Source organism: Macaca fascicularis, chromosome 13 (assembly GCF_037993035.2).
Source record: "Macaca fascicularis isolate 582-1 chromosome 13, T2T-MFA8v1.1".
NCBI lineage: Eukaryota > Metazoa > Chordata > Mammalia > Primates > Cercopithecidae > Macaca > Macaca fascicularis.
Window position 1 is genome coordinate 56,621,118 of NC_088387.1, and position 72,089 is coordinate 56,693,206.

At 40.0% G+C, this 72,089-nt stretch overlaps 1 protein-coding gene across 1 annotated transcript; it reads right to left on the reverse strand.

Annotated features, from left to right (window-relative positions):
* Positions 1–5,827: 5,827 nt before the first annotated feature.
* ACTR2 (actin related protein 2) lies at positions 5,828–44,031 on the reverse strand. Its single transcript, XM_005575730.4, has 9 exons — positions 43,885–44,031; positions 37,661–37,771; positions 30,599–30,814; positions 26,872–26,944; positions 23,606–23,742; positions 21,810–21,959; positions 15,866–16,011; positions 11,620–11,752; positions 5,828–8,507 (listed from the first exon to the last, which is right to left on the reverse strand). Exons 1-9 carry the CDS (start codon positions 43,930–43,932, stop codon positions 8,337–8,339), a joined length of 1,185 nt encoding a protein of 394 aa, XP_005575787.1. The 5' UTR covers positions 43,933–44,031; the 3' UTR covers positions 5,828–8,336.
* Between the last annotated feature and the right edge of the window lie 28,058 nt (positions 44,032–72,089).

Sequence of the window (72,089 nt, forward strand, 5' to 3'; positions counted from 1 at the left end):
TGGTCAGATTAACCAAAAGAAATAAACATAAAGTTGTCATACCATTTAAAAAATAGTAGCTTAAAGTCAGAAGATAGTTTTCCTCATACCACCTATACCTTGTGTTTCAAAAACACAAGTGGTGAACACTGGCACTCCCCAAATCTACATTATGAACTGCATTCTGTATTAGGGGACCATGTCAGTTTTGATATCATAAGAAACATAATTATAGCAGTCATTAATGTATGGACTCTTGGTCACCATGAACAATTCAATACTTCTACTTTTCAACAAGTTGCCTCCAAAAGTTCATTTGTCAGTTGCATGGAACTTGAAATACATACATGATCTCTAAAAGTAAAGCTACATCTGGTAGGTGGGTTTCTTGGCCTGACTATAAATCACTTTCATGTATCAAGCAGCTAAAACTTGTAGCATTAGCTGTACTAGCTTGAGTTCAGGAAGCTGGGAACACTGCAAGTTGGAAGTGAGGAGAAAGGAATGTTGAAATGAGCAGTTTGCTTTGGTTATTTTACCACTATCAGCACTCAACTCTCATCTACCAAGGTGAGCTTGCTCTAAAAACTGAATTTCCTCAGGAACCTATGCACTTTTCCAATACACTCCTTAGGCCAAAGTTACAGACCTTCCTTTCACTTAAATCACAAAGAGCCGCTAATCTACCCTAGGCGTCAGTGTGAGTCTCTGGACTTCCTTTTAATACAAATGGATGTGTAAATGACTGATGGTGCTTTAACCATCCCAGAATTTGCCTTTTTAATGAAAGGTGTTTATCATCCATTTGAACTGAAGATCCATTTGGGGGAGGTGGAACAGAGGTCAGCATACTGCCTAAACAGTTGGTCTCTAAGTGGTTCCGGCTTCCCAGGGCTGCTTCCTGTGTCACTTCTGAACCCATCTGCTAAAAGCTCTAGGAGTTTTCCCCAGGAAGAGGAGGAAAGAAGGGCACTGCAGGTGTGGGCCCAGGAGAGTGGTTCATACTTTGAAGCCTGATTGTCCTCTTAGCCCCTACAACAGGAGTGTGGGAGTTGTGGGGGAAGAGTCGGAAAACAAGCAAACCCTCAGGCTTGATTCGGTGGTCCAGAGTGGGGCTCAAGGAAGCCTGTTTTTTTTTTTTGTTTGGTTTTCTTTCTTTATTTGAGACAGAGTCTTGCTCTGTTGCCCAGGCTGGAGTGCAGTGGCTGATCTCAGTTCACTGCAACCTCCGCCTCCTGGGTTCAAGCCATTCTCCTGCCTCAGCCTCCTAAGTAGGAGTAGTTGGGATTACAGGCGCCTGCCACCACGCCCGGCTAATTTTTGTACTGTTAGTAGAGACGGGGTTTTGTCCTGTTGATCAGGCTGGTCTCGAACTCCTGACCTCAGGTGATTCCCGCCTCCCCTTGGCCTCCCAAAATGCTGGGATTACAGGAATGAGCCACCACGCCCCGCCTAAGAGCCTGCATTTTTAACAAAAGGAACACGTGATTCTGACCCCATACCGAAAAAGACATTTGAAAGACAAGTAATTTGTTTTAAAAATACGGATAATCATAATTTAGCTACATCACTTCCTGTGGGATGTTTTCATTTTAGAGACTCCTTTAGAATTTCAAGTTGTGTAAGCAGGGAACTTAAGAAGTTGAATATTATCTGCTTGAATTCCACTAAACTACTAAGTAAAAGCAAACCAAAGAGGACAGCCTCCTTAATTGATTCTTTGAATCAAGGTCCTTTAAATTCTCACCATAGTTTAGGTTTCACTCCTTTCTAATAGATCTTAAAAAAAAATGCCAGAAGTTTTCAAATGTAAATCTAAATTAGGGAAAAAAACTCCCACATTTGGAGGTAAATTGTGAGTTTCCAATAAAGAGGTCAACTGTGTATTACCAATTTAACAATTGAGTCTCAGTTAAGGCCCAAATTTCTTAGTCTTCAAACACTAAGTTGTCACAAAACATAAAAATATAAGAATATATACATATGTAAACATAAGAAAATATGAAAATATAAGAATTGACAACTCAGGAAACCCTTAGATTTTTATATTTTATTATTATTTTTGAGACAGAGTCTCGCTCTGTCACCTAGGCTGGAGTGCAGTGGCGTGATCTTGGCTCACTTCAGCCTTTGCCTCCTGGGTTCAAGCAATTCTCCTGCCTCAGCCTCTTGAGTAGCTGGGATTACAGGTATGCGCCACCAGGCCTAATTTTTTGTATTTTTAGTAGAGATGGGTTTTGCGATGTTGGCCAGGTTGGTCTCAAACTCCTGACCTCAAGTGATCCACCTGCCTCGGCCTCCCAAAGTGTTGGGATTACAGGCATGAGTCACCATGCCCAGCAAGATTTGGCTTCCTAAAGTAAAATAGATCTCTTAATTTTCTTGTGTATAGACACCTCGAAAAAAATCCCAACCCCTACAGAACATCAAGGCACTCACATAAACATATTAATTTAAAATGATCCAATTAATATTGTGGCAGACTTTAATTTTAGAATTTCTCTAATTTTTTTTTTTTTTTTTTTGAGATGGAGTCTTGCTCTGTCACCCAGGCTGGAGTGCAGTGTTGCGATTTCGGCTCACTGCAAGCTCCGCCTCTCAGGTTCACGCCATTCTCCTGCCTTGGCCTCCCAAGTAGCTGGGACTACAGGCACCCACCACCACAGCTGGCTAATTTGTTTAGTAGAGACGGGGTTTCACCGTGTTAGCCAGGATGGCCTCAATCTCCTGACCTCGTGATCCACCCACCTCGGCCTCCCAAAGTGCTGGGATTACAGATGTGAGCCACTGTGCTCAGCCTAATTATTATTTTTTTTTTTTTGAGACGGAGTCTTGCTCTATTGCCCAGGCTGGAGTGCAGTGGCGCGATCTTTGGTCACTGCAAACTCTGCTGCCTCCCGGGTTCACGCCATTCTCCTGCCTCAGCCTCCCGAGAAGCTGGGACTGCAGGCGCCCGCCACCACACTCGACTAATTTTTTTGTATTTTTAGTAGAGACGGGGTTTCACCGTGTTCGCCAGGATGGCCTCGATCCCCTGACCTCGTGATCCGCCCGCCTCGGCCTCCCAAAGTGCTGGGATTACAGGTGTGAGCCACCACACCCGGCAGAATTTCCCTAACTACTTAAAACCTTTGATATTAATGCATTTGCATTCACATTTTTATGATACTTTTTGTTTTTTGAGATGAGATTCGCTCTTGTTGCCCAGGCTGGAGTGCAATGGCGTGATTTCCGCTCACAACAACCTCTGCCTCCCGGGTTCAAGCGATTCTCCTGCCTCAGCCTCCCAAGGAGCTGGGAGTACAGGCATGCACCACCACACCCAGCTAATTTTGTATTTTTTAATAGAGGCAGGGTTTCTCCATGTTGGTCAGGCTGGTCTCGAACTCCGACCTCAGGTGAGCGGCCGGCCTCAGCCTCCCAAAGTGCTGGGATTACAGGCCTGAGCCACCGTGCCTGGCCATAATTACACTTTTATGCACAAAAAGTGTAATTTTAAGAATCCTTATCCTCAAGAGTTGAGGCCCTCTTTTTCAAACCCATGTTTAAGGAAGAGCAAATATGTTACTCACTGGAGTTTTCTTTTCACCGACTGTTTAAAGCGTTCATCAGGCAAAAGCTCCACTTGCTGTGAATGGCAAAGGGCACCGTTCTTAAAGGTCACCCTGGGCATAAGAATCACTCTGTAATACCTTTGTGATCGCTTTCTGCACTTGCCAAACCCAACCAAACCTTTCAACTGGTCCACGAAAATCTACTCAACATTCTCTAATTCTTCTATTCCTATGTCAAGTGTTTCATGGAAAATTATATGCAAAGTCTTTTCCAGTCTTTCCTTTTTCCTCTGGTGGGTGGGAGGAGTTGAGGGGGTAGATATGAAACCGACAGGAACTCCATTCTGCCAAAAGGAAGAGATAAATCATTTGAATTCCCCCTACTCAGGTATTTTACATCTGCAGATAACGCAAACTGAGATACTTATAATAGGCAACAAGACTGCCAGTCTAGACAATTTGAACAAAAGTAACTATGGTTCAATAGCTTATTTCTTCCTAATTTCAAACGTTAAACAATACAGAGAAAGATGCTTTAAAATGTTTTTAAAATGTTATGTGAACACCACTTGAAATTCATGTAACAGCTGCCTTATTTTCACCCCCCATAAATCAAGTTTATTTCTATTCTGTGACTACAAGTTACTTCCAATATAATGGTTAAAGTCACTAATTTTAGCCTTTTAGTTATATTCACACATGCAAACATGCTTTCCCAGGTACTACCCCTCACTTCCTCTACTCACCTCTGATGTGGCATTTTTCAACCTTCAAAGAGGTCAGGGATTTTTGAGCCAGAGGAAAAAAGTATCCCAGTATTGTGTGTAGTTGGCCAATTAGTCCAAGGTTAGACAGCATGTTAAATACTGAGCTTAGCCAGGTGCGGTGGCTCATGCCTGTAATCCCAGCACTTTGGGAGGCCGGGGCGGACAGATCATCTGAGGTTGGGAGTTCGAGACCAGCCTGACCAACATGGAGAAACCCTGTCTCTACTAAAAATACAAAATTAGCCAGGCTGGTGGCACATGCCTGTAATCTCAGTTACTTGGGAGGCTGAGGCAGGAGAATCACTTGAACCTGGGAGGTGGAGGCTGTGGTGAGCCGAGATTGTGCCATTGTGGTAAGCCGAGATCGCACCACTGTACTCTAGCCAGGCAACAAGAGTGAAACTCCGTCTCCAAAAAAAAAAAAAAAAAAAAATTAAGTTTAGATCAATCCTCGAGTTTCTGCTTCACTTTAGTTGGCTACCCTCTTTGATGGTTCTAAATACAGTTAATAAACTCACTCAATTGTATAATGGTCAAAGTTTGTGGGTGGAAGAAAAAAATGAAGGGCATTGAGAGACATTCATTCCATCAAGGGCACTATGCAGTGCCTGGTATTTTCTTCCTCCATTACATATAGAGATAGCTGTCATCACATTCTTCTTCTGCAACTCAGAAGAAACTTGATGAAACACCAGAGACAACCTTGCGATGTCTGGAAGGACTCTGGCCCTGAAGCGGGCAATGAGGTTTGCACATACAAGTCCGTGAAGAAGGAAAGGCAAAAATACTCTCTAATCTCCAGCCCTCATCCTCAAGGATAGTATAAAACAAGAAAAGGGCCGGGCGCGGTGGCTCATGCCTGTAATCCCAGCACTTTGGGAGGCCGAGGCGGGCGGATCACAAGGTCAGGAGATCGAGACCACGGTGAAACCCCGTCTCTACTAAAAATACAAAAAATTAGCCGGGCGCGGTTGTGGGCGTCTGTAGTCCCAGCTACTCGGGAGGCTGAGGCAGGAGAATGGCGTGAACCTGGGAGGCGGAGCTTGCAGTGAGCCGAGATCGCGCCACTGCACTCCAGCCTGGGCAACAGAGCCAGACTCCATCTCAAAAAAAAAAAAAAAAAAACAAGAAAAGGTCAGTTAAATGTATTTTCATCCTTCTTTTATTTTGTTAAATATGCCTAAAAGTCTGCAGGTGAGTTAATATGTCCTTGAAAGGGGGCATGTGACACCTCGGTCTTTTTAGCATTTCTAATTCTGTGAAAGCCACCTTAAATCTTTTGGGAGACAAAACGGTCTGTTGGAAGAAAACAGCCTCTGATGTAGCTATAAATCACTCTTCTATTTTCTTATTTATAAAATCATAACAGAAATAAGAAGTTGTTTTGTCAATAATAGAACACAGACATGAACTTGACCTAACAACGAGCATAAAGCTGTCAATTCATCTTGCATTAACAAAAATAAAAATACGAATAAAAGAAAATGAAACAAGAGAAAAATTAGAAAGAAATGACAAAATTCAAACTGACTTTGAAAAAATCTGATTTTATTTTCTGAATCAAAAAGAAGTATTTCATGTTAAATTTAGACTGTTTAGCTTTCCACTGATCTCTCAAGATACTTTCCAGATATTAACAGTACTCAGAACTGTGTAAAAGTTAACAACCAATACCATGTTTTAAAGAAAAAAGTTTAAATGTAAGATTGATGTCTTGGGAACATTACTAAATGTATTTCTAAGAAATCCTTCTCAAAGGTCAAAGTATTGACAATTCTGATTTAAAAATTTAAAATTTTTAATTATTGGAGATTTAAGTAACAATAGTTTCAAGAGCCAAGAATCAGATTGCTTTTTAAAACAGATTTTTTTTTTTCCTGAGGGATTCACACTTGCCAACAACTCCAGTTAAATATAATAGTCCACCCAAATCCCAAATGTAAATGTATTATGTCACCTTGGAATAGTAACATTATAAAATGGGATTTCTAAATTATAATACATACACATAATATACCATTTTAACTGACATGTTTACCAGCAGAATTCTGAAATCAAAAACAAATTCTACATTCAAGGGACAAATGATAAATGCTCTTTCATTATTTTAAGAGTCCATTCCATTTTTTGTTGTTTTCTACTCCCAGATTTTAAAATGGACCAAGGGACCCAAGGCCAAGTCAATCCTATTTTCCTGAACCCAACTGCCAGTAGGTACTGGCCCTACATACGCGTCCTTTAACAAGTCCCATTCTCAAAAGGCTGGGGGTATTTATATAAGAACTTATTCCAAAGTGGCTCTAAGATCCATGTTCCCAAGATCTGGTACGGGCTATTCATGTGTTCTGAGGCATGTCCAGCATGCAAGCAAACTTATCTGTTCAAATTGAGGTAAAACAGACAAAAAACACTTAATATTAACAGAAGCTACATAATTAAAACTAACCTTTTGCTGCTTATTTAAGCTAATTATGTATTCTTACAAAACAGAGACCCTCAAGTCAATAATTTCTTTTGATTTTAGTCACCTCCAAATTAAGCCTCTTCTTTCAAAGACATTATTAGTTAAAAAGTTTTTAAATGAAGAAAAATATTTTTTTCCAGAACTTGTATTTTGTCATTAGTGTGATGCAATTTCTTTTTATTTTTCAAACTTAGAAAGAACTCATGTATGGGTACTATTTGATTTTTTTTTCAGATACCAAGGAATACTGACAGGATTCATAAATAGGATTTTCTGACACTGGCAGGAAAGTCTGCTAACGTTTACAAAATACCAAAGACTCTTCTTTCAAGCTTCAAAGATGGCTGAGAATTAACAGTTATGATTAGTTTTTCAGTGCAAATAAAAAATTTAAATCTTGATTTTTTTTTGGCCAACATTTTAAACAGTCAAATTTTACTGTACTTCCAGGTTTCAAATCAAAACAAACAAACAAAACAACTAATGAAAATTACCCAATTGGCAACAAGTCCCGTATTTCAATGTTATTTTTAAACCACCAATTATAACCTACTGCCAGTAATTATTTGTAAGTACCTGCTTGTTTTATTAAGCACTGGTCAGTTACATAAAAGAATAATTTGCAAGAATGATACTTGGCAATGGGTTACTTTAATGCTTCTGGAATAAACAGAAGCATTAACAAAACACCAGATCTTAAGCACTTTTAAATCTGTAATTTGAATTACCAAAAGGATTTTTAAATGTTACTTTTCCATTGAAGGACTGTAGGGAGTCTAGTCCCAGCTAACATGGTTGATTTTTAAAAATAAATAAATCCCTAAGCCACATAGTAATGGAATACTACACTTGCTTTTTATATCATATGGAAACAGCTCCAGACAGAGCACAAGTAGAAGAAAACCTGCCAAATTAAAGTACTGTAAATAAAGTTCCTCTATGTACTCCAGTGAGAAAACCTCAAAAATAAAAATCAGAAGACCACCCACTGTTACCCCTCCCCCCAACAAAACCCACCCAAAACACTTTAGTTCTGAACCTAACATTTCCCTAAGATGTTCACAGGAGAAGCTTTAAGGTACTTAAAGCTGCAGCAGTACAGCTGAAAGCGCCACATTACAGAGGAAATGCCCTAAAGGGTTCAGCAGCTGCCCACCCATCCCCAACCACCCCCCATCCCAGTAATATGTAAAAGCTCCTGAAGTTTTTTTCTTATGCTAATAAAGGCATACCACCTAGTGTGCTAAAGACTACGACTAGCAGCATTAGAGCAGTAAAGTGAAAACAGGAAGCCTACAGGAATGATCTAAATGCCTACTTAGAAGAAACAAAGCAGCAGACAGGATCCTGAGCCCTCTAGTCTATGTAGGGAAGCAGCTGAATTAAACTCAGATTTACCCACATTAACAAAAATTTAACAAAGCTTCCCCAAGACACCAGAATAAAACTTGACCTTTCCAGTCAAAGGGCAGAGAGAGGCCTCTTCCACGTCCTGGAGTTGAATGAGTTCAAAGATTGGCAATAAAGGAAAAAAGAAAGCATTAGGGGTGTGATGGGAACAAGCTTTGGAGTTTATCGAACAGTCACACCAAGTTTCTCCAGCACACGGACACCCTTTTCTTGGTACTCTTGTCGGGTCATCCAAAAGTTGTCTTTGTCTTTCATGATATCCGCTAGAACTGCACCACCCAGGAATACCATGTGCTTTCTGCGGGGTGGGTCTTCAATGCGGATCTTAAATTTCTAAAGGAGAAAGAAAGGATAATAAAATGGTACATGTGCACAGTGCTTTCTGCTTTATGAAAATGACTTTTAAATATATGCTCTCGCTCAACCTTGCAACAGTCCTGTGATATAAGTAGAACGGTAGGATTTGGTACCTGAGGTACAGGAACACTTTTTAGTAGTAATTTGCCCAAAGCTCATGTTTAGGAGACCACACATCCATCCCAGCATGCCTGGAACAGTCCTGATTTACACGTGGTGTCCCATCATTATTAACACCATCGCTTTTCATTCTTGAGTGTCCTAATTTGATCAGTAAATTACATGACTTAACACCCTACTGAGGGACCAAACATGAGAGACATAATTAGCACAAATTTCCCATCCCCTGGCAGATGACCACTTGGGAAAGTCACTTTGCTATCAAACAAAGTCTGGATAAGAGGACTTGCATGACTTCTTAAAGGTCTAATACTGTTATGATTCTAGTCCAGTGCAACTGAGTAAAACTGAAGTTCTTTTCTTTTAAGCAAAGCTTACTTTCTATTGTCTCAAAATCAAATGAAATGTTCTTAAACAAGGCCAAATATGGTCAAAACAAATCATGGGGATGTTATGAGAAAATGAACACAGTAACCAAAATTAAAGACAACTGGGAAAAGTTTTATACTCTGTAGCTACTATTAAGTGTCTAGGAAGGACACACTCTCCTTATCTTTATGGTTGGTCAACACTGAAAGAGACCTTAAAATGACATAGCAAGTTTTTCATTTACAGTGTCACAATCCTGCAAAAAACACCCAATGTAACTATGTCATTCCAAATCATTTGTATATTTATGTCACATAAATGAACTGTAAGGGTTCTGAGAACTGTAAGGGTTTCCAAGATAAAGAAAAACATGAGTTTATTTACCAATTCTGAGACTATTTTAATTGTTCCTTTAGCTTTCTTGCTCTTAGGTAGGGGTCAGCAAATTTTTTTGGAAAGGGCCAGATACTTGAGGCTTTGCAGGTGTGACAAGTACCCAACCCCACATGTAGCTAGAAGGTGCCCACAGACAGTAAATGACAACAGGTAACATTATGTAAACAAATGGGCTTGGCTGTGTTCCAATAAAAGTTAAAACAAAACAAAACAAAACAAAACAGTTTTGGCATAAGGGCTATAAATGCCCACCTCTGCTCTAAGGGAAACTTAGCTAGCTCCTGAAGACGCTGCTTCTGTAAATATCTCAACTGCTTACTGTTTCTCTCTCACACACTACCTTAACCCTGGAGGTTTGGTAATATGAGTTCTTGCTCTTCATTGCTTCATCTTGCTCATCCCTAAAACTCCATAGCTCCAATGAAACTCATTCTATCAGATTACTCCATTTACCACTCCCTCCTTGCTGAACTCATGCACCTGCTCTCAAGCAGCTGAACAAGATAAGAAAGATACAAAACATCTTGCTTCAATGTATCACTAACCTCAACTGAGCTTGCTGCTGCATGGTAATCCTATTACATTTCTCTATTCTCTTCCATTCTCCAAAACAACCATTGCAACCTCCTCCTCTAGTCTAAAACTCTACCATCCCTTCCCTCCTCTCAGTGCCTCCTAACTGGTCTATGCCCACCTTTGTTCCCTCTTCCCCCAAGAGTCTATTCAACACACCAGACTTAATGAGCCCTTAAAAATATACATCAGATCCTATCATTTCTCTGCTTAAACCGCCCCGGCACCCAAGACTTTCCATTTCACCAGGAGTCAAGCCAAACCCTTTACCATGGCTGAACAAGACCTGCCCTCCTGCTACCCTTCTGACCTCATATCCCACGTGTCCTCCTCCCTTGCTCTCTCTGCTCCAGCCACACTGGCACATTCCCACCAACCTGGGGCTTTTGCATTGTTCCTGCCTATAAGATTCTTCCCCCAGATAGCTGCATGGCTCACTCCTCTCACGCTCAACTTAGGTCTCTGATCAAAAGTCACTTCACCCAGAAGGCCTTAGGCCTTTCCTGATCACAGTTTATGAAGGAGCACACAACCTCTCCAACCACTAACAGTTTCCAGCTCTTCACCTTACTTTTCTTCATATCACTTATTACCACTAATACATTATTTAGACTAAAAGTAGGGATTCTGTTTTCATTGTTTTGTTTGTCCCCAGCACCTAGACCTATGTCTGGCACCCAGGAGTTCAAGAAATGTTTGCTGAATAAATGATCACCTGAGATCAATTATAAATTATATGTAAAACTCAATAAAATCAGAAAAATGAGTGAAGTACCTAGACAGCACGGCTCCTTTCGAGTCTGTTAATCTGTTTAATGTATGTGAGCCCATACTCAATTTAATTTCAACAATTTGAGTCATATATGAAAGATGTAACATACAGTACTCTATAATACATAATCTCATTATCTAAAATAGTTGATCAAAGTCAGTGAGACAAAGCTCAGAGATTAACTCAAGATTAGATAACTCTTGGTTGAGTATACAGCACATACTGTATATTTCACATAGTCCAGAGTTTGGTGGAAAAAACACACAAACCCATGCCAAAGAAACATCAACTATTACTAGTTAAAAAATTTCTTTCTACTGTACATACCAACAACTACCAATTAAAGTCTGTTTCAAGAGCTATGACAGTTACCGGGATGCAAAAAAATATGAGACATGATGTTTTACAATCTGACGGAGGAGAGAAGACAACATATGTAACAAACAAAGTCAGAAATATGAGACAGCCCAAGAGAAGTGCTAAAGGCTGATTGCATATCCAAAATAAGTTTAAAAAAAAACAAAAAAAAACAAAAAAAACCTCAAGTGGGGCATTTATTCCCCCATAGTACAGCAGGTTCTTCTTTTGCACATAGAGGCGCCTCGGAGTCTGTGCTGGTTGTTACAGATGAACCAGAACTTTTGGCCCTGACCTCACTGCCTCCATCCATTGACTATAGAGGTGACCAGAGCTTATCTTGAACTATTTCCCTCTTCCTGTCATTTCCAGACTGCACTTGACTGCAGTAGGAATTTGTTTTGGAAGACATCTTGCCCCCTCTGGTGGTTGTCAAGATTCACAAACTACTGTACAGTCTTTTAAAAGAATGTTAATAATAGTTGATTTACTAATACTTACAGAAAGTTTTTCCACATCACCCTTCAAAACTCGTTCTAAGTAAAGCTGTTTAAGTTCTCGTTCCAACCGTGATGGCAGGCCAGGATACATAGTAGACCCTCCAGAAAGCACAATGTGTTTGTAGAATTCAGATCTAGAAAGACACAATGGTTATTCATTTGGAGTTTTAGGTTAGGAAAATGGTATCTCACGGTTACTGTTACTTATGTCAGCCTCATGGGGTTGCTGGGAGAATTAAATAAAATTCCACATGTAAATCACAGGGCTGAATATTTGCTGTTATTACTACTGTGAAGTAATGACCCCTCTTTACACATAAAACCTTTTTATAATTTTGATGAAAATACTTCTAAAAGTATATAATACATTTTTTTTGTGTGAATGTAACTGAGACTTCTAATAATGACCAAGATTTATATTACAAACTTCTAGTACTTGGACTATGTTGTCACATGCTTCCCTAAAGCCATTGAAATGTGGTGATTTACTATAATTAGCCCTATTCTACTTTAATCCAGAATTCCTGCTTTTTAATTTTTTATTTATCTTTTGTAGTTTTCTCTTTTTTGTTCCTTTGCTTAGAGGCTGTCTGCTGTTATTTTTGGCTAGACTGATGTGTATGCTTCTTATAGCAGCACCCTCTTTTTTCCTTAAATATGCTGTTGTCTATGATATCAGATAATCCAACCTAAAAAGACTGCATATGTAGTAAAAGTAACAGAATCTGAGTGAGGGTCTGAGGAATAATACAAAGTTTGGGAGCTGATTTGCACCCATTTTGGCCTTATTCAAACTGGCTTCCAGGTTGTCAATGGCTAAAGCTACTGCAACTCCAACAAAGCATTGTTTTTGTATTTAATTGCCAAAGCAAGCCTGGTGAATGTCGCATAAACTAAGCAGTTGAAATACAGATTCACGTGATAAGTACACATAAGCATTTACATGTACATTTTCAACATGCAGAACACACGAAACAAAATTTGAGTTATTCCACTTTGCAATGCCAACTCTGTGGAGAAGGTACTGAATCTGACTCCACGCTTTGGGAACGTCGAAGCCCTAATCAGCAACAACAGGCATGTACTTTTTTTTTTTTTTTTAAATATACAGAGTCTCACTTTGTCGCCTGGGTTGGAGAGCAGTGGCGTAATCTCGGCTCACTCCTCCGCCTCCTGGGTTCAAGCGATTCTCCTGCCTCAGCCTCCTGAGTAGCTGGGATTACAGATGCCTGCCACTACACCGAGCTAATTTCTTGTATTTTTAGTAGAGACGGGTTTCACCATGTTGGCCAGGATGGTCTCGAACTCCTGACCTCGTGATTCGCCCGCCTCAGCCTCCCAAAGTGCTAGGATTACAGGCGTGAGCCACCACGCCTGGCCAGCATATACTTTTAAATACAATTCTGCTGTGAATGAACATCAAATCAAAGGACAAAATAATCTAATCCCTATCATGAGAATTTACCACGATTATGAAGGCTAGATTCGATTTCTGATCATCTTGCACAAGGTTTATAGCTTGTTATAAGTCAACTGCTATTTTTATTAATTTCTATTACTATCCTGGCTCCAAAGCCATCCCATCAAAATTAATTAGGTGGCTTCAGGGTCACACAAACAAATAAATGCTTGCTGTACAAAATGCTTCTGGGTGAATTCCTCTATAACCTGAGTGTAGAGAAGGGATTTCTAACGATGACTCAAGCTCTAGCTGTAATAAAATATGACTATAAATCTTCTTATATGACTAAATAAAAACAAACTTTTGCATGGCTAAAACACTAAGAGCAACAGACAAACGGCAAACAGAGGAAATATCTGTAAAAGACATCAGAAAGCTAAAAGAAAACTTTTCAAAACTGGAAAAAAAAAAAACAAAAAACCCAAAACTCCAAAATCTACAGACAAAAAAGCCATGAACGATTTGCCAAAAAAAAAAAAAAAAAAATCAAAAATGTCCCTTAAGGCTGGGTGCAGTGGCTTACGCCTGTAATCCCAGCACTTTGGGAGGCCGAGGTGGACGGATCACGAGGTCAAGAGATCAGAGACCATCCTGGCCAACATGGTGAAACCCCATCTCTACTAAAAATACAAAAATTAGCTGGGCGTGGTGGCACGCACCTGTAGTCCCAGCTACTTGGGAGGTTGAGGCAGGAGAATCGCTTTAACCCAGGAGATGGAGGTTGCAGTGAGCTGAGATTGCACCACTGCACTCCAGCCTGGCGACAGAGCAAGACTCTATTAAAAAAAAAAAAGTCCCTTAAATATACCAAAATATGTTATATATATATATATAATTTTCATAGTAACTTTTTTTTTGTGGAGGTGGGGAGAGACAGGGTCTCACTCTGTCACCCAGGCTGCAGTGCAGTGGCACAATCGTGGCTCACTGCAGCATCTACCTCTCAGGCTCAAGCGATCCTCCCACTTCAGCCTTCTGAGTAGCTAGGACTACAGGAGTACACCACCACCACATCTGGCTAATCTTTTTGAAAAAAATTTATGTAAAGACAGGATGTCCATATGTTGCCCAGGCTGGTCTTAAACTCCTGGGCTTAAGCACACCTCCTGCTCAGCCTCCCAAAGTGCTGCAATTACAGCCAGAAGCCACCACACCTGGCTTGACTTCACTCTTTTTTTTTTTTTTTTTTTGAGACGGAGTCTCGCTCTGTCCCCCAGGCTGGAGTGCAGTGGCTGGATCTCAGCTCACTGCAAGCTCCACCTCCCGGGTTCACGCCATTCTCCTGCCTCAGCCTCCCGAGTAGCTGGGACTACAGGCGCCCGCCACCGCTCCCGGCTAATTTTTGTATTTTTTTAGTAGAGACGGGGTTTCACGTGTTAGCCAGGATGGTCTCGATCTCCTGACCTCGTGATCCACCCACCTCGGCCTCCCAAAGTGCTGGGATTACAGGCTTGAGCCACCGCGCCCGGCCGACTTCACTCTTAATGAGAGAAATAAAAAGTAAAATTACACTGAAATAATGTCTCACTCATCAGACTGGTGGAAAGGATAAATGATACAACTGCCAGAGAGGGAAATTTGGCAATATCTAACAAAAATACATGCATTTACATCAAACTAAGAAGTTTCTCTCAGCACTTTGGTAGGCTGAGGGGGGGTGGATCACTTGAGGCCAGGAGTTCGAGACCAGCCTGGTCAATATGGCAAAACCCCATCTCTACTAAAAAATCCAAAAACAAACAAACAAACAAACAAACAAACAAAAAACCTGGGCATGGTGGTGCATGCCTGTAATCCCAGCTACTTGGGAGGCTGAGGCACGAGAATCACTTGAAAACAGGAGGCAGAGGTTGCAGTGAGCCAAGATTGCACCACTACACTCCAGCCTGGGTGAGAGAGTAACATTCCATCTCAAAAAAACACAAAAAACAAACCAATAACAACAACAAAAGAAGTTTCTGCACAGCAAAGGAATTAATCAACAAAGTGAAGATACAACCTATAGAATGTGAGAATATACTTGCAAACCAGACATCTGATAAGGAGTTAATATCCCAAATATATAAGAAACTCAAATCTCAAATGACTCAATAGCAAAAAAACAAATAACCCAATTAATGGGCAAATGACCTAAATAAACATTTCTCAAAACACATACAAATGGAAAAAATGCTAAGCATCCCTAATCATCAGGGAAATAAATGCAAATTAAACCACAACGAGATATCACTTGACACCTGTTAGAATGGCTATTATCAAAAAAGAGAAAAGGTAACAAATACTGGCAAGGATGTGGAGGAAAGGAAACCCTTGTACACTGCTGGTGGGAGTGTGAATTAGTACAGCTATTACGGAAAACAGTATGGAGGTTCCTCAAAAAGTTAAAAATAGAACTACCATATGATACAGCAATTCCACTACTGGGTATATCTCCAAAGGATCTGAAATCAGTATGACTATGTAAGAGAGTATCTTTATCCTTAGGAAACACCAACTGGTAAAGAATTGATGCATTTTATCTACTCTCAAACGGTTCAGAAAAAAAAACTGAAAAAACAAACACGCAGAACATTATAATTAGTAAAATGGTAAATATAGATAAAGGATATAGATTAGGTTTTCTATATTTTTCTTGCAACTTTTCCATAAGTCTGAAATTATTTCAAGTAAGTTTATAAACAACTTAGTCATTCTATTTAATTCCACCTATTTCTGATAAATAACTTTAAAATTTTTTTTATTATTTTTCTGATAAATAACTTTGAAATCACCATTTCTAATATACCTGGTATCAATGTCAGCCGCCTGAATTGTGTTAAAAAGCAATTCAGCAACACCAACTCCTTCAACATTGATCAAGTGAGGCTGAAATAAAGCTTCTGGTGCTTCAAATCTCTCTCCCCCAACTTTGATGATACGTCCATCTGGGAGCTAGAAACCAAGAATAATCAGGTACTAATCAGAAAAGATTAAAATTTCCCAGTGTTCTCCAGAACACTAGTACTTACAAATACATCTGTTCTGTAACCAAAATCATTACCAACCATAACTTTTCCTAAAAAATATTTTGGGGAAAAAAAGGTAAATTAAATAGATTCAGGTAACTGTTCTTATCATCACATTCTGTTTTGCTTTTAAAAGTGGTATGCCATGCCCCCAAATATCAGGAATTTCTTGGAGAAATCACTGATGCATGAGTGCATGACATTTGCAGCAAAGCAGAAACAGCCATCACTAACCAACCACTGTATTTTGATTACTGCTGCTATGTGTTACTGCAGTTTTATAATTTTAACATATTTGTGATTTTATGGATATTTCTGCTATGTAGAATAGACATGTTAAACATTGATTGACTGACTGAGATGGAGTTTCGCTCTTGTCACCCAGGCTGGAGCGCAATGGCGCAATCTCGGCTCACTCCAACCTCTGTCTCCTAGGTTCAAGCAATTCTCCTGCCTCAGCCTCCTGAGTTGCTGGGATTACAGGCATGCGCCACCACGCCAGCATATTTTTATATTTTTAGTAAAGACGGGGTTTCATCATGTTGACCAGGTATTGAACTCCTGGCCTCAGGTGATCTGCCCGCCTTGGCCTCCCAAAGTGTTGGGATTACAGGCATGAACCACTGCACCCAGCTACATCAAACATTTTAAATAATTTTATGTCACCAAATAATTACTCTGTGAAACTATTATTTTGCCATCAAAATACTTTATAACATGTGTGCCACTTCTATCAAATCATTTAATCCAAAAAATGTTTTATGATCAAAGAAGTTTACAGAACACTGATCTAGACTATTTTTATTAGGCAATTCTGTTGTACCCTACTAGGTCCTAATAAATTTTAAATAACTGATAAATATAATTTCAATTTAAGCAAATAAGATTTAAACAAATCAGGTGTCATATTATTATTATTATTATTATTTTTTTTTTTTTTTGAGATGGAGTCTCGCTCTGTCGCCCAGGCTGGAGTGCAGTGGCGCGATCTCGGCTCACTGCAAGCTCCGCCTCCCGGGTTCATGCCATTCTCCTGCCTCAGCCTCCCGAGTAGCTGGGACTACAGGCGCCCACAACTGCGCCCGGCTAATTTTTTGTATTTTTAGTAGAGACGGGGTTTCACCGTGGTCTCGATCTCCTGACCTTGTGATCCGCCCGCCTCGGCCTCCCAAAGTGCTGGGATTACAGGCGTGAGCCACCGCGCCCGGCCACAGGTGTCATATTATGACTTTGTACAAAAAAACCTTGTCAGTCACACATCATGTTCATATTTAATTAAATGAGAAATGTTAAGTAGAAACTTCCTCTCATAACACCTCACAATTCACTGGATTGTCCTAAGTAATAAGCATGCCCATGTATGCTGGCATTTGACACATTTCTATACAAGATACCAGAATTAATTTTACATTAACAAGTCTAACAGTACATTTATAATATAATTACTTTTTTTTTTTTTTGAGACAGAGTCTCGCTCTGTCACCCAGACTGGAGTGCAGTGGCTTGATCTTGGCTCAGTGCAACCTCTGCCTACCGGGTTCAAATGATTCTTATACCTCAGCCACCCAAGTAGCTGAGATTACAGGCATGTGCCACCATGCCTGGCTAATTTTTGTATTTTTAGTAGAGACAGTTTCTGCATGTTGGCCAGGGTGATCTCGAGCTCCTGGCCTCAAGTGATCTGCCCAGTTTGGCCTTCCAAAAGTGCTAGGATTACAGGCATGAGCCACCATGCCTGGCCCTACTATATATATATATATATATTTTTTTTTTTTTTTGAGATAGGGTCTTGCTCTGTTGTCCAGGCTAGAGGGCAGTGGTGTGATCATGGCTCACTGCAGCCTCAATCTCCCAGATTCAAGTGATCTTCCCACCTCAGCCTCCCAAGTAGCTGGCACTACAGGTGCACACTACTATGTCTGGCTCATTTTGTTTATTTTTGTAGAGATGGGGTCTTGCTTTGTTACTTAGGCTGTTTTTGAACTCCTGGGCTCGAATGATCCTCCCATCTCGGCCTCCCAAAGTACTGGGATTACAAGGATGAGCCACCACGCCTGGCCAATTACAACGATTGTTTAGATCCAAAACTGACTGATTCTGGTCCCAGCTACCTAGGAGGCTAAGGTGGGAGGATCACCTAACTCTGGGAGATTGAGACTGAAGTGAGCCGAGATCATGCCACTGCACTGTAGCCTGGGCAACAGAGTGAGGAGACCCTGTCTCAAAAGAGAAAGAAAAAAAAGGTTACCAAAACTTACAACCTTAAAAAAGCCACCTCCGTCAGGTGGGTTCACATGAAATCATCCAAAATATTTGGAAAAACTTCGCACAGCAGATCTTACTAGCAAAACCTCCTTCCTTAAGCACTCGAAGCCTGATAGTGTGGCTTCTTTCCATGCTCTGGCTGCTGGCCAACATGGGGTCAAGTTTTCTAACCACCTTAATGAACTGTTAAACGTAGGCATCCCATTTCTTTGCACCAAATCTTACCCTGTTCTGTATTTGTCCACTCATGCCCCTCTTTACTTACTCACCAGCTTATTACTTTATACTTGTGTATATGTGTGTGTATATATCAAATATATATATATATGTAAATATATATATGGGTTTTTGCTTTGTTTTTTTGAGACAGGGTCTCGCTCCTTCACCCAGGCAGGAGTGCAGTGGTGCAATCCTAGCTCTGCCTCAAAACTTCAGCCTTGAACTCCTGAGCTCAAGCAATCTTCCCACCTCAGCCTCTCAACTAGCTAGGACTACATGCATGTGCCACTATGCCTGGCAAATTTTTGTATTTTTTGTAGAGACAGGGTCTTCTTGTTATATTGCCCAGGCTGGTCATGAACTCCTGGCCTCAAGTGATCCTCCTATCTCAGCCTTCCAAAATGCTGGGATTACAGGTGTGAGCCACTACACCCAGCCTATTTGTATATATCTTTGTAGTCTACCTCAAATGCTTTGAGAAAAGAGAGAAGAAATAAAACACGTTTTACATTTCTAGTTTGCTTATCTTTTGCCCTGTGCCAGCCACTTTCTTCCAAACTAATCAGGTAGATGGAAAATTAGACAACTAGAGAAACTATCAAGAAGACTTCAGGAAGGAATCTCCAGAGCAAATCTGGAGATGATTAAGTTACAAAATGGGTTTACTCCTAGAAGAAAACCTAGACAATACCATTCAGGACACAGGCATGGGTGAAGACTTCATGACTAAAACACCAAAAGCAATTGCAACAAAAGCCAAAATAGACAAATGGGATCTAATTAAACTAAAGAGCTTCTTGCACAGCAAAAGAAACTATCAACAGAGTGAACAGGCAACCTACAGAATGGGAAAATTTTTTGCAATCTATCCATCTGACAAAGGGTTAATATCCAGAATCTACAAGGAACTTAAACAAATTTACAAGAAAAAGACAAACAGCCCCATCAAAAAGTGGGCAAAGGATATGAACAGATACTTTTCAAAAGAAGACATTTATGTGGCCAATAAACATATGAAAAAAACCTAGTCATCACCGGTCATTAGAGAAATACAAATCAAAACCACAAAATCTCATGCCAGTTAGAATGGTGATCCTTAAAAAGTCAGGGAACAACAGATGCCAGAGAGGATGTAGAGAAATAGGAACGCTTTTACACTGTTGGTGGGAGTGTAAATTAGTTCAACCATTGTGGAAGACAGTGTGGTGATTCCTCAAGAATCTAGAACTAGAAATACCATTTGACCCAGTGATCCCATTACTGGTTATATACCCAAAGGATTATAAATCATGCTACTATAAAGACACATGCATACATATGTTTATTGCAGCACCATTCACAACAGTAAAGACTTGGTACCAACCCAAATGCCCATCAATGTTGCAGTGGATAAAGAAAACGTGGCACATATACACCATGGAATACCATGCAGCCATAAAAAAAGAATGAGTTCATGTCCTTTACAGGGACATGGGTGGAGCTGGAAACCATCATTCTCAGCAAATTAACACAGGAACAGAAAACCAAACACCAAATGTTCTCACTCATAAGTGGGAGTTGAACAATGAGACCATATGGGCACTGGAAGGGGAACATCACACATGGGGCCTGTCGTGGGTTGGGGGGCAAGGGGAGGGATAGCATTAGGAGAAATATCTAATGCAGATGACGGGTTGATGGGTGCAGCAAACCACCATAGCACATGTATACCTATGTAACAAACTTGCATTTTCTGCACATGTATCTCAGAACTTAAAGTGTAATAAAAAATAAATTTTAAAAAAATTTAAAATGGGTTTACTGAATATTTGGGTCACTATCTTAACAACTCATTTTTTTTTCCAACATGGAGTCTTGCTCTGTCACCCAGGTTGGAGTGCAGTGGCATGATCTCAGCTCACTGCAGCCTCCGCCTCCTGGGCTGAAGCAATTCTCCTGCCTCAGCCTGCTGAGTAGCTGAGATTACAGGTGCCCACTACCTTGCTCAGCTAATTTTTTGCATTTTTAGTAGATGGGGTTTACGCCATGTTGGCCAGGCTGGTCTCCAACTCCTGACCTCAGGTGATCCACCCTCCTCGGCCTCCCAAAGTGCTGGGATTTACAGGCATGAGCCACTGCACCCAGCCAACAACAAATTTTTTATAATTATTTTTAAAATGACTATTTTGCACATATTTGTGAATATGTAGAGCTAGTATGCATCATATGGTTTTAAAATACTTGCCTTTATTGCCTATTACTATTTCATTTTAGTAATAACTAGTCAACTCCTCTGGTATTATAAACTATAACTAGGTCCTAAATCTCATTAGTTACAATTTCAAGTTAACATTTAACACCTCATTAAAAAATATTAAGTCAGGAAAGGCTGCCACCTACTGAATTAGTAAAGCAATGCTCCAGAATGACCATTTCCAAAGTACGTTTCTTAGACCACTAATCCCATGAAATTCTGAAAAGTCCTAGAGTGTAAGTCTGAGAAACACGCATACTATATTAATTGTGTATATATTAGCATACCAAAGGCTCTTGAGTTCTACAGTGATTTCCCAAACTTTTTTGACAATGTAATTCTTTTTAATTTTTGTGAAATGCTTATTAACATCTCAGGGAAATAAAGTTCTGTGGAACATATGTTGAGAAATGCTATGCCAAATACTAGAATCTCAAAATAACATCTCGCATCTAATTATATCCTAGTGTAGAGAGTAATTTATGATTCTTGCTTAAATTTGCATTATATGGTGCCCTAAAATAATTTTTTTTTTTTTTTTTTAGACGGAGTCTTGCGCTGTCACCCAGGCTGGAGTGCAGTGGCCGGATCTCAGCTCACTGCAAGCTCCGCCTCCCGGGTTCACGCCATTCTCCTGCCTCCGCCTCCCGAGTAGCTGGGACTACAGGCGTCCGCCACCTCGGCCGGCTAGTTTTTTGTATTTTTTAGTAGAGACGGGGTTTCACTGTGTTAACCAGGATGGTCTCGATCTCCTGACCTCGTGATCCGCCCGTCTCGGCCTCCCAAAGTGCTGGGATTACAGGCTTGAGCCACCGCGCCCGGCCCGCCCTAAAATAATTAAATAGCATCTTAATGTAGAAAGAGACATTAAAAGTCACACATATACATATTGCAACAACCCAAGACAAAAATACTGACTCTTAAGAAAACCTCAAGCTGACACCAATAACCATGGCTGCCCACTTTAAAACATATATATATATATAAAATACACTGGAAACACTTACTGTATAAGATTCAACTAGTACTGTGGTTTCCAAGGCCAGTTTCTGCTCTTGCTCAATATTATATCCCACGTAACACAGTTTTTCTTTAATCATGCGAACCGTTTCAAAATCAGCAGAGTGGTTGAAGGCATATCCTCGCAACAGAAGCAGCTGGTACAAAACAATAGCAATAAGTTCATAATAGATCTGAATGAATTCTACTCTGCAAAAGCTATTACTGCTCATTAAATATGTCACATCAATAACAGAATGGGCAGTGGATTCTCAGCTCCTACTGAGTATTTCAGAAGTAGGAGTTTACCCCCCATAAAAGGATTTAGAGAGGGTAAAATAATTAACAATTCATAAATAAGTCAGTAAAATGACTAGAAAAGTCAGTTTTTGAAAAGCTCTACATGAGTACTAATGTTTTGATAAACAAAGTATATTAATAAATATTATTTTAGTGCTGGACTCCTGTAGCCTGCAGTTTGCTCATACAATTAATGTCATATTTATGAAATGCCCCCAAGTCTTTAAAAGTTTTATCTTTAGCTTCTAGTACTGCGTCTGGCACATATTAGAACGGCAATAGCATTTGTTTAACAAATGATAAGGGAATTATTGGGATACTCAAAGGTATAATCTCTATTGTTATGTTTCTTAAATGCTAGAAAATATTAGTTTTTTTAAAAAAAACCCACTGAGAGAAAAAACATTACTAGACTTTAGAAATAAAAAAAAATATCCTCTAATATTTGAGTCTGTGTTCTAAAGACAACCCCAGAAATTCTGTTGGTTACCCTTTGAATTTTGGCCTAAAATGAGAGTATTATAATTCTCATTAATTTAATCTCCCCTCATGAGGAGGATTACTTTAAATGACACTGAAGGAACCCAATGTCAAGGTAAAGACAGTGCAACCCAATTTAATGCAGAGACAGGGTTTCTTAACAGTAGCACCACTGACAGACTATACATTGTTTGTGGTGCAGCCAGCCCTATTCATTATAGAATGTTCAAGCAGCATTCCTGCCCAGCTCAGACAACCAAAAATGCATCCAGAAATTGCTAATATCCCCCAGGGGACAGCACTGTCCCCTGGTGAGAACCACTGTCCTGGAGAGGATAGACTAATTACAGAATTCTGGTATAAACAATTTTCTAAATTTTAATATTCAAAATGATATATGTTAGCAAGTAGACGCCTTATGTACCTTCTCCAGCAATGTTTTAAAGAAAATTATAACTAGTTATAGTCACAAGTAAACTAAAATAGTAAATGTTAAAAACTGGATATATTCCATGAAAACTACTAAACATTAAAGTCTGGTGTATTTGGGCTGTTTTTCTCAAATATCATTAATTTGCTATCACTGTATTTTGTGGGAAAGGACAAGTGTAGGCAACCCAACCAAGAATATGGCTTAAAACATACCTCCTCAAAGAAAGGTTTTATGGCAGAAAAGGCTGCCTGAGCTGACCAAGAAAGTTTCAAGATAGAGGTCTCTTCCATCCTTGAAATATCTGTCTACTCATTCCTCAGGAATAACAAATATAATTAGGTAATGATATAACGTACTCTCATTAGTATATAGAGATCATGTTTGTACATCTTTTTTTCTTGTTTTTATGTATCTTTTTCTCTTCATGTGTATAAAACTTATATGGATTTTTATATAAATAAGGGAGGTAACTGGGTAATTTCTCTAGTGGTACAGATTTACTGGAATCCTAAAATGATAACATTCAATTCTGTGTTAAGATGGTAAACAAATTACAAAATTTAATTTCCATGATATTTTCCTTTCACTTACCTTGATAAGATATCTAGTTATATCCCTCCCAGCAATATCCAGTCTCCTGGTAAGATGAGGGAGAGAAAAGCCTTCATATACTGGGCAAATGTGAGTCACACCATCTCCAGAGTCTACCACTACACCAGTCAATAAACCTGCATAAAAGCCGGGGGGGGGGTTAAATAAAAAGTCATATCAGAAAAATCAAAGCCAGCAAGTTCCAAATACAGTACGGAAGCCAAAACAGAAACGTAACCAACTAGAAGCCAGAATTTATTATTTACTTTGCAGGTTTTTCTAATGCATAAGTATTAAAGCGAGTGTTCTCTTTTCAGACTTCTGGTCTACTATTATGTGCTGCCCAAGGAGATGAGAAGAAACAGACCCTGAGACCGAGGACTGAAAAACAGGACTTTTTTTTTTTTTTTTTGAGACAGGATCTGGCTCTGTCACCAAGGCTGGAGAAGTACCAGTGGCTCAATCTAGGCTCACTGCAACCTTCATTTCCTGGGTTCCAGTCATACCTCCCACATTAGCCTCCTGAGTAGCTGGGACTACAGACATGCTCCTCCATCATGCCTGGCTAATTTTTGTATTTTTTTGTAGAGACAGGGTTTCACCATGTTGCCCAACCTGGTCTCGAACTCCCGGCCTCAAGTGATCTGTCCGCCTTGGCCTCCCAAACTGTTGGGGTTACAGGTATGAGCCACCATACCCAGCAGAACATGTTCTTAAAGCTCTGTACAATTCTTCGTTTTTTTCAACTTAGATAGTTTTGAATATACTACAAATAACATATACGGTGTATTCTGGAAAAATGCCTATGGATACTAGACAACTAGAAATCTGAGAAAAATTAAACGTGACTACCCAAAGCATCCCTTTGATTATTCACTGGAAACCTTATAATAAAAGGCAATGTCAGTTAAACCTCATAATAAAAGAACAGCAAAGAAGCTGCTTTGTTTCCCATGTTTCCTCAACCTCCTGGGCTCAAGTGATCCTCTCACCTCAGCCTCTCAAGTGGCTGCGACTATAGGCGTGTGCTACCACACCCAGATAATTTTATTTTTTGTAGAGACAGGGATCTCACTATGTTGCCCAGGCTGGTCCCAAACTCCAGAGATCCAGCAATTTGCCCGCCTTGGCTTCTCAAAGTGCTGGGATTACAGGCATTGAGACACCATACCTAGTCAAAGAAACTTTTTTAAAATTTTATTTATTTTATTTTATTTTATTTTTTGAGACAGAGTCTCACTCTGTCACCCAGGCTGGAGTGCAATGGCGCGATCTTGGCTCACTGAAACTTCCACCTCCTGGGTTCAAGCAATTCTCCTGCCTCAGCCTCCCTAGTAGCTGGGATTACAGGCGCCTGCCACCACGACTGGCTAATTTTTTGTATTTTTTTTTAGTACAGACGGGGTTTCACCGTGTTAGTCAGGATGATCTCGATCTCCTGACCTCGTGATCTGCCCAACTCGGCCTCCCAAAGTGCTGGGATTACAGGCGCAAGCCACCGCGCCCGGCCCAAAAACTTTTATTTTTTAATTTAAAAAGTTATTTTAAACCAAAATATGCAATTATCTATAACATGTCAGTATTATGTTATTTGGTTCTCATCCCTAATAGACTGTCTCCCTTTTTCTTATATAATTTTGCATGTATTATAGTATTTAATTACAATAATTTGTCTTGGGAAACATTTATTAAAACTACTTTTTTTTTTTTTTTTTTGGTGAGACAGAGTCTCACTCTGTCGTCCAGACTGGAGTGCAGAGGCACGATCTTGGCTCACTGCAAGCTCCACCTTCCGGATTCATGTCATTCTCCTGCCTCAGTCTCCTGAGTAGCTGGGACTACAGGCACCCGCCACCACCATGCCTGGCTAATTTTTTGTATTTTTAGTAGAGACAGGGTTTCACCATGTTAGTCTCAATCTCCTGACTTTGTGATCCGCCCATCTTGGCCTCCCAAAGTGCTGGGATTACAGGTGTGAGCCACCGCGCCCAGCCTAAAACTACCTCCTTTTTAAGTTGATAACATTTTAAGTTGATATAATTATTGATGCAATAAGCCTCATAAATAAAACTCATATACAGACCTTGAATACTGTACTCTTCTAAAGAAGAGGCTTTCCATTGCAAAAAAAAAAAAAAAGAGGAATCCACACCATCATCAATTCAAAAATACTCCCAGTAACACTGACTAAAGCAAGAATTTACATTTTATTTCCCAAAGAGCCCTTCCTACCCACCTCACCTTATTTTCTACCACTTCCATCAGGTCACACACTGGCCTTTCTCCAAACACACTTGACCCATTTCCAGTGCCACACCCTTTTCCCACTGGATTATCCCATTAAGTGCCTAAAAGACTCCTTGGCACATATCTGACAGGCCCAGACATTCTCAATAAGTTCCTGTTGAATTTGTAAGACCATAAAAAAAACAAAGAGCTCTCCCGACATGGCCAATATTTTATTTCCAATAACGAGGGAGGCAGCTGCTAATGGAAATATCAATGGAATATAAGTAGTCCCCTCCATTAAACCCACCTCAAAAGTTAGACATGCACTCCCAAATGTTTACCTTCTCCTTTTTAATCTACTATATATTTGACAGGCATGATTTTATGCTACCTTTTTGAATCTCTGTGTTTTTTATTTAACTCAAGTCAATTCTGAGGACAAATTCCATGCATAAAAAAACAGCTATGCCGGGCACAGTGACTCATGCATGTAATCCCAGCACTTCAGGAGGCTGAGGCGGGTGGATCATGTGAGATCGGGAGTTTGAGACCAGCCTGCCCAATATGGAGAAACCCCGTCTCTACTAAAAATACAAAATTAGCCGGGTGTGGTGGCACATGCCTGTAATCCCAACTACTCAGGAGGAGGCTGAAGCAGGAAAATCGCTTGAACCCAGGAGGTGGAGGTTGCGGTGAGCCGAGATTGCACTGTTGCACTCCAGCCTGGGTAACAAGAGCAAAAATCTGTCACAAAAAAAAAAAAATTAAAATAGCTTAAAAGAGGGAACATCCTATTTAAAAAAAAAATAAGTTTTAAGCCTTTTTTTAACCTTAAATCCATATTTAGCAAAGCAAATAAAAATGTGTATAAAATCTTGACAAATTTTAGAAACTGTGAAAATATTTCAAAGTGTGGTATATAAATAATGTACTTTTCTGGGGCTTATAACTTATTGAGAAACCAAATTCTCTGACATAAAATGTACATAATAAATGTCTGATGAAGTGATTTTTTCTAACAGTTAAGCTTCACCTACCTTGAGCGTACAAAGTCAGAACTGCCTGGATGGCTACATATACACCGGAAAACTGGTAAGTTTCAAACATTACCTGTAAATGCAGACAGAAAGAAAAAAAAGTAGTATTTAGAAATTTACATAATAAATATGTTTTCTTCATGGTCACAAAGTGGAATTAATTGCCCAAAATAGAATCAAAGTGGACCTGAAATAGTCTTCCATTTTCATCAGCTCCTCTTGTTTATTAAAGTCCTGCTGCTACAGAGCTCCAAGTCTGAAGACAGACTTCTGGATACATACTAAGTCTCCAAGTATTTCATAAGTGCGACAAAGCAAAGATTTCTTAGTGTATTAGTTAATGACTAATTAGTGTGAAAGAAAGCTCTCTGTATTGAACAAGACTTTCTTAATTGATGTCCCTTAAGGGAAATATCTTTTTTTTTTCTGAGATGAAACCTCACTCTGTTGCCTAAGCTGGAGTACAGTGGTGCAACTTCGGCTCACTGCAACCTCCACCTCCTGGGTTCAAGCAATTCTCCTGCCTCAGCCTCCCGAGTAGCTGGAAATACAGGCACGCACCACCATGCCTGGCTAATTTTTGTATTTTTAGTAGAGACAGGGTTTCACTATGTTGGCCAGGCTGGTCTCGAACTCCTGACCTCATGATCCACCTGCCTCGGCCTCCCAAAGTGTTGGGATTACAGGTGTCAGCCACCACGTCCAGCCAGGGAAATATCTTTTAATTCAAAGACAAAATACAGAAATTGCTTTACAGAGCTTCACACCCCCTCCCTCAATCTGGGCCAAGAGTGTAGCTCTATCTACTCTGAGCAGCTTAAAAATTAAAAGAAAGAAAGAAAGAAAGAACAACAGTAAAATGGCATGGCAAAGGGTTATTTCCTGATTGCTGGAAAATACAGAAATGGCTTAGCTGCTAAGCCCAGTCCCTACTTGAATCAAGACTGTAATTACATCCTCCTAATGAACTATCCTGGAAGGAGGAGTTGTTTCCTTGGTGCCCTCACTGGTCACACACATGTTCATTCTCTGTAGCCCAGGTTGTCTGGGAATATCCTGCATGATTTTTTTTGGTGATCTAGACTGAGCACTCCTTGACTGGTAGGGTTGCCTATCACTCTGAATATCTATATATTTAGAAATTTTATAATGAAAATTACATAGAATTTAAATTCTACAACTCTGAAAGACATACTCATCAATTAAACAATTAGATAGTCTGAATAGCATTTTATTCCATCATCCTTTATTCCACCTCCACAGGGATGAAAATAGAAGAATGATCATATATATGCACATACCAACTTGAAAGCATGTTAATGAGATTAAGGTAGGACACTATCAGTCATAGACATATTTGTACTCAAACAAATAAGAATATTAAAATGTAAGCCATAAGAAATCATACGGAATCTTTAAAAATGATCTTAGATTTTCAAAACACTTAATACAAAAATTGAGTTTTAATACAGGTTTTAAAAATACTGTCTAACAACATTTTCTTCTAAACCCTTTCAAAAATATCCATCAACATTTAAACATTCATAAACAAAACATTTACATTAAATAGTAACTGGAAAGCTACAGAAGTTATTATATTTCTACCTCATATATACAAAAATAAAAGAACCTTGAAAACTTACTTATTTAAACTATGAGGACCATAGCTCTCTTGTTCTCTCTTTCCTCTGTAACTGCTTATTTCATTATTTCATTAGCATTTTTTTTTTCTGTTTCTTTTTTTTTTTGAGACAGAGTCTCACTCTGTTGCTCAGGCCAGAGTGCAGTGGGGTGATTTCAGCTCACTGCAACCTCCACCCTCCTGGGTTCAAGCAATTCTCCTGCCTCCGCCTCCTGAGTAGCTGGGATTACAGGTGTGCGCCACCACGCCCAGCTAATTTTGTATTTTTAGTAGAGATGGGGTTTTGCCACGTTGGCCAGGCTGGTCTCAAATTCCTGGTCTCAAGAGATCCACCCGCCTTGGCCTCCCAAAGTGCTGGGAGCCACCTCGCCCAGCCTCATTAGCGTTTTCAATCTCCTTCTGCTGGCTCCTCCTATCTCTCTGGTCCTTGGCCTTTTCACCACTGTCTACCCTCTCTTCTTTATTGAACCGTATCATTTATATCCGGATGACTCTCAAGTTTGTATCTCCAGCCCAGTCTTTTCTCTTGAACTTGATCTCATATATATAACTACCTGTTTTGACATTTCTGCTTGGATGTCTAATAAGGACCTACAAACTCAACATGTCCACAATTGAATTCTTGCTCATTTCCCTCCAAACCCTGCTCTACTTTTCTCAGTTTTTCTCCAGACCTCAGTTGATGGTAACTCCATTCTCCAGTCAAGCCAAAACCTTTGGAGTCATCTCTGACTCCTTATTCTCTATTACCCATACCAAATGCATTAGAAAATTCTTTGGCCCTACCTTCAAAATAGACCTATAATCTGGTAATTTCTATTTCTTCTACTACTACTACTCCAATCCTAACAATCATTATCTTTTGCTTAAATGACTGACAAAGTCTCCAACTGTTCTATCTTTCCCTCCTTGTGGGATACTCACAACACAACAGAGAAATCTAAATCTGAGCATCTCCCTTTCCTGTAACAGCCTCATATTTCACCCAGAGTAAAAGCCCAATTCCTAATTAGAGCCCACAAAGCACCAATATTACTTATCCGACCTCATCTTCTGTGGCTCTCCCCTCAACCACACTGGCTTCCTTGCTTATTCTTTAATATGCCAGGCTTGTTCCTAACCTAAGACCTTTACATTGGCTACTCCCTTTATCTGGAACATCCTTTTCCTATATATCCTGGCTAACTCACTTACCCTGTCTGTTTAAACATCACCTTCTCACAACCTATGTAAAATTACAACCTCCCACTCCCCCTTAACCTGATTTATTTTGCCTTTAGCATCTACAGTTGAACCTTGAATAACAAGAAGATTGAACCACACAGGTCCACTTATACACAATTTTTGTCAATAAATCTTTCCTGCCTCCCCTTCCCTCCTCCACCTCTTCTGTCTCTGCCACCCGAGACTGCAAGACCAACCCCTCCTCTTCTTTGTCAGCGTGAAGACAATGAGGATGAAGATCTTTATGATGATCGACATCCATTTAAGGTATAGCAAATGTATTTTCTCTTCCTTATGATTTTCTTAATAGCATTTCCTCTAACTTACTTTATTATAAGAATATAGTATATAATACATAGTATGTTATCAGTAAGGCTTCTGGTCAACAGTAGGCTATTAGAAGTATTTTTGGGGGCAGTTAAGTTTGCACAAGAGTAGGGAGGGTTGGTGCCCCTAACCCCTGCATTGCTCAAGGGTCAACTGGATCGCTTACCTTCTAACAAACCATTTAATTAACTCTGTAACTGCTTATTGTATTAGCCTTTTCAATCTCCTTCTGCTGGCTCCTCCATAAAAACTTAATTAAATTAACTCACTAAATTAAAAACTTAAATTTTTTTGGCCTGTTTTTCCCTGTTAGAATATAGACACTCCATGGCAGTAGGATTTTTTGTTTACTGATCTATTCTTCTTTCCTATTTAGAATAACAACTAGCATATAGTAGATACTTAGTAAAATCTGAAGGAAAACAATTATTTTTATTCTCTTTATCCACAGCAACAGTAAAAAAAAAAACTTTTTTTTTAATTTAACATAATATCACAGAAATACACATATGCATATCCTGCATAAAAACTCACCTCTACAATCTTCTCTCTGTTTTTGGTTGGGTTCATAGGAGGTTCTGTGAGTAAGATTTTACAATTTCTGGTATCTATATTAAGTTTCTCTGGTCCAAATGTGTAGTCCCACAGGTGTTTCATGTCATCCCAATTTCGTACTATGCCATTTTCCATAGGGTAGTTAACTTCTAACATTGATCGTAATTCACTTGCCTCATCTCCAACCATAAGATCCTAGAAAATTATGTCAAAGCTGTAGATCAAAGTTTTGCATATTTGCATATTTTAAGAAAACTGGGGAATAATTAATTTTAATCTTTCTGGCACTTGCAAAATAAAGTTTTTTATTCCACAAGTTAGAAAATCTTTTCTATCAAGAACAATGTCTTAGAAAGTTTAATCATGGATAATAAATTTTTATGTACAATGTGGTTTAAATCAATAAATTGACCTTACCTTTAACACAAATGTTTCCAAAAGAAGAGCATTAGCACAAATAAACCCCACATTTTCATATTTTGGAGGGTTTTGTATGAGGTTTCATCTGTTTCTTTTGCTCAATTGTTCAAAAACTAAGGCCTGTGATATGTGAAATAGTACATCAGGGGGAAAAAAACTTGTAGAAAAATGCTCAATGCATGCAGCACAATTCTTTGCACTAAATATCAAAATGATAAATGTAAGTACTATAAAGCATAATGAAAGAAGCAAAAAATAAAATGATTCTTTATTACTCTATAATAATGCATACATACACCAACGAACTTATAAATGGCACAAACTTCTATCTACATATGCCTGAATTAGAATTTAAACTGTTTCTACATATGCCTCACCAAGGTGAATGAAAATCTGTAGAGTTATAAAAAAATTAAGATATAGGCAAACAACCTATCCTTTAAAATCATCTCCTGAGCAACACTTTCAAGTTTAAAGTACAATATTGGAAAACTACACCATCACACATGAAGCATAATACTCACAAGTCTTGTCTCCAATGAGAGCATACTTAAGATGATCCACATTTGAAAGTCACATTTTGTATACATAATAAGGCTAAGGACGTCCTAGCATTTAGATTTATTTTTAGAAAACAGCTAGTCAAGATGTTAAATAATATTAATTTCTACATATGTTGATAAATTCAATAAAACACAACTAGTATCAGAAGCAGATACTTGCTACAATACATTAAGTTTTAATTATGGAGAGACAAAAAAAAAAAGCAGCAGCAAAATTAACACAAGATTATTTTTCTGAGACTGAGTCTCGCTCTATTGCCTAGGCTAGAGTGCAGTGGCGTGATATCAGCTCACTACAACCTCCTCCTCCCAGGTCCAAGCGATTCTCCTGCCTCAGCCTCCCGAGTAGCTGGGATTACAGGCACCTGCCACCACGCCTGGCTAATTTTTGTATTTTTAGTAGAGATGGGGTTTCACCATGTTGGCCAGGCTGGTCTCAAACTCCTGACCTCAAGTGATTCACCCATCTCAGCCTCCCAAAGTGTTGGGATTACAGGCATGAGTCACCGCGCCTGGCCAACATGAGATGTTTTAAAATGAAGGCTTAAAAATACATGTTTTTTTTTAAAAAAAAGGCAGGGCGCGGTGGCTCAAGCCTGTAATCCCAGCACTTTGGGAGGCCAAGACGGGCGGATCACGAGGTCAAGAGATCGAGACCATCCTGGCTAACACGGTGAAACCCCGTCTCTACTAAAAAAATACAAAAAACTAGCTGGGCGAGGTGGCGGGCACCTGTAGTCCCAGCTACTCAGGAGGCTGAGGCAGGAGAATGGCGTGAACCCGGGAGGCGGAGCTTGCAGTGAGCTGAGATCCGGCCACTGCACTCCAGCCTGGGTGACAGAGCGAGACTCCGTCTCAAAAAAAAAAAAAAAAAAAAAAAAAAATCAGAGATGAAACCAAGATGAGGACTCAAACAAAAAAACAAACAGATCTCTGGAAAATCCACTAAAAGCAACATCAAAAACTACAACAAAGTTAAAAACAGATGCTAGAAATGTTCAATAAAAATGTCTGTTGCAATTTCTGATGAAGTTAATTTAACATAACTTACTAACTTATTACTCAAAGTTCTGAAATATTAAATGTTTAGACTCTTTTTTTTTTTTTTTTTTTTTTAGATTGGGTCTCACTCTGTCACCCAAGCTGAAGTGCAGTGGTGCCATTATGGCTCACCACAGCCTCAACTTCCGCAGGCTCAGGTGATCCTCCCACCTCAGCCTCCCACGTAGCTGGGACTACAGGTTACATGCCCAGCTAATTCTTGTAGTTTTAGGGGTTTCACCATGTTTCCCAGGCTGGTCTTGAACTCCTGGGCTCAGGAGATCAGCCCACCTCAGCCTCCCAAAGTGCTAGGATTACAGGCATGACTCACCACGCCCAACCAACTGTTTAGATTCTTCTATGAGGAATATGCAAAACAGAAAATCTGTATTTGTGAATTCTAGTTAATAACATGCACATGTTGAAGTATACTGGTATCTGCAACTTACTTTGAAATCCATTAAAAAACAAGATGCAATGATGAATGAATAGATGAACAGATATGTAATAAATCAATATGATATATATTAATGTCAGAATCTAGGTGATGGATATACAAGTTTCATTGTAAAATCATTTCAGTATTGCTATGTTTTCTTAATACTGCTTAATAAAATGTTAGGAGTGAAATCTATACCTGTAATTATATATACTATTTTTGTTACTAACTTTTCTCTACATCCTTTTTTGTGTTGTACAATATAACAGATTAGATAGTTAGGTAATATAATCAGTATTATTTCAATCAATTTGAAATAAGTCTGATCTGATTTCAACAGAAATTTACTTTTTATTTAACGTACGAATAGGGGCTTACATTTACATGACCCAATGCCAACTCTAAATAAATGCCTCATGTATCGACTTCTAGGACCACACATACTATAAAGGATTAACTGAAAGAAATGTTTAGAAATGAATATCCTTGCCTTCCTTAGAACAAAGAGGACATTTAAAACAGAGTATTAACTTATTTAAGAAGTACAAAGTTTGACTATTCAAGCTATCCAATTAAAAAATTTTCATATCTAAAATTTTAAACAAAAAATCCTACTAAGTGTTATATAACTTGCCTTCATCACTCAGAACCAAGTTATAAGTGATCAGATCAGACCTCAGGTATTAACCACCTGCCCCACCACTGAACATCACCTAACTGAAAGAATGAAAAAAATCACAATAACTGAGATGCTGTTTCAAAGGTATTTATACTTCATGAAAAGTGGGTAGTAGGGATTATATTTGCCAAGAATTATTTTGAACAATGTCACCTCGTATTAGAATACAAGTAAACTCAAGTTCAAAAGCACAATTAAATCCCTAGAAGAAAACTCCACTGAAAACATTTGTTTGTTTGATTGTTCAATTAACTAATAGAGGTAGGGTCTTGCTCTGTCGCCCAGGCTGGAGTGCAGTGGCCCTGTCATCACCCACTGCAGCCTCAAACTTCTGGGCTCAAGCGATACTCCTGCCTTAACCTGCCAAGTAGCTAGGGAGGCACATATTACTATACCTGGTTACTTTTTTAAAAACTTTCTGTAGAGACAGGGTCTTGCCATGTTGCCTAGGCTAGTCTTGAACTTCTGGGCTCAAGGTATCCTCCCACCTAGTCCTGCCAAAGTGCTGGGATTAGAGGCATGAACCATCTCACTAGGTCAAAAACTTCTGTTAAAATAAGCCTACACCATTCTCTACAAGCACACCCTTTCCTTTTCTTTTTTTGAGATGGAGTCTCACTCTGTTGCCCAGGCTGGAGTGCAGCGGCGCGATCTCAGCTTACCGCAACCTCTGCCTCCTGGGTTCAAGCCATTCTCCTGCCTCAGCCTCCTGAGTAGCTGGAATTACAGGCACGCGCCACCACACCTGGCTAATTTTTGTATTTTTAGTAGAGAAAAATTGAACTCCTGACCTTGTGATCTACCCGCCTGGGCCTCCCAAAGTGCTGGGATTACAGGCACGAGCCACTGTGCCCAGCAAGCACACATTTTCTTAATCTCATTAGAATATTAACACAAATATATGATCTTTTATTTATGATAAATTTCCTCTTTTAAATGGTTTTGTTTATTCAAAAGAAAACTTCACAAAGTTACTATTACTAGTTAAAATATATTGTATTAGAAGTGTCTGATTTTTGTCAGAGATTCTTACAAACAATATTAAAAACAAACCTGAAAAGTGTCTACTACAGAAGCACTTACACTATCACAGAAAAATACAACGAAAGAGTTAAATGTCTGAGATAAGCCCAGCAAGCTTTTAGTTGAAAAGAAAAAGGCACTGCACAATGTTATTTATTTGGGGGGGGGAAATCTGTCGTTTATAGAAAAGCTTTACCTTTTTCTTATTTATCCTCAGATAACCTTGTGAAATCTGCTCATCAGTAAGGATGATATGGAAAGAATTCTCTTTTTTCTATCTATGGTTCGTTTACATATTAAAATTTTACTCCGTTTATTAAGCACACATCTGATACCATACTAGATGCAAATATATATACAGGCTATGACAGTCAATGTTCAATTTAACACTGGTCAATAAAGTGAATTTATTCAAATGCAACAACTTCACTTGAATTTTCTGGATCACACATATCCAAATAAAGTCATTTTATTTCTAATATGCACAACACATTCCATTTTAACTATAACATTCATCTACAAGAAAAACAAGGAAAACAATTCAAAACTATGTTAGTAATTAGTTCTTGTTTGGTCCATTGTACGCAATCAGGAAAGTATAGGACTTAATTAGTTGCTATCAAATTGAAGCAATGAAAAAGGTTAAAAATCAAAGTATTTAAAATAAAAATATGGAATAACCCCCCCTCCCCACTACTAAAGGGACACAAAACAACAACTACTGTCCCATCAAGCAAAAGTGGAAAACAAACAGAGCATGTGTGTAACCTCACTTACCATCTTTTTGTTATTCTACTTCAACGGGTCAAGAAAGGTGAAGAGAGAGAAGGTAGAAGTAAGAGTCAGAAAAGGCCTAAATAAAATCCTCACTGAAATGTTTAAACATACAAGCAATAGAGACAATTAGGTTGAGGTCAGATGCAGTACTACTATATTTAATGGAGTTAATAATTAGGGCCAAATTAACAAGGACAGTTATTCCTGAATGCAAATTAACTCATTAAACGATTTAAATTTCCATTTTTTAGTCTACCACATTTTAGCTAACAAGACACAAAAAGTATAAGTCAAAATACTAAGCACAGGAATTCCAAAAAGTAAGCTTCTTTAATTCATTACTGAATTTAAGAACTTTAATTAAGAAAAATAAATGATAACAGCAAAGGTCTAGCTGAGTAGGCATAGAGTCAGATAGCTCAGGGTTGTTTTTCCAAGCTCTAATGTTCAAGTTAAATTTATTTGACATAGCTATCTTTTGCTGTTTTCTACTGGAAGAACAATTTAACTTGATAGGCTTACAAGATTGCACAGAGTGAACAGAATTGAGCCAATAGAATACAGAATGACAAACCATACAAGCAAATACTGCTAGGGAATTCCTTGGCAAAAATGTTTTATTAGCATATTGACAAATTTGATTTTTATCACTTGGCCTTAAAAACGAAGAACGTGGGCATGAAGAGATGTGTAGTTATTTGTGCCTATGTTGGAAAATAAAAATGGCTATACAAGGTATTTCTTCACACCTCAAAAATTTCATTGTCCCTCAGTATATAGCCATTCTTTAAAAACCTGACACTGAATAAAAAGTATAGCCTTCAACTTCATTAAACATTTATCCTTATCACTATTATTAGCTAATTTCAAGTCAAAGTTCATTTAAGATAGAATTCATTCAGAATGAAAGGAGTTCACAATAAGCAAATAAGGAATCCCACAAATATTCCAAAAGCTCCTTAAAAAGGAAAAACTTCTATTGAGTGTCCCATTTTATTTTTTTTGTTAACAGGAGAGGCCAGAATAATTCACTACTTTAACTCTTTAAAAAAAAAACTAACACAGAACCCAAGTTTCAGCTTGTATTTTTATTCATTGTGTAACTCAACTCTCTATCCCAAAAGCAGAAAGCTACATGCAAATCTCTACCATCTATTACCAACTACCTACATCAAACAAATGTCCCAAAGAGATATACTCTAATGCATATTTCAAATGACTCATAACCTTACACTGAAGGCTTGCTAAAGACTATCCAGATAGGACCAACAACGCTAGCGTGTTCACAAACAATTCACTAAAAAAAACCCTAAATTCTACTGCATTCTGTATAACTTGATCCCTCAGTCAACTAAAGAACTTAAAGCCAATTGGTGACCACTGTCCTCTGACTGTTCTCTTTCTTCTCAAATATTCTAACTCCTACTTGATTTCTGATCCCTTTAATATGGGAGAAAAATCTATCATCTTTTCATGTAGTCTTTCATGTTAAATACAGCGAGTAGGCAGTGAAAACTTTCCTTCCTCTACATGGTAAAATATATAATGCAAGGCCAAATAAAGGCTCGCATGACTTCCTTCTGCACATTATGGAAATAAGTTGTATTAATGAAAAGAGGAATCAATGAGAGTTACACCCTGTGTTTTCCTAAATGGCTACATAAAAAAGTAGAGGGATCAGGCCATAAAAACATGAAGAGAAAAAGTCTAAGGTGCCAAAGAGACACTCACATACAATGACAAATATATGGAATTGAAAGACATAAAAATACCAGGCCGATTTCTTTTAAAAATCATATTATGTACATAATAGGACTTAAGTCACTAACACAGTGTTTCACATTAATGTAACACACTTAAGTATTTTACTCCAACAAGTAATGGCATCAAGCCATACATAAACAAAATCAGATGAAATTAACTTCAATTTTTGTGCACCTGTTCAGGTGTTGATATAAATTAAAAAGATGAGAACTTCTGCCCTCCCCTTTGCTTTTTATGGCAACATATTTTAAAACTACTTAAAAGAACTGTTAAACTACTTTTATAAGAACACTTCACATGTCTTGATTATCATTTATCAATAAATAAAACATTACCTTGATTTCAATGTTTCCCACTTTGGTGGTTGATCTGATAATAGGTCTTCCAACCAAAGCTGGGAAGATGTGTTCTGGAAAGTTAGAGCCTGCATATCCACACTTCACAAACTGGAATGAAACAGTAAAATAAAAGTGGGTTAGCATCAGGGTATTTACTATATTTTAAGACAGCATCTGAAAAATATCACTTTGCATTTATATAACATTTTAAACTTTTGGTGCTTTCAGTCCACCCAAAGTAGCCACTCAATCTATTGCAACCTCTCCACTTTACTTCTTTCATGGCACTGACTACTTCCAGGGTTCATGTTTATTTACTGCTAAATAAGTGCCTAAGTCCCCTCACTAGAGCAAAAGCCTCATAAGAGCAGGGAGCTAAGCTGAGCAGTTCGTGCTGGAATCCGATACCTATCAGAGATCCTGGCACAGTACTCACTCCAGAAGTATCTGTGGGATGGACAAATTCGCTGAACAAATGCTAAGTTGTTTTTGTTTTTGTTTTGAGGTGGAGTTTCACTCTTGCTGCCCAGGCTGAAGTGCAATGGCATGATCTGGGTTCACTGCAACCTCCGTCTCCTGAGTTCAAGTGATTCTCCTGCCTCAGCCTCCCAAGTAGCTGGGATTACAGGCATGTGCCACCAAGCCCAGCTAATTTTGTATTTTCAGTAGAGACGGGGTTTCTCCATGTTGGTCAGGCTGGTCTCAAACTCCCAACCTTGGGTGATCCGCCCACCTAGGCGTCCCAAAGTGCTGGGATTACAGGCGTTGAGCCACCATGCCCAGTCAAATGCTAAGTATTTTTAAAAAGAGAAATGTGAGAAAATGAACAGAACTAAAGCTTCAATTCTGAAGCAGACTTTCATTAATTTTGGGCAAATCGCTTAGACAATGTCATTTTCCAAAATGGGAAAACTAAGTATCATTTAAACTAATATCATGATACTATGAAAATAAACATTTATTAGGCATTTTTGGCTATTTGTTTATTTTTAGACGGAGTTTCACTCTTGTTGTCCAGGCTGGAGTGCAGTGGCGTGATCTCAGCTCACTGCAACCTCAGACTCCCGGGTCCAAGCAATTCTTCTGCCTTAGCCTCCCAAGTAGCTGGGATTACAGGCACCCACCACCATGCCAACTAATTTTTGCGTTTTTAGTAGAGACAGGGTTTCACCATGTTGGCCAGGTTGGTCTCGAACTCCTGACCTCAGGTGATCTGCCCACCTTGGCCTCACAAAGTGCTGAGATTGCAGGAGTTGAGTCATCATGCCTGGCTAGCTATTCACATTTTTATATTTAGATAAATGTATTTAGTAATACCAGGTAACATAATTTCATTTTCAGTGTACTGCTCCGAGGAGAACATATCATCGATGGTGATAAAACTTCCATTTTATACATAAAAAACTGATATTCTAGGGGATTTAACTACAGTAAAACTTAAGAGAGAATCAAGCTTTTAATATTTTTTTAATTTAAAAAATATTTAAAATTTAGAGTTCGGGTCTCGTATGTTGCCTAGGCTGGAGCACAGTGGCACAAGTGCAGCTCACTGTGGCCTCTAACTCCTGGGCTCAAGTGATGCTCCCGCCTCAGCCTCCCAAGTAGCTGGGACTACAGGTATATGCCACCAGGCCCAAATAAGTTTTTATTTTTATTATTTTTTTTTGAGACAAGAGTCTCACTCTGTCGCCCAGGCTGGAGTGCAGTGGCTCCATCTCAGTTCATTGCAACCTCCACCCCCCAGGTTCAAGTGATTCTCGTGCCCCAACCTTTTGAGTAGCTGGGACTACAGGTGTATCCCACCATGCCCAGGTCATTTTTTTTTTTTTTTACCTTAATCCATCAAGATAGCAAAAATCGCACTATTTCACATTACTTCAAGTGTGAAAGCATTAACAGTTATAATAACAAGAACTAAAATAATTGGCTGGGAGTGGTGGCTCACACCTGTAATCCCGGCACTTTAGGAAGCCAAAGGGGGTGGATAACTTGGGCCCAGGAGTTTGAGACCAGCCTGAAACTACACAGCAAAACCCCCTTTCTACAAAAAATACAAAAATTAGCCAGGCATAGTGACACACACCTGTAGCCCCAGAAACTCGGGAGGCTGAGGTGGGAGGATCACCTGAGCCCGGGGAGGTCGAGGCTACGTTGATCCATGGATTGTACCACTGCACTCCAGCCTAGGCAACAGAGTGAGACCCTGTTTGGGGAAAAAAAAAAAAATGGCTGAGTGTGGGTGCTCACGCCTGTAATCCCAGCACTTTGGGAGTTTGGGAGGCCGAGGCAGGTGGATCCCTTGAGGTCAGGAATTCGAAACCAGCTTGGCCAATATGGTGAAACCCCATCTCTACTAAAACTATAAAATTGGCCGGGCGTGGCGGTGCATACCTATAATCCCAGCTACTCGGGAGGCTGAGGCAGAAGAATCGCTTGAACCCAGGAGGTGGAGGTTGCAGTGAGCCGAGATTTTTTTTTTTTTTTTTTTGAGACGGAGTCTCGCTCTGTCGCCCAGGCTGGAGTGCAGTGGCCTGATCTCAGCTCACTGCAAGCTCCGCCTCCCGGGTTCACACCATTCTCCTGCCTCAGCCTCCCGAGTAGCTGGGACTACAGGCGCCCACCACCTCGCCCGGCTAGTTTTTTGTAGTTTTAGTAGAGACGGGGTTTCACTGTGTTCACCAGGATGGTCTCGATCTCCTGACCTCGTGATCCACCCGTCTCGGCCTCCCAAAGTGCTGGGATTACAGGCTTGAGCCACCGCGCCCGGCCAGTGAGCCGAGATTATATGAATGCACTCCAGCCTAGGTGACACAGTGAGACTCTGCCTCAAAAACAATAATAAAATAAAATAATTTTAAAAAAAAATTATACTGGCTACTCTGGGCACACTGCCTATAGGGTAGCCCTGCTCTGCAAGAAGCAGTAAAGAAAAAATAAAAATTATAATTTTAAAGTTATATTATTTTTCGTAGAGACAGGGGTCTCACTGTTGCTCAGGCTGGTCTTGAACTCCCAGCCTCAAGCAATCCTCCCACCTTTACCTCCAAAAGTGCTGGGATTATAGGCATCAGCCACAGTGCCTGACCCCAATTTTTCAATAATATAAAACTGACAATCTGATTACTTCTGCAAATAATAATAATAATTAGTATTTTTAAAAAATCAAGGCCGGGCGCAGTGCTCACGTCTATAATCCCAGCATCTTGTGATCCCAGCTACTGGGGAGGCTGAGGCAGAAGAACTGCTTGAACCCGGGAGATGGAGGCTGCAGTAAGACAAGATCACGCCACTGCACTCCAGCCTGGGCAACACGGCGAGACTCTGTCTTAAAAAAAAAAACAACAAAACACTAAACCATGATGTGATACAATACAAAGAAAACATTATTTTCTAAACTATCATTTGGTATCATTGGTATCATCTTAATCCTTGAAATTCCTCCTCCATGTCAATCATTTTAAGACTTGGTGACTTTGTTCTTTCATTGTGTGCAGTAAGGCTGTGTTTAAGAAATAGATTTTACCATATATAGTTTCCTCTTCATAGCAGTGTGGTTTAAACTAGTTCCCTTACTTCCCACTGAGTCATCAAATGGTTAAGAATATGAACAGTATAATATTCTTTCAAGCAAAAATGAAAAATTATGTCTGCATCTGCTCTAAAAGTACATTTTTTTCTCTTCCAAAAAATAAAAATAATAACCTGGGATTTATAAAGCCCCATTTCGGCTTATTTAATATTTATTTTCCCCTTACTAATTTTATCTCATGGTACTGATGTTATTTAGTACGTTAACTGCACAGTGACAGTTCTGATCTTAGGCCACCAAAAGATTTATTCTACTTACTCCAAAGCATTTTGCAAGATGAAATCAAATTTGATTTTGGTTTGTTTCTGTTTCAAACACTCCTAAATTCAACATATAAAGTAGCAGAAGCCTGATAAAGCAGGCCACAATCAGCTACAAATGTCAATTACATAAATGCGAATGCAGTTATTCTAGCACTATAAGCTTCTCTGTACGACTGGACCTTATTAAGCACTATGCCAGCAACATAGCAAGCACTAGGGAAACCTTCATTTTGTTGGTGATCTAACTCACTGCTGATGAAATCACCCTAGTCTGGTAACAAGACACACAACACCAGGGGCCTGGGCCGAGCTCATGAAGAGGACCTAAACCTAGAGTTTCACAGACCTCCAGATTTTCACCTATCGCCCAAGTGGCTTGATTTCAGAAGGAGGTTCAAATGGTTAAAAACCACATAAACTATTGGATCAAATGAGTTTTCCTCCTCTGGGCAATCCTGCTGAGACACTGGTCAAGCTAGGAGATAGAAAATCGAGCAGGACCAACATCGGGCTCATGATCGTAAGGACACACTTGTTTCCAGGCAAGCTTGTCCAACCCATGGCCCAAGGGCTGCATGAGATCCAACACAATTTCATAAACTTTCTTAAAACATTTTTTTGGCGATTTTTTCAGTTCATCAGCTATTGTTAGTGTATTTTACGTGTGGCCCAAGACAATTCTTTCAATGTGGCCCAGGGAAGCCAAAAGACTGGACCCTCCTGTCCTAGAATACTTAATTTGGGTCTGCCAGAGGGGTTAAAAAAAACATCAATTTTTCGAAAAGCTTGTAAGTTTATTTTTATTTTTTACTAGCTATGGGGTCTTGTTGTATTAACCCAGGCTGGTCTCAAACTCTTGGCCTCAAGAAATCCTCTCACCTCGGCCTCCCAAAATGCTGGAGATACAGGCATGAGGAACCACACCAGCCAGCCTACAATTTTATTTATTTATTTATTTATTTTCTGAGACAGAGTCTCGCTCTGTCGCCCAGGCTGGAGTGCAGTGGCCGGATCTCAGCTCACTGCAAGCTCCACCTCCCGGGTTTACGTCATTCTCCTGCCTCAACCTCCCAAGTCTCGCCCGGCTAGTTTTTTGTATTTTTTAGTAGAGACGGGGTTTCACTGGGTTAGCCAGGATGGTCTCAATCTCCTGACCTCGTGATCCACCCGTCTCGGCCTCCCAAAGTGCTGGGATTACAGGCTTGAGTCACCGCGCCCGGCCCGAAATACATTTTTTTAAAATCTGGCAAGACAGAGGTTTGAATGAAACAACTTTTTTTTTTTTTTTTTAATTGAGACGGAGTTTCACTCTTATCGCCCAGGCTGGAGTGCAGTGCCACTTCCTGGCTTCAAGCGATTCTCCTGCCTCAGCCTCCCAAGTAGCTGGGATTACAAGCATGCGCCACCACGCCCAGCTAGTTTTTGTATTTTTAGTAGACCGGGGTTTCACCACGTTGACCAGGCTGGTCTCGAACTCCTAACATCAGGTGATCCGCCTGCCTGGGCCTCCCAAAGTGCTAGGATTACAGAAACAATTTTCAAATAGTTTATAAATCAGTGCCTTAGTCAGATTTTACAATTTTTGAATCTTAAAGGTTAACATTACCTGTATTCTGAAACGAAAGGTGAAAAAGGGCCTGGGGGTAGGATAACCAACACTAATTAACTTCCCCTAAGGCCAGTGCAATTAACAGTCTTGTGGGGTCCTAGGTCACCCAAAACCACCCAATGGAACAGGCTGTTCTCGGCGGGCCTGCACCTGGGCCAAATCACCAGTATGCAGAACAAAAAGTGAACGATGCGCTGCCAATCTGGACCCCTTCCCTCGAAAAAAACTAAAAGCCCAACAAACACAGCGAAAGGGCTGAGGTCCACACTCCATGACAGCACTTCCCTTTTTTTTTTCTTTAAAGTAAACCCGCTTCCTGCTTCTCGTTCGGTATATCTTCAACTATACAGGAAGAGGAAGGCCTCTAGGTCTTTCTCCGTTTTACACACCGGCGGCCCTGGGGAAAAGAGCCCTTCTCGGAACACACAAACCGAGCCTTTTACCCCTCCGTCCGCTATAGCCCAATTGCCCCCGCTTGAGCGCGAAGCCGGTCCCCGCCGGGCGGCCAGTAGGCTCTGCGTCCAGTGCCGGTCTCGCCAGCCGGAAAGTTGCGGGGGTGGCAGGCTAAATGGGCGGCAGGCTCAGGGGAGACCAGGGTAAGACCGGCTCGCTCCCACGCCCGCGGAGGTGGGAGGCACCGCCCCGCGCCCCTTCGCCCAGAGAGCCGGGAGGTGCAGCCCAGGAGGCCGAGGGCCCGCGCGCCCGCTGCTCGTCCCCGTCCGCGTCTGTGGCCGCCAAGGCCTCCTCGCCCGGCGCTTACCCCGGTGCCGTTGTCGCACACCACCACCTTCCTGCCCTGGCTGTCCATCGTTCGCCCAGGGGAGAGCCGCTGCCGCCGCACAACCTACAGCCGCCGCCGCCCGGCCGTTTTCTCTTCTTCCTCCTTCGTCTTCCCAGCCCCTCCTTCGGCCCAACTTCTCTCCCCCGACCGGAAGTCGCCGCCCGGCTCCGCCCGTCATTTAGCTGAATGTCTGCACGAAAAGGGTGGGACGGGCGGGCAGCGCGACTGGCAGCGGTGAGCTCCAATTAAAGATGGAGGAGCGTCGAGGTCCCTCCCGCAGCTCCGCTTCCGGCTCGCCTGTCCTGGTAGCTACCCAGCCGGGTTCTTTGCTGCTTCTAGTTCCCGGCGCTTTGCTGGGCGTTAATGGCGGCCAACGTTGCAGGTGCTGCCGCTTTCTCCCTAAAGTGTCACAGGAGCTAAGGGAGCCGCTTAACGAAGTGCAGAAGACGCAGGCAGGTGAAGGACACCGATTCTGCTGCGGCAGTGGAATGTGGCGGAGAAACCGGCGGGTAGGGCGGGGAGCAAGCCTGGTGGCCCTAGCGGACCCCACCATGCCACAGGGCTTGGTGTGTCATTGCTTCTGGGCCTTTTCCGCGGACAGAACTGGGATGGATACACACATGCTTATTTGAAATCATGCGTTTGTTCCATACTCCAATGTCAGCCCACCCCTTCTTTGCCCAAGTTGCTCTGTGGTCAAGCGAACGAGAGCAGGTGCCTGCATTTCCAGCCTCGTGGCCCACCGCCTCCTTCTTCCAGTAGTCCCATGTTGCTTCACACCTCTTCAGTACATGTACTTCTGTGAACCCAGAGCCTTAGCTTTGAAATCAGACAACCCCAGTTTCAAACGTGGTGCTGCCAATCACGAGTTTTGTGATTTTGGCATACCCCTGTCTGCATGGGGATAATAAGTTCTATCTCCATAGGTGTGGTGAGGATAAAATTCTATGCATAGAGGAAATGTTCATTCAGTGGTAGCTATTTCTAATTCTGTTCTTCTGAACGTATGATTCTATCTACGATGCCTCATTTTTTTTTTTTTTTCCTTTTTAATCAATTGGCAAACTTGTGCTCTGAGACCCAGCTTGTCACATCTCTGATGACGGCTGATATCCTCAGGATGTTCCTTACTTCCTTTCTCGCTATTACTTTACTATGAATATATGAATAACGTGTTTATTACATGCAACAAATATTTATTAGATGAATGACATTAAAATTCACCTTTAAAATGCCATCCTTTATGAGAGGTGAGAACTAGAACTTTTCCTTCGACATGGCTGTACATGTTCAACAACTAGAATGAAACAGGGATCATGAACCCTCAATCCAGTATTCTTTTTATAATATAGCTGCCTGCCAGTTTTCACTGTTCTTTTATTAGACCAGTGATTTTCAAACTTTTTTAAAGGCATAGAGTGCTTTATTCAAATTTAATCTTATGTGGAACCCTCAACACATAAATATTAAAATAAAAATAAAGCTGCTATTGTTGTAGTTGGAAGTTTGAGAGGTTAGACTAGGTCTCAGAGAAACATCTCTTCCCTTTGCCTGCTTTAACAGTCAGAGAAGTACCTCAGCCAGCAGAAAAATTTATCTGTTTATAAATTCCTTGAGTATAGAGTCCATATCTTATTTTTTTGGCCTCCAATGCTAGTGCTGTGCAATTTTCTTGAAAGTACATTTTATTGGTCTCAGCAAATTGAACTCAAGCATTTCTGTGTTCTTTTACTTTTCCCCTTTGTGGACTTAAATGGATTGCTAATTTGTATTTTTAAAGAAAGAACATGAGGCCAGGCGCGGTGGCTCACACCTGTAATCCCAGCACTTAGGGAGGCCAAGGAGGACAGATCACCTGAGATCAAGAGTTCGAGACAAGCCTGGCCAACATGGCGAAACCCACTGCACTCCAGCCTAGCAACAGAGCGAGACTCCGTCTCAAAAAAAAAAAAAAAAAAAAATTGTCAAGTTTGGTCCTGAGATTTATATGAAATGAAAAGGAACCAGAATAAAGGGATTTTGAAACACAAAAAGATGGAGAACTTCCACCAACTGAATTCAAAACCTATTATAAAGCTACAGTAATGAAGACTCTAATACTGGCATAGAGGCAGATATATCGATCAATGGAATTGAACAGATAGTCCACAAATAAACCTTTACATTATGGTGAACTGATTTTCAACAATGGTGCTAAAACAATCCATGGGGAAAGGGTAATCTTTTCAACGAATGATGTGGGAGGGGAAAAAAAGAACTTTGATTCTTAGCTCACATCACACATAAAAGTTGATTTAAGTGGATCGTGGGCCTAACTATTAAAGCTAAAACTATAAATTTCAGGAAAAAAAAAGAGGAAAATCTTTTGATATTAAGCAAAGTTTGCTTAGATATGACACTAAAATCATGATCTACAAAAGAAAAAATTGGTAATTGACATAATAGAAATTTAAAGCTTTTAGTTCATATATTGAAACAAAAAATCTAGACCAGGACAATGGCTCACATCTGTAATCCCAGCAGTTTGGGAGGCCAAGGTGGGCGGATCGCTTGAGCTCAGGAGTTCAAGACCAGCCTGGGCCAGATGGTGAAACCCCATCTCTACAAAAAATACAAAAATTATCTGTAGTAGTCCCAGCTACTTGGGAGGCAGAGGTGGGAAGATGGTTTGGGCCCAGGAGGCGGAGTTTGCAGTGAGCTGAGATTCCGCCACTACACTATAGCCTGGATGACAGAGCCAGACGCTATCTCAAAAAAAGAAAAAAACGAAAAATCTTGGTCTGTCTTAGGCAAAAAGCAACAACAAAAAAAGTAGAAAATAAAGCAAAAGGGCCAGGCACAGTGGCTCACGCCTGTAATCCCAGCACTTTGGGAGACTGAGGCAAGTGGATCACCTGAGGTCAGGAGTTTGAGACCAGCCTGGCCAACATGGTGAAACCCCATCTCTACTAAAAATACAAAAATTAGCTGGGTGTGGTGGCGGGCGCCTGTAATACTAACAACTCAGGAGACTGAGGCAGGAGAATTGCTTAAATCCAGGAGGCAAAGGTTGCAGTGAGCCGAAATCGTGCCCCTGCACTCCAGCCTGGGCAACAGAGCATAACTCAATCTCAAAAAAAAAAAAAAAAAAAAAAAAAAGCCATGAACTAGGAGAAAATATTTGCAAATCATATGTTCAACAAAGGATTTGTATCCAGAGCAAAGAACACAGAAGACAAATTACCTAATAGTGGGCAAAACATTTGAATAGATATTTTACCAAAGAAGATTTATGAATGGCAAGTAAGCACATAAAAAGATATTCAACATCATTAATCATTAGAGAAATGCAAATTGAAAGCATAATAAGATACCACTTAATACCCACTAGAATGGCTATAATCAGAAAAATAGAAAACAAGTTTCGGCAGGGCTAGGTGGCTCATGCTTGTAATCCCAACACTTTGGTAAGCCAAGGAGAATGGATCACCTGAGGTCAAGAGTTCGAGACCAGCCTGACCAACATGGTGAAACCCTGTCTCTACTAAAAATACAAAAATTAGCTGGGCGTGGTGGCAGGTGCCTGTAATCCCTGCTACTCGGGAGACTCCAGCAGGAGAATCACTTAAACTTGGGAGGCAGAGATTGCAGTGAGCCGAGATCGAGCCACTGCCCTCCAGCGTGGGTGACAGAGCGAGACTCCATCTCAAAAATAAACAAAACAAAAAAGTAGAAAACAAGTTTGGCAAGAACATGGAGAAACAAACACTCCTATATTCCTGGTGAGAATGTAAAATGGTACAGGCACTTTGGAAAGCAGTTTGACAGTGTTTTAAAAAATTAAGCATAAGGCCGGGCGCGGTGGCTCAAGCCTGTAATCCCAGCACTTTGGGAGGCCGAGACGGGCGGATCACGAGGTCAGGAGATCGAGACCATCCTGGCTGACACGGTGAAACCCCGTCTCTACTAAAAAATACAAAAAACTAGCCGGGCGAGGTGACGGGCGCCTGTAGTCCCAGCTACTGGGGAGGCTGAGGCAGGAGAATTGCGTGAACCCGGGAGGCGGAGCCTGCAGTGAGCTGAGATCCGGCCACTGCACTCCAGCCTGGGCGGCAGAGCGAGACTCCATCTCAAAAAAAAAAAAAAAAAAATTAATCATAAATTACCATATAACCCAACGATTTCACTCCTAGGTATATACCTAAAAGACATGAAAACATGTCCATGGACTCGTACCTAAATGTCCATTACAGGATTACTTATAAGAGGCAAAAGTGGAAACTATTCAAATGTCTATCAGTTTGTGAATAAGTAAACAATATGTAGTATAGCCACACAATAGAATATTAGTGATAAAAATAAACCAATACATGCTGTAACATGGATGAAAGTAAAAAAAAAAAAAAAAAGGCCAGGCGCAGTGGCTCATGCCTGTAATCCCAGCACTTTGGGAGGCCGAGGAGGGCAGATCGTGAGGTCAGGAGATCGAGACAATCCTGGCAAACACGGTGAAACCCCATCTCTATTAAAAATACAAAAAATTAGCCGGGTGTGGTGGTGGGCACCTGTAGTCCCAGCTGCTCGGGAGGCTGAGGCAGGAGAATGGCGTGAACCCGGGAGGCAGAGCTTGCAGTGAACCGAGATCATGCCACTGTACTCCAGCCTGGGTGACAGAACAAGACTCCATCTCAAAGAAAAAAATTAAAAAATACTATAGCAGATAAAAAGACCATATACTGTGTGATTTCATAGGAAAATCATAAATACAGAAAAAGCAAGGTTATAGATACAGAAAGCAGATTAGTGATTGCTGGGGCTGAAACTGGAAGCCAGGTTTGGCTGCAAATGGTCATGGGACAACTATGGATTGATGGAATACTTAAATTAGATTTTGGTAATGATTACACAACCATAAAAATTTACTAAAAATCATCAAACTGCACACTTGTAATAGGTAAATTTTGAGATGTGTAAATTTCATGTTGTAACTCCAATAAGGTTTTAAAAAACTTAAGTTACCTGCCCAAATTTACCTATCATGTAGCAGAAGCAGGATTAGACACAGATGTGCCTGACTTCAAAACCTGAGCTCTGTTTACCCAGAGTTTTGGAAACTCCAGATCTATCATGAAAACCTAAGTAATTCCTAACCTGAGTCATCCTACTCAGGAATGACTTTTTTATTATAATTTTATTATTTTTTATTTTGTTGTATTTAAAAGAAATAGAGATGGTGGCTGGGCACAGTGGCTCATGCCTGTAATGTCAGCACTTGGGGAGGCCAAGGCAGGTGGATCAGTTGAGGCCAGAAGTTCAATACCAGTCTAGCCAACAGGGTGAAACCCCATCTCTATTAAAAATACAAAAATTAGCTGATTGGCCTGGGAGGCAGAGGTTGTATTGAGCCGAAATCACGCCACAGCACTCCAGCCTGGGTGACAGAGTGAAACCCTGTCTCAAAAAAAGAGAAAGAAGGGAGGGAGGGAAGGAGGGAGGGAAAGGGAAAGGGAAGGAAAAGAAAGGAACAGGAGAAGAGAAGAGAAAAGAGAAAGAGGGAGGGAGGGAGAGAGAGAGAGAGAGATGGAGTCTCGCTATGTTAACCAGGCTGGTCTCCAACTCTGGTCTCAAGTGATCCTCCCATCTCACTGGGATCCTCCCTCCCAATCCCAACGTGTTAGGATTACAGGTGTAAGCCACTGCGCCTGGCCAGGAAGGACTTTTTTGGAGGGATTCTATCATCTCGCTTGGACTTGGGATTACAGGTGTGAGCCACCGTGCCCAGCCTAAGAACAATACAATTATTCTTTTCTAGCTATTTTGAAATATACAATAAAATATTGTCAATTATAACTTCCCTATTGTATTTTCAACTAGAACTTCTATCTAGCTGTATTTTAACAATTAACCAGTTTGTCTTTGCCCTCCCCAGTTTCCCTTCCCGGCCTCTTCTAACCATTCTATTCTCTCTCTCCATGAGATCTACTATTTTACCTCCCACATATGAGTGAGAATATGTAATATTTGTCTTTCTATCCCTGGATCATTTCACTTAGCATAATGTCCTCCAGTTCCATCTATGCTGTTGCACATGACAGGATCTCATTCTTTTATGGCTAAATAGTACTTGATTGTGTATGTGTACTGCATTTTCTTTATCCATTCATCCATTGATGGACACTTAAGTTGATTCCCTTTCTTGGCTATTGTGAATAGTGCTGCAGTAAACATGGGAGTGCAGATATCTCGCCAATATACTGATTCCTTTCTAGGGATGTATACCTAGCAGTGGAGATTGCTGGATCATATGGTAGTTCTACAGATAAAGATACTTTTAAAACAATTTCAGTACCTGCCAGGTGCGATGGCTCAACCCTGTAATCCCAGCACTTTGGGAGGCCAAGGCAGGTAAGTCACCTGAGGTCAGGGTTATGAGACCAGCCTGGCCAACATGGCGAAACTCCATCTCTGTTAAAAATACAAAAATTAGCTGGGTGTGGTGGCATGTGCCTGTAATCCCAGCTACTCCGGAGGCTGAGGCAGGAGAATCGCTTGAACCAGGAGGCAGACACAGTGAGCTGAGATCGTACCACTGCACTCCAGTCTGGGTGACAGAGTGAGACTCTGTCTCAAAAAAAAAAAAAAAAAAAAAAAGATAATAATTACAATACCTTTATTATGACTGACAAAATTAACAGTAATTTCTTATTGGGTAATATGCAACCCATATCCAGTTTTTCCTAATTGTCTCAAAAATGTTCTAAACAAGGTCCACAAATTACATTTGTTTGATATGTCTATTTTATTTGATCTTATTTTATTTTTTATTTTTATTTTTATTTTTTTGAGACGGAGTCTGGCTCTGTCGCCCAGGCTGGAGTGCAGTGGCCGGATCTCAGCTCACTGCAAGCTCCGCCTCCCGGGTTTACGCCATTCTCCTGCCTCAGCCTCCCGAGTAGCTGGGACTACAGGCGCCCACCACCTCGCCCGGCTAGTGTTTTCTATTTTTTAGTAGAGACGGGGTTTCATCGTGTTAGCCAGGATGGTCTCGATCTCCTGACCTCGCGATCCGCCCGTCTCGGCCTCCCAAAGTGCTGGGATTACAGGCTTGAGCCACCACGCCCGGCCTTATTTTATTTTATTTTTGAGATAGTGTCTTGCTCTGTCACCCAGGTTGGAGTGCAGTGGTACTATCTCGGCTCACTGCAATCTCCGCCTCACAGGTTCAAGCGATTCTGCCGTGTCAGCCTCCCCAGTAGCTGAGAGTACAGGCTCATGCCACCACACTCAGCTAATTTCTGTATTTTTAGTCGAAATGGGTTTCCGCCATGTTGGCCAGGCTGGTCTTGAACTCTTGACCTCAGGTGATCCACCAGCCTTGGCCTCCCAAAGTGCTGGAATTATAGGCATGAGCCACTGCTCCCGGCTGATATGTCTATTTTAGTTTACAAAATGGTGCAACCACTTTGGAAAGCAGTCTGGCAGTTCCCCAGAAGGTTTAACATAGAGTTACCATATGACTCAGTAATTTTACTCCTAGGTATACACCCAAGAGAAATGAAAAAAGTTTTTTTTTTTTCAATCATATTCTAAACAAGGTTCACAAATTGCATTTGCTTGATATTTCTGTTTTAGTTTATAACACTTTCTTCTCTCTCTGTCTGTCTCTTCTTGAGACAGGGTCTCTCTCTGTTGCTTGGGCTGGAGTGCAGCGGCATGATCATAACTCACGTAACCTTGAACTAGACTCAAGCAATCCTCCCACCTCAGCCTCCTAAAGAGCTGGGACTACAGGCATATACCACCATACCCAGCTAATTTTTAAAAATTATTTTGGAGAGATGGGGTCTTGCTGTGTTGCCCAGGCTGGTCTTAACTCCTGGCTTCAAGTGATCTCCCCTCTCAGCCTCCCAAAATGTTGGGATTACAAGCATGAGCCACCACACCTAGCCTCTCTCTTTTTGTATGCCATTTTTTTTTTGGCTGAAGGCTGGGTCATTTGGCCTGTAGGATTTCTCACATTCTGGATTTGACTGACTATATCCATACTGTATTGTTCTTGTTCCTCTAGCCTCCATATTTTTATAAACTAGTAGTTAGATCTAGAAGCTCGATTAGGTTTAGGTTCAATTATTTTGGCAAGATTATTCATAGGCAGCAGCATGTACTTCTCATTGCATCACATTTGGAGATCTGTAATGTCTGGATGTCCCACATTTAGTGATGTTAAAATTATTCAGTGGGTTCTGGTGTTATCACATGATCTATCACAGAATTCCCACTGAACCTGTCACTTAATAGTTTTAGCAGCCATTAATAATTGTTGCCTTATTGGACCAGGTAACATGATTAAGTGCAGTTTGCCTAACTCATAACTTTTTATTTCCAAAAACTTATAGGTTTTGACCTTATTAGCCATTCCAGTTGCTTTCAAATAGAAGAATTATAGTTTTGAAGCTTGTTTAGTTAATAATTTTTTAAAATAAAAAAGAACTCCTAGGCACTTCATGTGTACAATATAAACTATAATTTTAGTAGACATTTTAGTTGTGATATTCCTTATTTGTTTTCTTTTTTTGAGACGGAGTCTCGTCCTGTCACCTAGGCTGGAGTGCAGTGGCATGATCTCGGCTCACTGCAATCTCCACTTCCTGGGTTCAAGCGATTCTCCTGCCTCAGTTCCTGAGTAGCTGGGATTACAGGCATGCACTACCATGCTCGGCTAATTTTTTGTGTTTTTAGTAGAGACGGGTTTCACCGTGTTAGCCAGGCTGGTCTCCATCTCCTGACCTCGTGATCCACCCGCTTCGGCCTCCCAAAGTGCTGGGATTACAGGCATGTGAGATTGAGTCTCGCTCTCTTGGCCAGACTGGAGTGCAGCAGCATGATCTCAGCTGACTGCAACCTCCACCTCCTGGGCTCCAGTGGTTTTCCTGCCTCAGCCTCCCAAGTAGCTGGGACTACTGATGTGTGCCACCACATACAGCTAATTTTTGTATTTTTAGTAGAAATGGGGTTTCACCATGTTGGTCAGGCTGGTCTCAAACTCTTGGCCTCAAGGGATCCTCCTGCCTCAGCTTCCCAAAGTGCTAGGATTATAGGTGTCAGCCACTGCGCCTGGCCCCTCATTCTTTTATCTCTCCCTCACCTCACATCATCTACAGACACTAACTCAAAATGGATCAAAGACCAAAATATAAGAGGTAAAATCATAAACTTAGGAGGGATAGGTATAAATGTTTATGACTTCAGATTAGGCAATAGATTTTTAGATATAACACCAAAGGTACAACAGCAAAATAAAAAATAGATAAATTGGACTTCATCAAAATTTAAAATGTGTGCACTACAAAAGACTCCATCAAGACAGTGAAAAGACAACTCACAGAAAAGTAGAAAATATTAGCAAGTCATATCCTATAAGGGATGTGTATGTAGAATATACAAAGAACTTTTACAACTCAGTGAGAAAAACAGCCAAAAAACAAAACAAAATAGCCAGGCACAGTGGCTGGCATCTGTAATCCCAGCTACTCGGGAGGCTAAGTTGGGAGCATCACTTGTTCCCAGGAGTTTGAGGCTGCAGTGAGCCATGCTGTACTCCAGCACACCACTGCTGTACTCCAGCCTGGGTGACAGAGTGAGATCCCAACTCTAAAAATAAAAAAACAAAGAAACAACCAAAATTTTAAAATGGGCCAAACAATTTGAGCAGACATTTGGCCAAAGAAGATATAAAAATGGCCGATAAGTACATGAATCATTAGCCATCAGGTAAATGCAAATCAAAATAGCAAGATTACGTTTCATACCCACTAGGTTGGCTATCATCAAAAGAACAGGAAATGTTAATGAGGGTGTGGAGAAACTGGAACCCTCATGCGTGGCTGGTGGGAATGCAAAATGATGCAGCCACTTTGGAAAGCAGTCTGGCAGTTCCCCAAAAGGTTTAGCATAGATTTACCATACGACTCAATAATTTTACTACTAGGTATATACCCAAGGGAAATGAAAACATGTGTCCATACGAAAACTTGTACACAAAGGTTCATAGCAACATTCATCATAATACCCAAAAAGTGGAAACAACCCAAATGTCCATTACCTGGTGAGGGGATAAAGTGTGGGACTCATATAGCCATATAATAGACTATCTTTAGCCATAAAAGGGAATGAAGCACCGATACGTGCCACGACATGGATGAACCTCAAAAACATGTGCTGAGGGAAAGAAGCTGGTCACAAGAGGCCACATATTGTATGATTCCATTTATATTAAGTTTCCAGAATAGGCAAATCTATAGAGACAGAAAGTAGACTAGTGGTTGCTTGAACTGGGTGGGAGGTGGGGGAGCAGGTGGCAGAGAAATAAGGAGTGACTGCTAATGGGTATGAAATTTCATTTTACAATAATGAAAATGTTCTAAAATTGATTGTAGTGATGGTTGCACAACTTTACCATTGAATTATACACTTCAAATGAGTGAATTATATGGTATGTTAATTCTATCTCAATAAAACTATTAATATTATTTTAGGAAAAGAAGTTTGGGGATGAAAATTAAAGCAGTTCACTCAGGGATACGCTGCTCTACTGTTAGGACTAGAATTCGGTTCACTGATTTTGTCAGTACTTTTTCCAATCCAAAAGTTATACCAAATACTCTGATTCTGTGGCTGAACGAACTCCAAGTCCTAAATGCTGAGTCTTGCTTCACCAAATAAAGCTGAGATTTTTAGAGAGAAAAAAAATTCTGTTTAAGCCAGTTGAAGTGATGATCCAAGTCAACACAGTAAGGCTGAAAGACTGACAAGGACAGTCACAGAGGCCTTTTTAGTGTTGGCACAGTATAGAGGCTAAGAGCTAAGAATCCAGTATCATATCGTAAACTTGAATTTAAAACCTGGACCCCCTACTTCTTAGCTATCTCCTTGAGAAAATTGTTTAATCTCTTATATGGATTGTCTCATTTGATACTCTCATTGGTCCTAAAATGCAGATGTTACTATTCCCCTCTGTGTTTGTTTGTTTGTTTTTGGTTTTTTTATTTTTTTTTTTAAACAAATGAGAAAACTAAAGCTCAGCAAATTTAAGTAACTGGTCAAGTTCATACTTCCATAAACAGTAAAACTGCTCTTCATAGCTTTGTCTGCCTACCTCCAAAACTATGCACCCTAATCAATTATAAACCATAATCATCCCGGTTTATCAATTTAGAATGGAAGATATTCCATTTATTTATTTATTTATTCATTTGTTTATTTCAGACAGGGTCTGGCTCTGTCACCCAGGCTGGAGTGCAGTGGTACAATCGCGGCTCACTGCAACCTCTGCCTCCTAGGCTCAGACAGTCCTTCCACTTCAGCCTCCCCAGTAGCTGGGACTACAGGCAGGCACCACCAGGTCCAGCTAATTTTTGGTTGTATTTTTGTTTTTTTTTTTGTTTTTTGGTAGATACGGGGTTTCACCATGTTGGCCAGGCTGGTCTTGAACTCCTAAGCTCAAGCAATCCTCCATCCTTGGCCTCCCAAAGTGCTGGGATTACAGATGTGAGCCACCACGCCTGGCCCATACCTTTTATTAACCAACAGATGTGAGCCATCTCTTCAGAAGCCTTATTTTCTGGTTTTAAAACACTTGAAGGGTTGAATGTGTAATCAGAAAAGCGATAGGCAAGTGTGGTATCTGCACAGAGAGGCTGGAACTATTCCATGCAGAGAGAGCTTAGAGAATCTCCCTTTCTTCCTAACACCAGTAGGATTCTGACCTAATCAGGTGTTATTAGTCAACAAATATGTACAGAACACCCACGGTATGCCAGGCTCCATTCTAGGACCTTGGCATGGGTTTTGCCTTTATGAAGCTTACATTCTTGTTGGGAGAGACATATTGAACAAGTAAAGTTAAAAAATGTGATAAATTCAGATAATGAGAAGTGCTATAAATAGGAAAAATAATTAAAAGTGACTTAGAGTGGGGAACACCGCTCTTAGGAGGTAGCACACAACCGGAACCTTTGCTCATTGCTAGATTCAGCTGTGAGCGACAGAAGACCCTGGTAACAGTGGCTTAGAACATGGATGTTTATTTCTCTGCCACCTGAATGAAGTTGGTAGGTAAATATTCTAGGGCTGAATGACACTCCACAGTAACAGGGATCTGGCCTCCTGTCCTTGTGGCTTTGCCATCTTCATCATACAGCTTCTGCTTCATAATATGTAATGGTCGTTTGTGCTACGGTTATCATTTTTACATCTCAGCCAGTAAGAAAGAGGAAGGGATGGGGGTTGGGACGTGGAGATGATGAAGTGCAAGCTGCTTCCTTTTAAGGACTCTTTCTGGAAGCTCCATGTCTTACAGTGTTTCTAGTTCCATCTCGCTGGCTAGAACTTTGCTAGTCCTATCTACCTGTCAGAGAGGCTGGAAAATGTAGTCTTGGTTCTGGATAGCCATGTGCCAAGCTAATAATTATGAGTTTTATTTCCAAGAAAGGGGAGGATGGATATTGGGGCACAACTAGTGATCTTTGCTTTGAAGAAAAGAAAGACAGAGAGAAAGAAAAAAAAATTAGTGTGTTCATTCAAGGAATAGAAGGCTCGTGAGGCTAGAGTATACTAAGTAAAGGGAAGAGTGATAGATGGAGGACTTTGTAAACCACAGTAAGATTAGCTTCTAGTTCAGTAAGAGTGGCATACCTTTGCAAGTTTTGTTTTAAAACTAGACTTTGAGAAATAATGAAATCTGGTCAAGCATGACACATTTTCTCCACTCTTTCCTTGATTCCAACAAAATGACAGCTAAGGTTTTGGGTTTTTTGAAAAAACAAAGCCCACAAGAAGACAAAAAGACATGGAAAAGAGAGAAAAGAAGATCAGCAAATATAAACCAGAGAGCAGATGAAGGAATGATAATTAACTAAGAAAACTTTAGAAAGCTGAAAACTTAATGCCTGAGGTGGAAATGGAGGGAAAAAAGCAAGCCTGCTCGTGAGGCAGAATTCCGAAAAGGACCTGGTTGAAAATATGTCCAACTCAGTTGCACGCTTAAATAACCTCCTTCAGCCCTTGCAGCCAATGACCCACTCCTTTGTAATGGAGTAGAGCAGTTTTACTCTCAGATTAGTTGAAGAAAAAGGCAGTCTGTTCTCAGGGACAAGCATATCTGAGGATGAGAGCCTTATTAAAAACAGGGAGGTAATGAGAAGTCTATATCCAAAGAGTGAGAAACCCAGTCTCCTTCCCAACAAGCCAGCAGTCAATTTGCCACTTCCACCCTACCTCGTTCGTCTTTCTGTTTTGGTGAAAAAGAAAAAAAAAAAAAAAAAAAAAGCTATTCAGAGGCAACATTAACAGATATTTACAGCTGGTGGTCCCCTAACAAAAGCAGTCAAACCCCTGCTGACAGTGAAACCCACTAGTCAGCAAGACTCAGCATTCAACACACAGCTTCCAATCAGTGGGGCTTTTTGGGTTTTGTTTTATTTTTAGTGTTTTATTTATTTATTTATTTATTTATTTATTTATTTATTTATTTTCTTTCTTTCTTTCCTTATTTAGAGACAGTCTTGATTTGTCAGCCAGGCTGGAGTGCAGTGGCTCAATCAGAGCTCACTGCAGTTTTGAATTCCTGGCCTCAAGTAATCCTTCCACCTCGGTCTCCCAATGTGCTGGGATTACAGGCATGACAGCCTAGACTCATCAGACCAATATCAGAATATTATTTCTAGAAAGAAAGAGCAGAAAGCAGAGATAAAAAATTATTTGAGAAAAATAAAACATTATTTTCAAGAGCCTAGAAACAATTTTCTAGATATGCTCTCTTCCTCAGGTAGTTACTGAAGGGAAGTGGGGGAGCTACTCAAGAAATATGAAATCAGAGGAACTAGGAGGCCAGGGATCCAATACAGGAGGGAGACAAGAATTCCATGAATGCTGATGGAACAAAAATCCCAAGGAAGGAAATCAACCTCTCTCTCTCTCTCATTCACTCTGACTCACACAAACAATAGATTTTCTGATGTATTTTAAAACTTTGAGAAATACATACTTGTAGTTTGGTGATGAATTAGTGGTAGCAAGAACAAAGAAAAACTAAGGGCCGGGCACGGTGGCTCACGCCTATAATCTCAGCACTTTGGGAGGCTGAGGCGGGCGGATCACCTGACGTCAGGAGTTCAAGACCAGCCTGGCAAACATGGTAAAACCCTGTTTCTACTAAAAAAGAAAATACAAAAAATTACCTGAGCTTGGTGGTATGTGCCTATAATCCCAGCTACTCAGGAGGCTGAGGCAGGAGAATCTCTTGAACCTAGGAGGCAGAGGTTGCAGTGAGTGGAGATCGCACCACTGCACTCAAGCTCAGGCAACAAGAGTGAAACTCCATCTCAAAAAAAAGATAAAGAAAAGAAAAGAAAAAAAATAAAAACTAAAGAAAAAAATGAGGTAATAATTAAGTCTAGGAAAAAATTTAAAAACTGTAGGCTGCGTGTAGTGGCTCACACCTATAATTCTAGCACATTGGAGGGCCGAAGCAGGCAGATCAGTGGAGGTCAGGAGTTCCAGACCAGCCAAGATGGTGAAACCCTGTCTCTACTAAAAATGCAAAAATTAGCCAGGCGTGGTGGCGCACACCTGTAATCCCAGCTACTCAGGAGGCTGAGGCAGGAGAATCGCTTGAACCTGGGAAGCAGAGGTTGCAGTGAGCCAGGATCCCACCACTGCACTCCAGTCTGGGTGACAGAGTGAGATGCCATGTCATAAATAAATAAATAAATAAAATTGTAATATCAAGGAAATGTCATCTTATGGACTGTATGACTCAGAATGAATGTAAATATTGAATACTGGTCTAATCAAATATGATATATTGGTGTTAGGATGATAAGGGGAAAAGAAATATGTGTTAGGGAGGTGTCTTAAGAGAATTAAATGATCTTCCACAGTAGATGGTTAATAGGTGATGTCTATACTGAAAAAGATCAAGAAATAGTCAAATAAGCATGTTTAGAAATAGAGGGTTAAATATCAGAAGAAACAACTAAAAGAGTTAAAGTTGTTGCCTTATGTGAGCAGAAATTAGGAGTAGAGAGAATAAGAAATTAAGAGTAAAAAGAATAAGGCAGGGGTCTGATGCTCATCTTCATAAATCTTGTTAAACCATTTAACTTTCTAACCTGTGCGCGTGCATGTGTATGTGTGTGCACGCGTGTATGCATACGTATTTGTAGGTAAGTAGGTAGGTTGTGGATGGAATACTCCGTACTAAATAAACAATGGCAGATTTTTTGCTTTTTGTTTCTCCTTTTGTCAAGGCTCCATTACCTTACACACTATCAATTGCAAGATGATAGTGTATCCTTCAGTTAAATGTTAAGCCTAGAGCTCCCTTGGGCTTCTGGATAAAATATGGAAGACACTCTACTATAAATTCATCAACAGCACTTTTACGAACTTTTGCAACATTTTAATACATGTTCTTACCAAAACTCAGCCACTTACTGTTGATTCTTTTAGGCTTTTGTTTCCAAGTTTAATTTTTTTGTCCTTGAGGCCTGCTGACCCAGTGTGCTGTCCAACAAGTGAACAATGATGCTCCTGTTGTTTAAGTTTTATTGTAAGTTGTATAACAGGTCTACAGTGTAATTAAATGTCTATTACTCATAAACATAAACATATATGCAATATAACGCATAGATGATAAAATTTATGCCTATAGGATCTATTACACAATGATGTATCATTTTTATTGCTCTCAGAATTTGACTTCTAGTAGCTGACTTTTCAATAAATGTCCAGTGCCCCTAGTTTTAAAATTAAATAAATTTGAGTTTATCTTTTCATATGATTTTAAGGAAAAAAAAAGCTTGACAACAGTATTTAACATCAAAATGTGAACTTCTGACCTCCACATGAGCTGTCATCACCAAAAGAAAAGTAAATGATCACAGCAATTGCAAATGTTTAAACTTAAGAATCATTTGTACTATCTAGATAAGATGTATAAAATGTGATTAAATTCAGAATTTATAAATCTTTAACCTAAATAAGATATGTTATAGTCTCAACTTTGTGATTAAAATCTGATATAATAGTTTGCAATTAAAAAGAGAACAGTCTGGATGCGGTGGCTCATACCTGTAATCCCAGCTCTTAGGGAGGCAGAGGCGGGAGGATGGCTTGAGCCCAGGAGTTCAAGACCTGCCTGAGCAATATATCAAGACCCCGTTTAAGAAAAAAAAAAAAAAAATGAAAAGAGAACACATCAGGTATGGCGGCTCACGCCTGTAATTCCAGCACTTTAGGAGGTCGAGGTGAGCGTATCACTTGAGCCCAGGAGCTCGAGACCACCCTGGCCAACATGTCAAAACACTGTCTCTATTAAAAATACAAAGATTAGCTAGGCATGGTGGTGCAGGCCTGTGGTCTCAGCTTCTTAGGTGGCTGAGGCACGAGAATTGCTTGAGCCTGGGAGGTGGAGGTTGCAGTGAGCTGAGCTCACACCACTGCACTCCATCCTGTGCGACACAGTGAGACTCTGTCTCAAAATAAAAAAAAATTAAAAAAAAGAAAGGAAAGAGAACAAACAGAAGACTTGTGTGTTCAGTGATAAATTTACATCTCTAATGAAAGATTAAAAAGGAATATATTCCATGGCCAAGTCCCCCAAAGGCAGTGTGCCTGGAACAGAATGAGCTTTTTTTCACAAGCTGTTTCAGGCCTTGAAGCTTAACAAACAAGTCCAAAATAAAAAATATGTGAATTTATGGAAATAAAAATAGAGCCTAGTAAAACTAAGCTCAGATCCTGCCTCTTTCATTGGCCTGGAGGCCTAAGGTCTATATTGTCTACCTCCCTGGGGGATTACTTCTTTTTCTTTAATTGATACATAATAATTGTACATATTCATGGATACAGGTGATATTTTGATGCATACATGCAATATGTAATGATCACATCGGGGTAATTGGGATATCCATCACCTCAAACATTTATCAGTTCTGTATTTTGGGTTTTTTTTTTTTTTGGAGACGGAGTTTTGCTCTTGTTGCCAAGTGCAATGGCTTGATCTCAGCTCACTGCAACTTCTGCCTCCCAGGTTTAAGAGATTCTCCTGCCTCAGCCTCCCGAGTAGCTGGGATTACAGGCACCCACCACTACGCCTGGCTAATTTTTGTATTTTTATTAGAGACAGGGTTTCACCACATTGTCCAGGCTGGTCTCGAACTCCTGACCTCAGGTGATCTGCCCGCCTCAGCCTCCCAAAGTGCTGGGATTACAGGCGTGAGCCACCATGCTCAGCCGAGTTTGTTCTCTTTTTAACATATAGAACATTTTAGATGTACCATGAGTCCCCTTTTCTTCCCAGTATCACTCCCAGTTTCCTCTCCTTTTCCCAAGAAGTAGTATTGCCTTAAGTCGTGATGAGTTCTTAGAGACCATTTTTGAAAACACTCATTAGATACACATGAAAAGATGTTCAACATCATGAGCCATTATGGAAATGCAAATTAAAACCACAACGAGGCCGGGCATGGTGGCTCACACCCTTAATCCCAGCACGTCAGGAGGCCAAGGCAGAAAAATCATTTGAGCCCAAGGGTTGGAGACCAGCCCAGGCAACATAGTGAGGCCCCCATCTCTTCAAAAAATAAAAACTTAGCCTGGAATGGTGGCTCACACCTGTGATCCCAGCTACTTGGGGGGCTGAGGTGGGAGGATCATTTGAGCCCAGGAGTTTGAAACCAACCTGGGCAACATAGTGAGACCTCATCTCTACAAAAAATTTAAATATTAGCTGGACGTGGTGGTAAGCTACGGTAAGCTTACAGTGAGCTGTAAGCTGCACTCCAGCCTGGACAATGGAGCAAGACTCTGTCTCCAAAACAAACAAAAAAATGAAAAAAACCACAATGATATACCACTACATACCTATTAAAATATTAGAATGACTAAAATTTTTTAAAATAATGCCAAATGCTATTGAGATACCAAATACAGAAACTGTATTTCTCATATATTTCTGGTCAGCCTGTGAAATGATACACTCAGTGTAGAAAATACCATTTCTTATAAAACTAAACATGTACTTACTATACAACTCAGCAACTGTACAACTGATGTGCACTTACCATACAACCCAGCAACTGTACAATTGGGCACTTACCCCAGAGAAATGAAAACATTCATTCACACGGAAACATATGCATGAATGTTCATAACAGTTTTATTTGCAATAACCAAAAACTGGAAACAACCAGTTTTTGTCCTTCAATGAATGAATGGTTAAACAAAATGGGATACACTATCCCATGGAGTACTATACAGCAATAAAAAGAAAGAAACTTTTGATACACACAACTTGAATGGATCCCAAAGTAATTATGCTAAGTTTTAAAAAACTCATTGTTAAAAAGTTACATACTGACATACTGTATACTTCCATTTCCATAACATTCTTGAAGTGACAAAATTATAGAGATGAAGAACAAATTAGTGGTTGCCAGGCATTACGTGTGGGGGGCAGGGAGTGGGATGGATGCGACTATAAACAGGTAGCATGAGGCATCTTTGTGATGATGAAGCAGTTCTGTATCATGACTGTGGTGGTGGTTACACAAATCTACTCATATGATAAAATTGCATAGAAGTACACACACAAATGAGTGCATATAAAATTGGTGAAATTTGAATAAGGTTGTGGATTATATCAATGTCAATTTAATAGTTTTGATATTGAACTGTGCTTATGTAATATGTTATCACTGGGGAAAACTGAATGAAGGGGACGTGGGATCTCCCTGTACTATTTTTTGCAATTTCTGTTTATTTATAATTATTAAAAAGTTAAAAAGCCAAATTGAAAAGTATCCACTAAATGCATATATACTCCTGTATGAAATTCATACTATTGATTGCCGTATTTGTCTTTTCCATAAATAGTATCATCCCGAAAGTGTCATTCTGCAAACTTGCCAGCTCACTCAACATTCCAATTTCGAGATCCATCCAAACTGATACATAGAGAACTAATTCCTCTAACTACTGCATACGATTCTATTATATGAATATGTCACATTTTATTTATCCCTTCCCCAACTTACGAACATTTAGATTTTTTTTACTGTTACAAAGCTTGCTGCAATGAATATCCTTGTATGTGACTTGTGCACATACAAGTTTTTCTAGTGTAGTATTTCCTAGACCTAGAAGTAATAAAAATACTAGCTGTCAATATTTCCTGAGCACTGACTGTAATATTACTACGATTGGTGAGCAAACCTAGAAGTTAGCTTACTTGCCAAAGGTCACATAGCTAGTCAAACCTATCATGTCCAGCTCCAGCATCTGCATTCTTATCCACTGCAACACATGACTGCCTCTAGCAGTCGGATAAAAAACTGTTTCACAGGCCAGATGTGGTGGCTGACGCCTGTAATCCCAGCACTTTGGGAGGCCGAGGCGGGCAGATCACCTGAGGTCAGGAGTTCCAGACCAGGCTGGCCAACATGGTGAAACCCCGTCTCTACTAAAAATACAAAAATTAGCCTGGTGTGGTGGCGTGTGCCTGTAATCCCAACTACTCGGGAGGCAGAAGAATTGCTTGAACCCGGGAGGTACGGGCAGATTGCCTGAGGTCAGGAGTTCCAGACCAGCCTGGCCAACATGGTGAAACCCTGTCTCTACCAAAAATACAAAAATTAGCCAGGTGTGGTGGCACGTGCCTGTAATCCCAGCTACTCGGGAGACTGAGGCAGGAGATTTGCTTGAACCCGGGAGGCAGAGGCTGCAGCGAGTCAAGATCTCGCCACTGTACTCCAGCTAGGCAACAGAGTGAGATCCTGTCTAAAACAAACAAACAAACAAACAAAAAACTGTTTCACCAAGGCCAGTCTCAGTGGCTCACACTGCGCTTTGGGAGGCCGAGGTGGGCAGATCACCTGAGGTTGGTAGTTCCAGAGCAGCCTGGCCAACATGACAAAATCCTGTCTCTACTAAAAATACAAAAAGAAAAGAAAAAAAAAAAAATGCTGGACATGGTGGCAGGTGCTTGTAATTCCAGCTACTCAGGAAGCTGAGGCAGGAGAATCATTTGAACCCGGGAGGCAGAGGTTGTGTGAGCAAGGCCACACCACTGGGTGACAGAGTGACACAAGACTCTTTCTCCAAAAAAACGAAAACGAAAACAAAAACCTGTTTCACCTCCCGCAAAGGACACACTAGAAAAGTGCAGTGAAACATTACGTTTTACCAATTATATCATACAGTTTTCTTATTTTGAACTCATGTTCAGTTAAAATTTTCTGGTCTTCTTCCCGAATGGTTATTCAAGTGTCTTCAATTTGTACTTTGCGATTTAATGTTTAAACCTAAAACAGGGTCTTTTAAAATCTTATTCTGGTTAATTTAATCTTCTTGATTTGAGACTAATTCCAGGATGTTGAGATAAATATTTATTTTAAACACAAGAGTTTTCAGAGCATTACCTATAAAGTATTCCTGCCAAAAATGTTGAACCAGAATAAAATTGGATTTTTAGAGCTAACTTCCATTTAGAGGAAATAAAAAGGGTAGAGGAATAAGTTAAATGATACCATAGGGAAGCAAATACACACATCCATAGTGCGTATTATTCTGTACAACGGTTAACACAGTTTTTGCAACAAATCGATGACATGATTAAAGTGTGTGTGTGCACGTGTGTGTGTGCACTTGGGTGCGCATGTGTGTGTCGGCAGGGAGGGGAAATCTTCTCTAAATGAAAAGAAATCTAAGAAACCAAACAACCAATTGTAATATGTAGACCTTCTTTCTACCTGAATTTGAATAAACCAACTAAAAAAAAAAGATATTTGGAGACAATTTTGAAAGTAGGATTATGGGGATTAGATGGTATTGGAGGATACCAAGAGATTATTGTTAATTTACATAAGTACTATAAAGGCATTGTGGTAATGACAGAAAATATCCGTTAAAAAAACAAAAGATTCTTACCAAGTACTTGTAGGTGAAATGACATGATATCTGGAATTTGCTTTAAAATACTTCAAGAAGAAAAGGTTACATTCAGCAAATGGGGCAAAATCTTGGTGATGATTGAATCTGGGACATAAATATATAGGAGTGCATCTTACTCTTCTCTAAGTATGTTTTAATATGTTTAATAAGTTTTATAATAAAATTTAAGGTGTTTTATTATAAAAGTAACAGAAAACATGTCATGGGGAGAGTTTAGAAGCTTCGAAAAGTAAGAGAAAAAAATTAAGTTTATAATCCCCTACCTACTACCCACTGTTACAGTTTGGATGCATTTTTTTCCTAGTATTTTTCTCTTTTCTTTTCTTTTCTTTTCTTTTCTTTCCTTTTCTTTTCTTTCCTCCTTCACCTTCTTCTTCTTCTTCTTTTTTTTTTTCTTGAGACAGGGTCTTGCTCTGTTGCCTAGGCTGGAGTGCAGTGGCATGATCTCAGCTTACTGCAACCTCTGCCTCCCAAGTTCAAGTGATTCTCCTGCCTCAGCCTCCCAAGTAGCTGGTATTACAGGTGCGTGCCACCACACCTGGCTAGTTTTTGTATTTTTAGTACAGACAGGGTTTTACCATGTTGGCCAGGCTGGTCTCAAACTCCTGACCTCAAGTGACCTGCCTGCCTTGGCCTCTCAAAGTGCTAGGATTATAGGCGTGAGCTACCGCACCTGGCAGCATTTTCTTCTAGTATTTTTCTATGTCTCTTCTGATTTGATTTTCATAATTGAGATGAAATTATATAATTTTATGTCTCATTTTTCCATTTACATACATAAGCATTTTAAAATATCATGAGTTTTCTTAAGCATCATACTTAATGATGAACATAGTACCGAAAAGTACCCAAGTTAAAATATTTTTTTCTTTTACCTTAAAAATATGTTATTGAGGAATAATTTGCAAAGACTATACTGCATCTATTTAAAGTATGCAATTTTATTAATTTAGACAATGGTGATCTTATCTTTTTTTTTAAAGACAGGGTCTCTGTTGCCCAGGCTGGAGTGCAGTGGCTCAGTTATAGCTCACTGCAGCCTCGAGCTCCTAGGCTCAAGTGATTCTCCTACCTCAGCCTCCCAAGTAGCTGGGACTACAGGTATGTGCCACCACGCCTGGCTGTTTTTAAATTTTTTATTTTTGTAGAGATTGAGTCTAACTATGTTACCCAGGCTGATCTTGATCCTCCTGCCTCGGCCTCCCAAAGTGCTGGGATTACAGGTGTGAGTGACCACACCCAGCTGGTATTCCTGTCTTGAGGTTTATTTTATCTTATGTTAACACAAAAACTTTGGTTTTCTTAGACTTTTTGTTTGCATGATTTATTTGTTCTTCCATTTACAATCAACCTCTCTGTGCCATTTATTTATTTATAATTGACAATAATTGTATATATTTATGGTGTACAACATGATGTTTTGAAATATGTATACACTGTGGAATAGCTCAATCAAGCTAATTAGTGTATGCATTACCTCACGTATTCATCATTTATTTATGGTGACAGCACTTAAAATTTACTCTCTTAGCAATCGTCAAGCATACAGTACATTGTTATTAACCACAGTCACCATATGGTGCAATAGATCTCTTGAATGTGTTCCTCTTGTCTAACTGAAATTTTGCAACCTTTGACCAACCTCTCTTAATTTGCCTCTCATTCCCCCAGCCTCTGGTAACCACTATTCTACCCTCTGCTTCTGAGTTCAATTTTTTGAGATTTCACATACACGTTAGAACATGTGGAATTTGTTTATAAGAGGAGTCTAACAAGCAATTGGCTTAATGAAATTAAATTAGACTGGCTTAATCAAAATATGGAATTTGTTGACATGTGGCTGAAAAGTTTAGGAGTAGACCTCAAGCATAGTGTGACCAGGGACTCAAATAATGCTATTAAGACACAGTCTCTCTTTTGCATCTCATGGCTACATTTCCACTGTGTCGGTTTTGTTTCAGGCAGGATTTACTTTGAGGTGGTAAGACGATATCAGCAATTCTCCATCCTATATCATTCTAGGTTCAAAGTTACTTGAAGAGAAGTATTTTCCCATGGCTCATTATGATTAGATAAGGCTCTAATCCATTTTGATTTGATTTTTGTGTATGGCGAGAGATAGGTATCTAGTTTCATTCTTCTGCATATGTTCTTGGCACCTTTGTTGAAAATGAGTTCACTGTAGATGTATGGATTTATCTCTGGGTTCACTATTATGTTTCATTTGTCAACGTGTCTGTTTTTATGCCTTGCTGTTCTGGTTACTACTGTTCTGTAATACAAAAAAAAAAAAAAATTTGAGACAGGGTCTCACTATGTTGCCCAGGCTGGTTTCAAACTCCTGGGCTTATGCAATCCTCCTGCCTTGGCCTCCCAAAGTGCTGGGATTACAGGCACAAGCCACCATGCTTAGCTCTGTAATATAATTTTAAGTCAGGTAGAACAGAGGGGACAGGAGTGCAGGGGTTCACATGCAGAGTCAGAAAGGGAAAGAAGAAGCAAGAAACTCAGACTCCATGTGTTTGAGAAATCAAGAAAGACTAAAAGCCAGTCTGCAGCAAGCACTTTGGAGAGTGAATCTGAGTGGAGAGTAACGTGGAAGTGTCAAGAGATGTGCAGAAAATCCAAAGAAGTCTGAGGACACTGTGTGTGTCAAGAAAATAAGAACCAGAAGTCACTGGGACAGGGACGGTATTTAACATAGAAATCTAAGTGGGAAAAATATAATAAAGTTAGTTTTGTGATTAAAAAAAATTTTAAGTCAGGTAATATGATTCCTCCAGTTTTGTTCTTTCTGCTCAGGATGACTTTGGCTACTCTGGGTCTTTTGTGGTTCCATATAAATTTTAGTTTTTTTTTTTTCTTTTTAATTTCCATGAAGAATGTCATTAGTATTTTAATAGGGATTGCATTGAATCTATAGATTGCTTCGGGCAGTATGGACATTTTAACAATATTGATTCTTCCAATCCATGAACATGAAATATCTTTCAATTTTTTGTGTCCTCTTAAATTTCTTTACTTTCTTTTTTTCTTTTTTTTGGAGACAAAGTCTTGCTCTGTTACCCAGGCTGGAGTGCAATGGTGTGATCCTAGATTACTACAGCCTTGAACTTGAACTCCTGGGCTCAACTGATCCTGCCACCTCAGCCTCCCAAGTAACTAGGACTACAGCTGCACACCACCATGTCCAGCTAAATTTTAAAATCTTTTGTAGAGACAGTATCTCACTATTTTGCCCAGGCTGGGAATTTATTTCACCGATGTTTTATAGTTTTCATTGTAGATATCTTTCACTTCTTTGGTTAAGTTTATTCCTAGGCATTTTATTTTGTTTGTAGCTGTTGTAAATGGGATTCCTTTAAAAAAAATTTTTTTTTTCAGATTGTTCACTGTTGGCATATAGAAATGCTACTGATTTTTTGGCCAGGCACGGTGGCTCAAGCCTGTAATCCCAGCACTTTGGGAGGCTGAGACGGGCGGATCACGAGGTCAGGAGATCGAGACCATCCTGGCTAACACGGTGAAACCCCCCTCTACTAAAAAAATACAAAAAAAAAAAACTAACCGGGTGAGGTGGCGGGCGCCTGTAGTCCCAGCTACTCGGGAGGCTGAGGCAGGAGAATGGCGGGAACCTGGGAGGCGGAGCTTGCAGTGAGCTGAGATCCGTCCACTGCACTCCAGCCTGGGCGACAGAGTGAGACTCCGTCTCCAAAAAAAAAAAAAAGAAAAAATGCTACTGATTTTTGTATGTTTGATTTTGTATCCTGAAACTACTGAACTTATTAGTTATAATAATTTTTGATGGAGTCATTAGGTTTTTCCAAATATATGACTATATCACTTGCAAACAAGGATAATTTGACTTTTTTGTTTCCAATTTGGATGTTCTTTATTTCTTTCTCTATCTCATTGCTCTAGCTAGCTAGTACTATGTTAAATAACAGTGGTAAAAGTGGGCATCCCTGTCATGTTCCAGATCTTACAGGAAAGGCTTTCAGTTTTTCCTCATTCAGTATGATGCTAGCTGTGGGTCTATCATATATGGCTTTTATTGTGTCAAGTTACGGTCCTTCTATACCAAGTTTTTTGAGAGATGTTGGATTTTTATTGAATACTTTTTCAGCATCAATCATGCTCAATCATGGTCAACAAATATGATCAATTGAAATGATCATACGGCTTTTGTCCTTCATTCTGTTGGTAGATCACATTGATTGATTTGCATATGTTGAACCATCATTGCATCCCTTGGATAAATCCCACTTGGTCATGATGAATGACCTTTTTGCTACATTGTTGAATTTGGTTTGCTAGTATTTTGTTGAGGATTTTTGCATCAATGTTTATCAGGAATATTGGCCAGTGGCTTTTTTTTTTTGATGCATCTTTGTCTGATTTTGGTATCAGGGTAATACTAACCTTGTAGAATGAGTTCAAAAATATTCCCTCCTCCTCTGTGTTTTGGAATAATCTGAATAAGATTGGTATTAGTTCTTCTTTACATATTTGGTAAAATTCAGCAGTGAAGCCATCTGGTCCTGTGCTTTTCTTTGCTGGGAGACTTTTTATTATGGCTTTAATCTCATTAGATGTTATTCATTTGTTCATATTTTGGATTTCTTCGTAGTTCAATCTTGCTAGGTTGTATGTGTCTAGGAATTTACCAATTTCTTCTAAGTTTTCCAATTTATTGACATATAGATGCTCATAGTACCCTCCAATGATCCTTTGAAATTCTGTGGTATCAGTTGTAATGTCTCCTTTTTTATCTCAGATTTTATTTATTTGGGTCTTCTCTCTTTCTTAGTCATATTAACCATCTGTAAGTTTTGTTTTTCTTTTTAAAAAATCAATGTCTTGTTTCATCGATCTTTTGTTTTTTTTTCATTTCAATTTGATTTATTTCTGCTCTGATGTTAACTATTTCTTTTCATCTACTAATTTTGGGTTTGGTTTGCTTCTTGCATTTCTACTTCTTTAAGATGCATTGTTAGGTTATTTGAAGTTTTGTTTTGTTTTTTTTTTTGAGACGGAGTCTCGCTCTGTCGCCCAGGCTGGAGTGCAGTGGTCGGATCTCAGCTCACTACAAGCTCCGCCTCCCGGGTTTACGCCATTCTCCTGCCTCAGCTTCCCGAGTAGCTGGGACTACAGGCGCCCGCCACCTTGCCTGGCTAGTTTTTTGTATTTTTTAGTAGAGACGGGGTTTCACCATGTTAGCCAGGATGGTCTCGATCTCCTGACCTTGTGATCCACCCGTCTTGGCCTCCCAAAGTGCTGGGATTACCGGCTTGAGCCACCGCGCCCGGCCATTATTTGAAGTTTTTCTACTTTTTGATGTAGGCACATATTGCTGTAGGCTTTCCTTTTAGTACTGCTTTTGCTGTATCCCATGGATTTTGGTATCTTGTGCTTCTATTTTCATTTGTTTTAATAACTTTTTAAATTTCTTTATTAATTTCTTCATTGACTCACTGGTCATTCAGGAGCATATTATTTAATTTCCATGTGTTTGTATAGTTTCCAAAATTCCTCGTTATTGATTTCTAGTTTTATTCCATTGTTGTCAGAGAAGATACTTGACATTATTTCAATTTTTTTAATGCTTTAAGACTTGTTTTGTAGCCTAACATATAGTCTATCCTTGAGAATTATCCATATGCTGAGCAGAAGAATATGTAATCTGTAGCTTTTGGATGAAGTGTTCTATAACTATCTATTGGGTCCATCTGGTTCATAGTGCAGATTATATCCAATTTTTTTTGTTGTTGATTTTTCTGTCTGGATAATCTGTCCAGTGTGAAAGTGGAGTGTTGAAGCCCCCAGCTATTAGTGTATTGGGGTATATCTTTCTCTTTAGTTCTTGTAATAGTTGCTTTATAAACCTGAGTGCTCCAGTGTTGGGTGCATATATATGTACAATTGTTATATCCTCTTGCTGAATCGACTCCTTTATTATTACATAATGACCTTCTTTGTCTCTGTTTATAGTTTTTGTCTTGAAATCTACTTTGTGTAATACAAGTATAGCTACTCCTACTCTTTTTTGGTTTAGCCTTTTCAAGCTCACTTGATTTGTTTTACTTGATCTATCCTGCTGTTGAGAGACTCTGATGCATCCTTCATTAGGTCAATTGCATTTTTCAACACCAGAATTTCTGCTTGATTCTTTTAAATTATTTCTATCTTTTGTTTAATTTATCTGATAGGATTCTGAATTCCTTCTCTGTGTTATCTTGTATTTTGTTGAGCTTCCTCAAAACAGCTATTTTGAATTCTCTGTCTGAAAGGTCACATATCTCTGTCTCTCTGGAATTGGTCACTGGTGCCTTAGTAAGTTCATTTGGTGAGATCTTGTTTTCCTGGATCGTTGTGATGCTTGTGGATATTTGTCAGTGTCTAGGCATTGAAGTTAGGTATTTATTGTAAGCAGTCTGGGCTTTTTGTACACACCCTTTTTGGGAAGGCTTTTCAGGTATTCAAAAAGACTTGGATGTTGTGATCTAAGTCTTTGGTCACTGCAGCCATATCTCCTTTAGGGGACACCCAAGCCCAGTAACATTGTGGATCCTACAGACCTGTAGAAGTACCTCCTTGATGGTCTAGGTAAGATCCAGGAGAATTCTCTGGATTACCAGGTAGAGACTCTTGTTCCCTTCCCTTACTTTCCCCTAAACAGAGTCTCTCTCTGTGCTGAGCTGCCTGGAGCTGGGGGAAGGGTGACATAAACACCCCTGTGGACACCACCACTGGGACTCTGCTGGGTTAAACCCGAAGTCAGCACAGTACTGAGTCACTCCCAAGGCCTGCAGTGACCACTGCCTGGATACTGCCTATGTTCACTCAAGGCCCAAAGGCTCTACAATCAGCAGTTGGCAAATCCAGCCAGGCTTGTCCTTTCCTTCAGGGCAGCAAGCTCCCCCAAACCCCGGGTGGGTCCAGAGATGCCATCCAGGAGCCAGAGCCTAGAGTTGGGAACCTGAGGAATCTATCTGGTGCTCTATTCTACTGCGGCTGAGTTGGCACCAAAGCCACAAGACAAAGTCCTTCCTATTCTTCTTTTCCCTTTCCTTGAGCAGGGGAGTCTCTCCCTATGGCCAACACTGCCTCAAACCCATAGTGAATACTGCCTGGCTACCCCCGATGTTCATTCAAGTCCCAAGGCATCTTCAATAAGCTTTTGGTGAATGCTG

Coding starts and splice junctions, on each gene's coding strand:
- ACTR2 (XM_005575730.4), bottom strand. CDS start 43,932: ATGGACAGCCAGGGCAGGAAGGTGGTGGTGTGCGACAACGGCACCGGG. Junction 23,743..26,871: donor TCTGACTTTGTACGCTCAAG/GTAGGTGAAGCT, acceptor GCTTTTATGCAG/GTTTATTGACTGGTGTAGTG. Junction 16,012..21,809: donor TACTAGTTGAATCTTATACA/GTAAGTGTTTCC, acceptor CTTGGTTTCTAG/CTCCCAGATGGACGTATCAT.